Consider the following 53605-nt stretch of genomic DNA (forward strand, 5'->3'; position numbering starts at 1 on the left):
AAGAGGCCTAAATTCCCGAGTTGGAATTCTGCGTTGGATGACAGTTCAAAATTATTTTTCCCAGTTGGAGCTCATTTTGTCCCAGTTCTGCACTGAAGTCGATGATTTCCGAGTTTGCAGCTGTTTTGAACGCAGCATCAAACAGCAAATGAAGGCAGGCTTCATCAGCGCATCACACACCACTTTGCAATGAGCTGGAGCCAGTAATCACTTTGAAAACATACTTTATTGTTTTAAACATTAAAGTTTTAATACATATTATTAGGCATGTCTTTGTGTCAAAGTAGCCTATTAGATCTCCTCTTTCTAAATTTCTAACTGATATTGTCATCTGTCACATGAAACCACTCACATATGCAGTGCCCTTTCGACAATGGAGTTTTTCACTAACTGCATTATGGAACGAACATTTGCACATAGACTACTGCCTTGTGCGCTTATAATGTAAATAAATAATAGTTCAACATTTTAAGATAAACGTTGCATCAGACTCCTTGCTTTTAAACATATTTTTTTACGTAGCCTAGGCCTACTGGTTGTATGAATTTGGAATCGATCGTCCCACAACTGTCCCAGAGTCTGTTTGGAATAGGATATTTCTTTTGACAAGCTGACCAATAGAATAGGTAGCCTAAACTTTGACTATAGCAGATTGACATAGGCTAGTGATTTTGCTGTTTGTTACTCAACTTGCTGGCTGAGGAAAAGTAAAATGTGGACAGTTATTCGAACATGTTCAAAGTGCACATCAGAAATCGTTAAGGACCGCACATCATTGCATCCTCAACTTGCATGTTCTGTTAATATGAATGACCATATTCAAAATGTGATTTCTCATTCTGAGCACCATGGGTGGATGCCCTAATTAGGTTACGCACCCAATGCATACGGGTCCGGTAAATGTTGGTCAAATGTCCGGGTCCACATGTTCCTAACGGAAACCCTGCTTTAGACGTTAATATTAGTTATCCTACATTATATTTGTCAAACATGATGGAGTTCAGCATATATCTATATAATTGAAAGTATCATTAAAGTTCAGCTACATTCTATCAGCATCAGTCTGAGCATTTTTTTTTTTTGATTACCATTATTTCATTCCAAGTCACCATCTCATCTCTATAGAGCTCCTGCATATGCTGTCTAACAAAATCACTATTTTGTAGTTTTTCAAAGTAAATAAGGCATACCTTTAATGACTGCTCAATTCCAACTATCAATCACTTAGATCATGTATTTTCAGATAGAGATACATTGCAAAGCAAAAGCTGCTTTCTAGATACCCTCACAATCGTGCATTCTTCTGCCTCTTCCGTAGGAGGCATAAAAGAAACACAGACCGGATAAGTAGATGCGCAATGGATTATGGTCATTCTAGTTAATAACCACGTTTTAAGCACTAAACTATGTAGAATATTGGCCTTTTGGAAACTCCCTAGTACATCACACAGTTCAGGCTGGACCTGATTTATCTCTAGAGAAACTATCAATGAGCACATTGAGTGCACAGAAGAAGAAACAACGAACAAAATGGAATTCAAATAATTTAACTGACATATGTCAATTAGTTGTTTAAAAAACAAAAAAAATTACATTTTGGTTAATAAGATGCATGACGACTAACGAAACACACTGCAATTTAATTCCACCTAATTATGCAAAAAAAAATAAAAAATGTTAACCTTTATTTAACTATGGAAGTCAGTTAAGAAAAAAATTCTTATTTACAATGACGTTCTACCCCGGCCAAACACTAACTCGGACGACTCTGGGCCAATTGTGCGCAGCCCTATGGGACTCCCAATCACGGCCGGTTGTGATACAGCCTGGAATCGAACCAGGGTCTGTAGTGACGCCTCTAGCACTGAGATGCAGTGCCTTAGACCGCAGCGCCACTCTGGAGATAAATTAAATTAAGAATGACCGGTCAAATGTGTTTTCAGTGGCTAACCGACTAACGGTTAATGGGTAACGTCCCTAATACACACAAATCTTCTTCCTTCCTCATGACTAGGATGTTGACAGTACTCACTCACCTCAACAAACTGCTTCATCTCAGAGCTGTTGATCTGGTGACTGTCAAGGTTCATGACATTGTCAGTAAACTCCATCACCATCTGTAATAACAAGAGGACATACATTGAAAGTGTCATCAGCACAAGTATTCCACAACACAACTGGGAAATTCTACACTATGTAAAGTAGAGGAAGTAAAGCTGTTCCAGCATTAAGTAAAGCTCTTCCAACATTAACCTGTCCATACAGTGTCTGCATCGCCAACATAGGTCCAAGCCCAGTATCTAATATACTACCACTGCTCAAATTATAACCATTTAGGCTAGCCACCCAGCAACCACATCCAGTTTGCGGTCATGATTAGCTTGCCGGTTAGTTAACTGGTCAGTTAGGCCAGCCTAACAGCTCAGAAATGTAATGGAAAAATGCATTGGTTAACCTACATCAAGGTGTCATTGGAAATACGTGACAGCTAGAACATCCCTAGCTAGCTAGAAAGCCGGTTGGTGGATCCGGCTAGCTGCTGGCGCTAGTTGTTGGAGAGGCCTAGCTAGTCCTCTCGGTCTCTCGTTCGCAACCGTGTTTCGTGGTCGACATAGGTAGCAAGCTAGGTTCAGAAGAGTGCCTGATTGTAAAAGCCTTTAAACAACTTGAGCACCATATGGGAGATGGAAACACTGCACTTTCTTACTGTAAGAGTGTCATCGATGTACAGGGGAATCTGTCTTGCGAGGAAAGGGATGTCCTCTTCCCCGTCCCTGCAAACCGCAACCAAACGCGCCATGTCTTACAGCTCCTGTCGCGGTGGTATCACGTATTGCCTGTATACAGTGGGGACAGATTGAGCAAATCCAACAGTCACAGTTTCACCAATAGCTAGGGCTAACGTACACACCGCGCGTCATTTCAAGTTCTATGCCTTGTCATAACACGCAGTGAATTATAATTTGGGGAAAATACATTGTAATATTGTGATATGAAATGATCCCAACAATTGTAAACGCTTCTGTGGTTGATAAATGCCATTGTAGCAAGTCAATGATCTATTAGTCATGGATAACTGGCTGGCTCTCTGGCTGGCTGCTGCGCGTTGGACTTCGGGCTAGAAGGTCGAGGGTTCGAGACCTGCTCCCAGCTGTTTTATTACATTGGTGTCAGAAGTGATCGGACCTTGCATCCACAACAGTGCGTGTGCTTGCCCGGTGAGCGCGTTCCTATAAAACGTAGTCTCAAGCTAGCGCGAGTACGCGCTCTTTGAAAGGAGGGAGTAGTGTAACGACCCTGGGTTTAAAAGCGCGGATATCGACTCTGCCGCTCGAGCATGCTTTTGCGGCACAGTCGATAGTTAGCTAACTGAAGTATGTTTTAAACTGAGTAGCAATCGTTATTTGGTTAACTAGAAGCTACCTCCACTGGCACCAGGGTCTGAAGAAATTCGAATCAAATTGAAGCGTCAGAAAAAAACTGATTAATTTAGCTAGCTAACGTTAATTCTTCGCCGGAAAAGTAGCTATGTCGTCCAATCTGTAAGTTACTGATCTTGTTTCATGTTCTTGACAACTGAAACTTCTTTCCGAATTTACAAATGTATAATTACATTATTTTGTAAACGCAAGCAATCATCGTACATTACTTACCAGGCTTTTGAAAGTTGCCTTTTTATACAAAAACAAACAAGCGCGTAATAGGCGGAGGAATCTTCATGCGTAACCTTTGCCCACAAGACGTAGCAACAAAAATAAATTCCAGTTGTACGCTCGAGATGGTAAGAACAGCTAGAACAATGAGAAATATTTCACCGAATGTATAAATGTGCAACAACTTGGCGTTTCCACTCACTTCCAAATATGGTAGTGAGAGGAAGCCTAGTGGCCGGTGTCATGTTAAAATCTTCCCAACATAAATACATTTACATTTTAGTCATTTAGCAGACGCTCTTATCAGAGCGATTTACAGTAGTGAGTGCATACATTTCATTTATTATTATTAATTTTTTTCCCTGTACTGGTCCCCAAATAGTTCCCAATCGTATTAAAACTGTTGTAGTGAACACTTATGAGTATGGTGGGATGAATTTTCTGGACTTTACTACCTTAAATAATACTTTTAAGATCAATTGGATAAAACAATTCCCAAGAAGACCCACTTCTGTGGAATTGTATTCCTCATCACATCTTCTCTACTTTTGGTGGCCTTAATTTCATGTTGGTTTGCAATTATTAATATTGAAGTTCCAGTGAAACTCTGCTTTTCATCATCAGGTTTTCTTGTCATGGTCCTTAATTTCTAAGCATGATTTTTCTCCACACAGCTATTATATGTGGAATAATCGGGATATATATGGTATAAAAATACTTTTGTTTTTAGAATACTGGTTCCGAAATAATATCCTGTTGGTGAGCCAACTTGTAAATGCAGAGTTTAAAACTTAGTTATAAGGAATTCTTAACACTTTACAAGATCCCTGTAACACCTAAATATTTTGCAATTGTTTTAGATGCCATTCCCTCAGGTGTTGATTTATTATTCAGGAAAGTGTCAAGACCTGACCCTTAGAACCTACCTTCCCTGTTGACTCATCAATAGGAAAGATTTGTTTCTCTTTTCATCCATTCAACAACAGAGCGATACCTTTTGTCATGCCTTATTGGAACAGTTTTATTGATAATATCTGTTGGGGAAAAAGTTTGGATGTTGCCACACACATACCTACTTGTTAACAAAATTAAGGAAGTTTCCTTTAAAATTATTAGTAAATATTATCCTGCCAACCACTATATGAATTAGTTTAAGAAAAGCTAACTCAAATTGTAGCTTTTGTAATGACCACACAAAAACGGTGTTGCATCTTTTTTGGCATTGTATTCATGTAAGGAAACTGGCAAGACATCAGTATAATTGAACACATTTATGAAGATTTTACAATATTGTGGAGAGATGTACTGCTTGGATTCTTTACCTATGATAGAACAAGTTGCTACAATTATGTAATTAATTTCATTATCCTTTTGGCCAAATTTCATATTCAGAAATTTACATTTTCAAACAAAACCACATTTTCTTACCTTACAACAATAAATGGAACTATATTTTAAGACCATTAAATACTCTAACAAAAAGCTGTTTGATTTAAGTGTATGTATCCCCCTTAAGGTCCTTGTGTAATGTGATATTGTACCCCCTTGCCCAAATGTCCTTTGTATAATATTTATATATCCTTGTGTTCCCCCATTTACTTTCTGTATTGATTTGTTAATAAAAAAAAATTGATTTCCCAATCATTCTGATTGTGTTATTATTGTGACATAATTTCTCAGAGTTAAAATGTTCCCAGTTCAATAATTAAATTGCACACGTGGCTGATCTCGTGCGGCTGTCTCTCTCCCCTCCCTCGAAAAACTGTTCTGTGGGCTCATGCATTTGCTACATCTGCCAATCCGGCCTCGCGCGCCAAATAGCCCCGTGTTAAGTAGGGTTTAGAAATCCTGTGCTATATTGACATTGTGTGTGGAAAACATTTCATCACAGGTAGACATTTACTGTAATTTGTTTAGTATAGTCCATTTATAACTCAACTCACTACTTGTAGCTGTATAGTCCGCTTGTGTTGATGGTGTTGACTAGATAATGTTCATGTTTGTAACTAAACTCATGTCCCTTTTTCAGGACCCTGTCTTTCAAAGAATTTGTAAAACCCAAATAACTTCACAGATCTTTATTGTAAAGGTTTTAAACGCTGTTTCCCATGCATGTTTAACGGAACGGTCGTTAAGACACTAACAGCTTACAGACGGTAGGCAATTTAGGACACTAGAGGCCTTTCCAATGACTCTGGAAAAACGCCAAAAGTAAGATGCCCAGGGTCCCTGCTCATCTGCGTGAACATGCCTTAGGCATGCTGCTAGGAGGCATGAGGACTGCAGATGTGGCCAGGGCAATAAATTACAATGGTCGTACTGTGAGACGCCTAAGACAGCGCTACAGGGAGACAGGACGAACAGCTGTTCGTCCTCGCAGAGGCAGATTACGTGTAACAACACCTGCACAGGATTGGTACATCCGAACATCACACCTGCGGGACGGGTACAGGATGGCAACAACTGCCCGAGTTACACCAGGAACGCACAAATCCCTCCATCAGTGCTCAGACTGTCCACAATAGGCTGAGAGGGGCTGGACTGAGGGCTTGTAGGCCTGTTGTAAGGCTGGTCCTCACCAGACATCACCGGCAACGTCGCCTATGGGCACAAACCCACCGTCGCTGGACCAGACAGGACTGGCAAAAAGTGCACTGACTTCACTAACGAGTCGCGGTTTTGTCTCACCAGGGGTGATGGTCGGATTCGCATTTATCGTTGATGGAATGAGTGTTACACAGAGGCCTGTACTCTGCAGCAAGATCGATTTGGAGGTGGAGGGTCCGTCATGGTCTGGGGCAGTGTGTCAGAGCATCATCGGACTGAGCCTGTTGTCATTGCAGGCAATCTCAACGCTGTGCGTTACAGGGAAGACATCCTCTTCCCTCATGTGGTACCCTTCCTGATGGCTCATCCTGACATGACCCTCCAGCATGACAATGCAACCAGCCATACTGCTCTTTCTGTGCTTGATTTCCTGCAAGACAGGAATGTCAGTGTTCTGCCATGGACAGCAAAGAGCCTGGATCTCAGAACTTGCATGTGCCTTGGTGGAAGAGTGGGGTAACATTTCACAGCAAGAACTGGCAAATCTGGTGCAGTCCATGAGGAGGAGATGCACAGCAGTACTTAATGCAGCTGGTGGCCACACAAGATACTGACTTACTTTTGATTTTGACCCCCTCCCCTTTTTTCAGGGACACATTATTCAATTTGTTAGTCACATGTCTGTGGAACTTGTTCAGTTTATGTCTGTTGAATTTTGTTATGTTCATACATATTTACACATGTTAAGTTTGCTGAAGATAAACACAGTTGATAGTGAGAACTTCATTTATTTATTTTTTTGCTGAGTTTAGCTAGCTCACGTGGCTGCTAGCACTGTCATGAAAAGGGGCATGAGGGAAGCCCAACATTACGTTATTTTACATAGTGAGAACGCTCGAGAGTAATCTTTAGACAAGTACTTTTCTTAAATTAAGTTTTGTAATTGACTAAAACAAGCAGACAAGAAAATTGCGTTTGGAAAAAGTCAAACCTTTTGCTGTTAGAGTGCAGTATGTTACAAATACTGCGTCCAAAATATCACAGTTGACTGCAGTTACTGCACTTTATTGCAACTTTAAAACTACAAGTTTTTTTGTAAGGGAAGTTTTTGCTGTAAGCCAATGGGTTAACCTAGGTAACCAGACTGTTTTCCCCCACACGGCCGTGCGGGCCGCAACGTTTTAATAGTCCGCCACAGTGGAGGTGTCATAATACCCATAAAACCTAGCGGTAAAACATGGAAAAGGTTCCAATACTTTTTTCCACCCTTCATTTTTCACAGTGAATTTTACAAACACGTAGAATGAAGTGTGTTTGGTGTAGGCTTATCTTGGTGTGACATTTTGATAACCGTGTAGTTCTTTCTTTGGTCCCCTTTCTTTCATAGCTAGCTAGTTAGAATAGCAGTAGATCAAAAAAAGTATTTATTATTTAGCCTAGATAATTATTTATACAGTATGTCAACCTTGGTGTCTCTTTCAGACCTTATGACATTTTAAGGATGTGCATAAGAACATTAAAATGGGAGAAGTCTGGTCATGTTGAGAAGTGCAGCTACAGTTAAGGCAACTTTCAGGTTTGGTCACGGCCGGCATGAGGGATAAAGTTTATCCTGTGTCGGTGAGTGCAGCTGTTAAGTTTGAGCATCAGCAATACAATGTGTTCTACACGAAAATAGCCACTTAATGAATTATATAATCATTAACCAGATTACTCTGGATAACAGACTTGGATGAGTGATAACTCACTGCGATACTGAACAAAAATATAAACTTAACAATTTCAAAGATTTTACTAAGTTCATATATATGTACAATACCCTGGGTCGCTCCTCTTTTCAGTTCACTGCAGCTAGCGACTGGAGCGAGCTGCAACAAACAGTCAAACTGGACAGTTTTATCTCAATCACTTCATTCAAAGACTCAATCATGGACACTTACTGACAGTTAGGGCTGCTTTGTGTGATGTATTGTCTCTACTTTCTTGCCTTTGTGCTGTTGTCTGTGCCAAATAATGTTTGTGCAATGCTGCTGCCATGTTGTTGCTACCATGCTGTGGTCTTAGGTCTCGCTTGTTGTGATGTTTTGTCCTATATTTTGAATCCCAGCCCCCGTAGGAGGCCTTTTGTCTTTTGGTAGGCCGTCATTGTAAATACAAATTTGTTCTTAACTGACTTGCCTAGTTAAAGCTTAAATAAAATCAGTCAATTGAAATAAATTAGTTATGCCCTAATCTATGGATTTCACATGACTGGGCAAGGGTGCAGCCATAGGCCCACCTACTGGGGAGCCAGGTCCAGCCAATCAGAATTAGTTTTCCCCCATAAAATGACTTTATTACAGACAGAAATACTCATCAGCACCCCCTCAGACGATCCCGCTGGTGAAGAAGCCGGATGTGGAGGTCCTGGGCTGGTGGGGTTACACGTGGTGTGCGATTGTGAGACCGGATGGATGTACTGCCAAATTCTTTAAAACGACATTGGAGGTGGCTTATGTTAGAGAAATTAACAGTAAATTATCTGGCAACAGCTCTGGTGGACATTCCTGCAGTCAGCATGCTAATACCAGACATCTGGTATTGTGTTGTGACAAGACGGAGCATTTTAGCGTGGCCTTTTATTGTCCCCAGCACAAGATGCACCTGTGTAATGATCATACTCTAATCAGCTTCTTGATATGCCACACCTGTTAGGTGAATCAAATATCTTGGCAAAGGAGTTATGCTCACTAAGGATGTAACAAATGTGCCCAAAATGAGAAGTTTGCTTATGAAACATTTCTGGGCTCTTATTTCAGTTCATTAAATATGGGACCAAAACCTTATGTTGCATTTATTTTTGTTCAGTATAGAATGTTGTCATTGAGAATTAATCTTAATCTATTGACATTCAGAATTGACTTTGTTTAGACATTCTCTTGTATTTTAGTTTCATGACCAGAGAAACAAAGTATTTATTTATTCAGAGTGGTACATGTATTCAGTCTTGATTATAGGATACTTTGCACTCTGACTGATGTCAAGTGATAAAATCCCAAATTATGAATTAAAAGTTTATGGAATAACTGCACTTGTCCTTATGAAAATAGCAGTTTAAATATTCTACAGTTAATGTCAAACTTATATAGCACTTTCTTACAACAAATGCATTTCAGGGTGTTCAAAGTCAAACATTGAAAGGCATGTGGCACTTAACATCAGGTCAGGTCTCTCTAAGTGACCAGGTAATTCCCTCCTACATGCAAATGCCTCCGTGGAGCTCATAAGTGTAGGAATGCAGCCTATTTTGGGGGTTCACAGTATCGGTTGCACAGATGTGGAATGTGAGGAGGCCAGCCATGCCCAACCAGGTGTAGTCAGTGGAGGACCTGTACCTGGCCGAAGACTACAACCCTCTGTCCCGAGAGCCCACAGAGAAGGATCTTCAGTGGCTAAGGAACCGTCCCCGGGGAAGGTTCAGTGGAATGGCATTCTCCTTGAACCTGAGCTAGAACAACAGCAACCCTCCCTGTACCAGACATTGTTCAAAAACAAGGGCACCTGGGGCATGCAGGCAACCAGGCTAGCATGGTGCTGTCGGGGGATCAGACTCATTGGATGGGGTGTTATCTGTAAAGTGGGGCACATAAAGAGGAGGGCATCAGGCATTCAAAATGGCTACAGGGATGGATGTGTGGGAGTCAGGGCTTTAGGTCCTGGGAGACTCACTGGATGGTCTGGTGAGCACCACTGCAGTGGTTAGAGGTCAAGTGTCCTTATGGTGCAAGGGCCTTACCATTGAAGTCAAAGGATTTCTATATCAAGGAGGGAGGGTCTTTCAGCCTCCGTGAAGACCATCCTTACTGGAACCAGGTCCAAGGTCAGGGCCACATCACGAAGGAACACCTGATTCTGTGTTGTGGACCACCAAGCTTCCATCACTATCCAGCATGACGACCTCTGACAGACTCGTATTGCTCCTCCTGTCGGTACCCGTTTTCTGGGAAGCCAATGGTCCAAAAATATTCCACATGGTTCATACACACAAATCTCCTAGAATAGGTTATATTATATACAAGTTGGCTCAAAGCAGCTTTATCATGGGCACAGTGGGAATTTATCTGTGATGTTCCAATTATTTCTTACCCCTTGTGTCTTACTTGCTGAAAGCCCCAGTCATCTACCTGTACCTGACATTGTTGAAAAAGTGAAAAATATATAAAGACCATACAAATAATAGGCTCCTATAATAGGTTATTACATTAAAGTTTTGCTCAAAGCAGCCAACTAAAGTAATTTAGTTCAATCACAAAGTCTGGTCAGTGCAGCTCCTTAGTTTTGTTAATAAGTAGTACAACACAATTCACATTGCATATTATCATGGTCACAGTAGGAATTTATATCTGTGATGTTTAAATTATGTCTTACCCCCAGTGTGAGAGTACATCACTTCCAGCAGGTCTCCTTGCTGAGGATGACGTTGATCATGCACTGCTTCTCGTGGGGTGAGACTGATGTTTCGCATGTCACGCCTCATCTAAAACATGGGGAAAAGGGGACATAAAATGACAATTTCAATGCATCTACAAATTCAATGTTTTAAACTATTGTATCATATTTGATGAGTTACTGACCTGTCTGTCTCCAGTGGTGTAAAGTACTTTAGTTTTTTGGGGTATCTTTTACTTCACTACATTCCTAAAGAAAATAATGTACTTTTTACGCCATACATTTTCTCTGACACCCAAAAGTACTTGTTACATTTTGAATGCTTAGCAGGACAGGAAAATCGGCTAATTCACACACACTGTGGCTCAGTTGGTAGAGCATGGTGTTTGCAACACCAGCATGGTGTGTGCAACGCCAGGGTTGTGGATTCGATTCCCACGGGGGGGCCAGTACAAAAAATGCATGAAATGAAATATATGCATTAACTACTGTAAGTCGCTCTGGATAAGAGCGTCTACTAAATGACTAAAATGTAAATGTAACATTCCCTATCAACCCTACTGCCTCTGATCTGGCGGATTCACTAAACGCATGCTTTGTTTGTAAATTACATCGGAGTGTTGGAATGTGCCCCATAGCTGTCCGTAAATTAAAAGAATAAGAAAATGGTGCTGTCTTGTTTGCTTAATATATGGAATTTTAAATGATTTAGACTTTTGATATTTATATATTTGAGCAATTACATTTACTTTTGATACTTTAAGTATATTTAAAACCAAATACTTTGACTTTCACTCAAGTAGGTTTAAATGGAAGACTTTCACTTGAGTCATTTTCTATTAAGTTATCTTTACTTTTACTCAAGTATGACAATTGAGTACTTTTTCCACTACTGGTAGCCTCCAACTGGACGCTCATGCTTGGATCACACTGGCGCAGGATTTCCATGCACCGGATGGTCTGAAGGATGCACTCCTGTTGGACTGGAAAACAAAAGAGACATTTGGTCAGTGATAGGTCTTTTTCAATGCTGTATCACCATCTTTATCTGGACAGAAAACACAGTTTTTCATAACACAAACACACCTTGGACAATGTGACAAGTGGCCCCTCACCACCCAATCTTAACTCATGGGAACCATACTGTGCAGATATATCTACAAATTCATTGTATCACATTTGATGAGTTACTGACCTCTCTGTCCACAGGCTCGATCTGCTGTAGTCTACAACTGGACGGTTGTGCTCGGATCACACTGGCACAGGATGTCATACCACTGGCACAGGATGTCATACCACTGGCACAGGATGTCCATGCACCGCATGGTCTGAGGGATGCACTCCTGTTGGACTGGAAAACAAAGATACATTCAGTCAGTGGTAGTCCCCCCCCCCCCAATAGGTTGATTACTAAAATGGTAACATCTATATTTAAACACCATAACCCACAGACTTGACTATAGTAACGGTAAAATAGACTGGACTTTGGTCTATCTGCACATCTAAAATCCTACTATGTGGATGGGACATTTCTGCTGGAATTATCTGGAATGCTCAACTAGATGATCAAGACAGTCTAAGACACTATTTGCCCGAAGAGGTGAAGTATTGCGATGAGCTATACGGCTGTACTTATGATTCTAATTCTCAAGAGGAAAGTTAAAACCCTCAGCCGTGAGGTCACTGAGGAGGATCAACAGTGATAAGGGAATCGTCTGAAGGGGACTGACATGCAGGGGTAGAACATAAGGATTTCTACTAGCCTGGGTAACAATCAGGTTTAAATCTGTGGCATGCAATGTTTGTAAAGGCAACATTTCACTGCTGTGTCAGGCTAGTTTGGCACATTGTCTACAAGCCCAGTCTGAAAAGTACTAGCCTCGGGCAAGCTTAATTTCCATCCCTGTTGACATTTCCAACTGACTTCACAGGTCATTTGATTAGTCATGTACAACAGATGCACTTGTGCAACAAAACCGCTTCTGTATTTTGTATGGGGAAAACATTGAGGCCACAAGTCCCTTGTGAGCTAGCTAGCCAACTTTAGCAAATGTAGTTAACTAGCCAACCAAGGTGCCTAACTAGCTAGCCAACCAGGCAATATTTAGCTAGCTAACTAGTTAATATTAGTTCACCGTTCGTGTAGTCAGACTTTTCTAAGTGGTGACATACTAAGTAACCAACTATCCTTGCCGTGGTGTCGCCCTAATGTTAGTTAATGTAGTAAGTCTGACTACACAAATGGTGAACTAATGTTAACTAGTTAACTAGCTAAATATTGCCTGGTTGAATAGCTAGTTAGGCACCTTGGTTGGCTAGTTAACTACATTTGCTAAAGTTGGCTAGCTAGCTCACAAGGGACTTGCGGCCTCAATGTTTTCCCCCATACAAAACACAGAAACGGTTTTGTTCCACAAGTGCATATGTTGTACATGACTAATCAAATGATCTGTGAAGTCAGTTGGATCTTCCCTGGTGGGCTAACGCTAACTAGCATGTCACCACGTGAAAAAGTATGACTACACAAACCGTGAGCTAACGTTAACTAGCTGAATAGCTCACTCAACAGTCATTCTAGCACATGCTGGTTGTCTTTTTACTTCTAAGGTAGGTAACGTGCATTGTACACGCACGTTACCTACGGTCGGTGGTTATCTAGCCAATTTTCATAAGTATATAGCTAAACACAGAGCTTTGACCTAACCAAAATAGCTTGTTGGTAGCTAGCAAGCAGGGCTTACCTTAACACACTGCTCCAGCGACGTCTCTCGAGGTCAGAAAACAATAAAATAAATGTGTGCGCGCTTATTGGAGTAGTGATTACAATCCGGTACATAGCACAGAACCATCCGTGCTTCTGATCGACGGAGAGACCTAAGGTTAGCTAGTTCGCTACAAAAGGCCAGAGGTTAATAAAATAAAAAATATCTAGTAATTTAAAAACTGCTAAAAACGTAGCTAGTTAATAAAAAATAAAAAAGCTAAACAAGACTACGAGAAATACACACTTACAATAATTTACACGAGAAACTAAAAAGGCTATACTGTATCTACATGGTAGTTTACTTGTCGATGAGTTTGCATGGAGAAACGTGCCTTGGTAATGACGTCAAAGCTTGAGGCAGGATGTGTAGTTAGTTCTGTATGATAGCCACATTAGAGGTAATTAGCATATGGGTATTAGGACTTATACTTAAGCAATAATGCATGATGGGGTGTGGTGTAGGCTGTTCTTAACACGATGAAACGTGGAGTGCCTGGATACAGCCCTTAGCCGTGGTATATTGGCCATATACCACAAACCCCAGATGTGCCTTATTGCTATTATAAACTGGTTACCAACATAATTAGAGCAGTAAAAATACATGTTTTGTCATACCCGTGGTATACGTTCTGATATACCACGTCTGTCAGCCAATCAGCATTTACGTATTATTCGGAAGTAGAAACTCGGACATTTCCGACGTACTAACAGTAGTTATACAGGTGCCACATCGAATCAGCAAGTCGGACATTTTCGAGTTTCCTAGTTCCGACTAGTGTTTGAATGAGGCATCAACACCGATTGCCTCTGCCCTGGTCGTGTGGCACGTTTTGACGGTTTTCCACGTCGCAGTTCTCGTCATCGGTTGCGTGCACGACTCGAGCGAGGCCGGAAAGATGGCGGCGCCCGTCCTGAGAGTGTCCACCCCTCGATGGGAAAGAATAGCCAGGCTCCTTGTTTGCGTATTGGGCATATTGTTGTCTTTATACGCCTATCATGTGGAAACGGAAAAGGCTAGAGACTCGAATTATCGGGCCATGTGCGACGTGAGCAATTCTATCAGCTGTTCAAAAGTCTTCACCTCCAGGTAATTTTAATTCAACAGCGGCGCCGAGTACTAGCAGCGCTCCGGATGAGACTGGGCGGTTTTTTGCCATCATTGTGCCAAACTGTCGTATATTAAACTTTAGTATATTAAACATTTCAACTCTATTGATAATTAACGTAGTCTGTTTAGTGTGTCGAAGCTATCGTAGCCAAATTGCTAACACTACGGTAAGTTACTTAGCTATTCACCAGGCAACAACTAAGTTAGCTACTAGCTGGCTGTTAGATGCTATGAAATAGTGTATTTTAATTTGCATGGATGCACACTTGTTCTCCAACCTTAACACTGATATTTAGTTTTAATTAGATTGCTAAATTAGCTAGTTAGCGAATGGGGCGCCACCCTTATTAAGTTAACATTGGCTAGCTAGACGAGAGGCGTAGCCATTCAGCCAGTTTTGTGTAACATTTTCTTAACTATGTGAATCAGCTGTCTACTCTATACATTAAATACATTAGAGTACCTTAAACAAGTTTACCAAGATCTTAAACTGATATCATTTTAATAAGTCTCACTACAATTTTAGAAACTATGCTGCATTTGTATAATTCCATAGCAATCTCAAATATGGGCCTTGCATTTCTGCCCTCGATGCGATTAGTTGGAATGTGGGCTGTAATATGTCAATGACAAGAAACAACCTAATCCTTAGATTGGGAAATACAGATAATTGTATATTGACAAAGCTGAATTCACATAAGGGCATCTGTTGTCTGAAACTGTTGAATAGTCTGTTGAATTAAACTATAGTCATAAAGTGAAAGTGTCATTAGAGTTCAGTTCATGATTGTTGGTCATACATAGTTCATGTGTCCAAGTGATCTTAGGTAATTTATTTGTGAGTAGCTATATGGGTTGTAGGACATACACACTCCTGTTTGGTGTACAAATGCAGACATCCAGGCAATGTCAGGTCTCTGGGGGAAATGCAGGGAATCGTTTTTTCAGACATGATGCACAAGTCATGAGAACAACACTGCTGGGACATTCAGTTAACAAACCACAATCTGCCTGCCAAACACCATCATAAGCAGCCTTGAATAACACCGAAGCAAATAACCAACCTGCCCTGTGAAGTGTCATTGTGTAGGACTACAGTATTTTGTCTCAACAAGGGGAGTTTTTTTTTTTTTATGGTAGAGAGTATTGACTGGATGCTCTTTGTCTGTGTGGCATGTCTGTGAACTGTATACAGGAATCCTATAGGGAAGTAGCCCTAACTGCTAGGAAGTACACTTTAACTTGAAATGAAAACGACTTTCTGATAAAATTAGAAATGTGTAATATCTGAAAATGTAGCTAGCTAGACTCACTTACCCGTATACATGGATGGATGCTTCTCCCTTTCTGTCACGGATGCCATGGTTGCCCTTAGTTTGAACATGTAATCCGGAGCCTTCTGTGTGTTCTCTTTTCGACTCCGTCTTCATATTTGCAATCAAACGGCAGAATTTTCTCCTTAGCTATCATACTCTAATTCCACCGGGCATTCCACTGATTTCAAAACTCGGTCCTCCAGAAAGTGGAGAGCACCACTTAAGCAGTTCTTCTACGTGATATCTTTCAAAACAGCCATGTTAGAAAGGATTACCTACACATACTAACCAGCTCATATTATAGACGGAACCTTGCTACATGGCAGACCAATCAACTTATCTCTCGGCATGTCCAGCCCACTCATTATCTCAGCCAATCATGGCTAGCGGAAAGGTTGCGGGCTTTTTCCATGGCTAAACCAACTAGGCTCATTAATTAACAATTGTATTTGTATTTACAGATGGCATACAATTTTGTTAAGGCACATGAAATTTCACATGTTCCGGAATGCATTTCTGCCCCCCCCCCAAAAAAAACGTTTAAAAAAAAAAAAGAAAGAGAAAAGAAAGTTTACATTCAAATGGCGCTCCTGTGAAGTAGTGACACGCAACATACACCTAGTTTTCTTAAACGAGTCACATATAGCCTAAGCATACCTGATATGGACCAAGCCATTAGCAATAAACATTATCACCTTTAGCCCAACTGATGCAGCAAAGTACAAATAAATAGGCTGAAGCATGGGGTTCCCTATCTGCATTTACCCTATTAGGCTAATCATTAGCCAGATCTCAAATGTGATCTTTTAACTAGTTATTATCATAGATACATTTTATGTCCCAAAAAACTTGCATAAACACTGAATATAATGTTACCTGTTAGGGTAACTTGGTAACTCGCCACCCGGGGTAAAAAGCCCCCTGCCTGTACTTCTCACAGAAACCACTTCATGTAACAATTTCTCCCCCAACACTTTCCCTGGTTTCCACTACTCTTGCTCAACAAAAAATATTATCTGTCTCATCACAATTTGAGTAGTTCTAAATCAATTATTTTGGTAATGTGCTTAACCATGCTTCTGCTAAAAACCCTGGGTTTAAAATGGTGCAGTTCGCACATATTTAGGAGTTGAGAAATAAAGTAGGAATGGAAAGCTGTGACTCCCCTCTTTTTAACAAGACATTAACTAGAGGGTGACCGATTTAATCAGCATGGCTGATTTAATTAAGGTTGACTTTAAGTTTTCATAACAATCGGTAATCGGCATTTTTGGATTATGGCCGATCACGTTGCAATCCACGAGGAGACTGCGTGGTAGGCTGACCACCTGTTACACGAGTGCAGCAAGGAGCCAAGGTAAGTTGCTAGCTAGCATTAAACGTATAAAAAACAATCAATCTTAACATAATCAGTAGTTAACTACACATGGTAGATAATATTACTAGTATAACTAGCTTGTCCTGCGTTGCATGTAATCAATGCGGTGCCTGATAATTTATCATCGAATCACAGCCTACTTCGCCAAACGGGTGATGATTTCACAAAAGCGCATTAGGGTCAGGGTATATGCAGACCATTTCTTCCTATCAAAGACTAGTTAATCTGCCAGAATTTTACATAATTATGACATAACATTGAAGGTTGTGCAATGTAACAGCAATATTTAGACTTAAGGTTGCCACCCGTTTGATAAAATATGGGATGGTTCCGTATTTCACTGAAAGAATAAACGTTTTGTTTTCAAAATGATAGTTTCCGGATTTGACCATATTAATGACCAAAGGCTCGTATTTCTGTGTTTATTATATTACAATTAAGTCTATCATTTGATAGAGCTGTCTGACTGAGCAGTGGTAGACAGCACCAGGCTCGTAAGCATTCATTCAAACCGCACTTTCCTGCACACTTTTGCCAGCAGCTCTTCGTAATGCTTGAAGCACAGCGCTGTTTATGACTTCAAGCCTATCAACTCCCGAGATTAGGCTGGCAATACTATAGTGCCAATAAGAACATCCAATAGTCAAAGGTATATGAAATACAAACGGTATAGAGAGAAATAGTCCTATAATAACTACAACCTAAAACTTCTTACCTGGGAATATTGATCATGAAAAGAGTCAAAGGCTTCTTCTCAAAGTAATTTTTGGTTAGGCCTAGTCCAAAAAAGTATATATTGTACGCGTGGACTAGCCTATATGATCTGTTCAGTTTGAGATGGCGAATGTGAGGACTGAGGGTCAACTTTGATAGCTTGCTACTACTATAATTGATTTGAATAAAACAGTATGTTTCTTGCCTATGATGTAGTAATCAGAGTTATTGACCTCGCTATATCCAGATTCAAGTAACTTGGTGCTGAAACTTGAAGCAGCAGCTGCAGCACAGTCAATCTGAAATGGACAGCTCATAGTGCTGAATGTAGGCAAATTCGAGTAGGCATAGTTAATTTAAACAGTCAAATTTTCATTTTGACTAAACTAACAACCAGAGGGCTTTGTTGGAGCCTATTTCTTCCTATTTAAGAAATAAAAGGTATGTCTACCTTTTTTTAAATTTATTTATTTATTTTTTTTCGGCCAATTCCTCCACCCACCATACAGTCTTTAAATAGCCTACCTCTGTGTCAGTGAAGAGCTATTAAGTTAAAACCAGGACTTGAATTGAGAGGGTATGCCATCGGAATACCTTGAATTAAAAGAAAATGGCAAAAAGCCTATGCCTTTTAGCTTAAGATTTAGAAGAAAATAAATCGGATTCAATTATATGAAATGATCGTTAACAATGCTTTATGCTAGAAACAAGTTGTGAAATACACGGGTTAGAGGTGACTCCAATGCATATGGTGATATCTTTGTTTTGTTTCTTTGACTTTGAGGCTGAGCTACAACCTATAGCTTGGGAAGTAATCTAATTATGTCACTATCAATTGATTAAGCTATTCACTTTCTTTACAATAGAAAATGTTTCAACCAAGACAGCTTTTAGGGAAACACTTGTGACTTTCTCTCGTTGGGTTAAGCCACCGGAGAAGAGTAGTCAGAAGTTAAAGCTTACATTTTTCTGAGTTGGTAGGCCTACTCTGTCTGGGTTGAAAAGGTAGTCTTAACTTTTGAAAGTACCATGCTCAGATTCATAATGATGCCTTAGATTTAATTATTTGCAAACAGGGACATTTTTGTTGCAAACACATTGATTTGGAATTTGAGAAATACACTGCTCAAAAAAATAAAGGGAACACTTAAACAACACAATGTAACTCCAAGTCAATCACACTTCTGTGAAATCAAACTGTCCACTTAGGAAGCAACACTGATTGACAATACATTTCACATGCTGTTGTGCAAATGGAGTAGACAACAGGTGGAAATTATAGGCAATTAGCAAGACACCCCCAATAAAGGAGTGGTTCGGCAGGTGGGGACCACAGACCACTTCTCAGTTCCTATGCTTCCTGGCTGATGTTTTGGTCTTTTGAATGCTGGCGGTGCTTTCACTCTAGTGGTAGCATGAGACGGAGTCTACAACCCACACAAGTGGCTCAGGTAGTGCAGCTCATCCAGGATGGCACATCAATGCGAGCTGTGGCAAGAAGGTTTGCTGTGTCTGTCAGCGTAGTGTCCAGAGCATGGAGGCGCTACCAGGAGACAGGCCAGTACATCAGGAGACGTGGAGGAGGCCGTAGGAGGGCAACAACCCAGCAGCAGTACCGCTACCTCCGCCTTTGTGCAAGGACGAGCAGGAGGAGCACTGCCAGAGCCCTGCAAAATGACCTCCAGCAGGCCACAAATGTGCATGTGTCTGCTCAAACGGTCAGAAACAGACTCCATGAGGGTGGTATGAGGGCCTGATGTCCACAGGTGGGGGTTGTGCTTACAGCCCAACACCGTGCAGGACGTTTGGCATTTGCCAGAGAACACCAAGATTGGCAAATTCGCCACTGGCACCCTGTGCTCTTCACAGATGAAAGCAGGTTCACACTGAGCACGTGACAGAGTCTGGAGACGCCGTGGAGAACGTTCTGCTGCCTGCAACATCCTCCAGCATGACCAGTTTGGCGGTGGGTCAGTCATGGTGTGGGGTGGCATTTCTTTGGGGGGCCGCACAGCCCTCCATGTGCTCGCCAGAGGTAGCCTGACTGCCATTAGGTACCGAGATGAGATCCTTGTGAGACCATATGTTGGTGCGGTTGGCCCTGGGTTCCTCCTAATGCAAGACAATGCTAGACCTCATGTGGCTGGAGTGTGTCAGCAGTTCCTGCAAGAGGAAGGCATTGATGCTATGGACTGGCCCGCCCGTTCCCCAGACCTAAATCCAATTGAGCACATCTGGGACATCATGTCTCGCTCCATCCACCAACGCCACGTTGCACCACAGACTGTCCAGAAGTTGGCGGATGCTATAGTCCAGGTCTGGGAGGAGATCCTCAGGAGACCATCCGCCACCTCATCAGGAGCATGCCCAGGCGTTGTAGGGAGGTCATACAGGCACGTGGAGGCCACACACACTACTGAGCCTCATTTTGACTTGTTTTAAGGACATTACATCAAAGTTGGATCAGCCTGTAGTGTGGTTTTCCACTTTAATTTTGAGTGTGACTCCAAATCCAGACCTCCATGGGTTGATACATTGGATTTCCATTGATTATTTTTGTGTGATTTGTCAGCACATTCAACTATGTAAAGAAAAAAGTATTTAATAAGATTATTTCATTCATTCAGATCTAGGATGTGTTATTTTAGTGTATGATACAATTAACATAGGCCCATCTCTGTACATGCTTAGCCTTTAATTTCTGTGGTATTACAAAAAATCATACTAAGGTCTCCAGTCATGTAAAATACCGTAGAACTGCTTGACATAAAAAGGCTATTTTTTTTCTTGGACCTGCAAATACTATACATGATTCATGCAATGCTTTTACTATAAAGATATTTCCACCCCTACTCTTGTCCACGGTGGTCTGCTGACCCACAACCTTCTTGCTCGCAGCTATGTGCGCTATCAATTTCTGCATTGCCATGTAATCCAATAAAATGTATTGGTCACATTACACATTTAGCAGATGTTATTGCGGGTGTAGCACGACTTTACTTTCATTAATTTGAAGACTTATTTATCTAACCAATTAACTATGTTTTGTTACTCGGTTAAATTAATCATGTAACAATTACCTAATTTGGATCTGGGGCACCACGAGAGCGGTTCTTTTAAAGAGTTACCATCTCCGAAATTAAACTCTTAAGGTCTTTACCTATCACATCCATAAACAGTCAGCTTATTAATCATAACCTCTTATCATATCATTCTGAACAGTCATAACCTTGCTTCTGCAAAAACCCAAGCCTTACTTATGATTCAGTACTACACAAATTGGTTGAATTATTTATTTACTAGTTAACTAAATGTTAGCACAGGATAAACATACACACTTAATGCATTGGAAACAGGTCCCTAGCGGACTGACTAGAATATGGCTGCTTGTTCCAAAAGACATGGAGATGGTGAGAGAGAGGGACAGACACTTAACATTTTGAAACTACTCTCACTTATACTTTGCACACGAACCGCCGCCCGCTTGGAGTAAGAAGTCATTAATGTATTCACGTGGAAATTCCTTGGTTCGCCATGTATCTCTCTGAAACGGGCTGCTTTGGAAAGGGGGTTGGTTGGGCCTTTTTTGCGGGCACGCTTGTAAGGCTCTGATTGTCCAAAAGGGATCCCAACCTGTCTTCTACTGTTCTTCTCTGCAGTTGTCCGGTATCCGGTGAGTTGTCGTGTAGTCCTGAACATAACTAAAAGTTTATTCTCCTTCCATCCGCTCTGGAAGATGCTGCTTTGAAAATAGGCTAGTCAGCCGTGTTGATGGATCCCAGTGGGGTGATGAGAGTAGTATACTACGGTGGATTGAGCCAAGTACTAGAATTGTCCCACTTCAATTTGCTTTTTTACTAAGGACAGCTAATCAGCCTTACCAGTGATTGTCCGGGAGGTGACTTTATTGTCTCTACCTTGTGTTTAGATTCAGAGTTCAAACCACTTTAAACGTGAGCTGTAGCTCAACGTCTCTGGTCTGATATGTTCATTCTTAACCATCATTTTATACAGTTCATTCAAAAGGGGCGGTTCAGTCAGGCTGACACGCTCTCTGACCTCACTCAAGGGCGTGCCTTGTCAAAAACAATGGCTCCTAAAATCATGTCCCTCTCTTAACAAAAACACTCAGAATTTTTCATGCACAATGCATCGGCTGGACACCACACATATAGTTGATAAACTTTCCAAGTTACAGTATTTCCTTTATGGAATTTTTATTGACATAAAATAACACCCAAACGTCACCAGTGTTCTCCAGATCGCCCCTGACCATTCCCCACGTCCTATGTTAGCAATATTGTTCCAGTATTCGCTTTAGAACGTGTTAGTTTCGGCGGGAGAAGGTCTGTTGAAACAAAAGCACATTCCTTAGGTGAATTTAGAGAGGGATTTGCTGAATGTTCTCTCCTTGATTTACAACTGGGTGTGAGCTGTCAACCCCCACCAGTTTTCTTCACCCTCCTCTGTGGGTGAGAAGGGGTCTGGTTGAAGTTATTTATTACAAAGCTGATCTGACCTATTTGGATCCTCACAGGAAAGTCATGACAAGCGAAATGCTTGTGTTCCTAGCTCCAACAGTGCAGTAATATCGAACAATACACACATCTAAAAGTAAAATAATGGAATTAAGTAATGTATAAATATTTGGACGAGCAAAGTCGGAGTGGCATTGACTAAAATACAGTAGAATAGAACACAGTATATACGTATGAAATGAGTAAAGCAGTATGTAAACATTATAGTAACTAGTGTTCCATTGTTAAAGTGACCAGTGATTCCATGTCTATGTACAGTTGAAGTTGGAAGTTTACATACACCTTAGCCAAATACATTTAAACTCAGTTTTTCACAATTCCTGACATTTAATCCTAGTAAAAATTCCCTGTCTTAGGTTAGTTAGGATCACCACTTTATTTTAAGAATGTGAAATGTCAGAATAATAGTAGAGAGAATTATTTATTTCAGCTTATATTTCTTTTATCACATTCCCAGTGGGTCAGAAGTTTACATACACTCAATTGGTATTTGGTAGCATTGCCTTTAAATTGTTTGACTTGGGTCAAACGTTTTGGCTAAGCTTCCACAAGCTTCCCACAATAAGTTGGGTGAATTTTGGCCCATTCCTCCTGACAGAGCTGGTGTAACGGAGTCAGGTTTGTAGGCCTCCTTGCTCGCACACGCTTTTTCAGTTCTGCCCACAAATGTTCTATAGGATTGAGGCCAGGGCTTTGTGATGGCCACTCCAATACCTTGACTTTGTTGTCTTTAAGCAATTTTGCCACAACTTTGGAAGTATGCTTGGGGTCGTTGTCCATTTGGAAGACCCATTTGCGACCAAGCTCTATCTTCCTAACTGATGTCTTGAGATGTTGCTTCAATATATACATATAATTTTACTCCTCATGATGCCATGATGCCTGCAGCAAAGCACCCCCACAACATGATGCTGCCACCCCCGTGCTTCACGGTTGGGATGGTGTTCTTCGGCTTGCAAGCCTCCCCCCTTTTCCTACAAACATAACGATGGTCATTATGGCCAAACTGTTCTATTTTTGTTTCATCAGACCACAGGACATATCTCCAAAAAGTAGGATCTTTGTCCCCATGTGCAGTTGCAAACCATAGTCTGGCTTTTTTATGGCGGTTTTGGAGCAGTGGCTTCTTCCTTGCTGAGTGGCCTTTCAGGTTATGTCGATATAGGACTCGTTTTACTGTGGATGTAAATGCTTTTGTACTTGTTTCCTCCAGCATCTTCATAAGGTCCTTCGCTGCTGTTCTGGGATTGGTTTGCACTTTTCGCACCAAAGTACGTTCATCTCTAGGAGACAGAACGTGTCTCCTTCCTGAGCGGTATGACGGCTGCGTGGTCCCAAGGTGTTTATACTTTATACTGTACTATTGTTTGTACAGTTGAACGTGGTACCTTCAGGCGTGTGGAAATTGCTCCCAAGGATGAACCAGACTTGTCGAGGTCTACTTTTTTTTTCTGAGGTCTTGGCTGATTTCTTTTGATTTTTCCATGATGTCAAGCAAAGAGGCACTGAGTTTGAAGGTAGGTCTTGAGACACATCCACAGGTACACCTCCAATTGACTCAAATTATGTCAATTAGCCTATCAGAAGCTTCAAAAGCCATGACATCATTTTCTGGAATTTTCCAAGCTTTTTCAAGGCACAGTCAACTTAGTGTATGTAAACTTCTGACCCACTGGAATTGTGATACAGTGAATTATAAGTGAAATAATCTGCCTGTAAACAATTGTTGGAAAAATGACTTGTCATGCACAAAGTAGATGTCCTAACCGACTTGCCAAATCGATAGTTTGTTATTAACAAGAAATTTGACTCCAACCTGTAATTTTTTTTCTACCCCTTGTTCTGCCCAATTTCGTGATATCCAAGGTGTTTATACCTTGGATATCACGAGTAGTTAGTCTAGTCTTGTTTCATCGCTGCAACTCCCGTACGGACTCGGGAGAGGCGAAGGTCGAGAGCTGTGCTTCCTCCGAAACACGACCCGGCCAAGCCGCACTGCTTCTTGACACAATGTCCGCTTAACCCGGAAGCCAGCCGCACCAATGTGTCAGAGGAAACACCGTACTCCTGGCGACCGTGTCAGCATGCATGCGCCTGGCACGCCACAGGAGTCGCTAGAGCGCGATGGGACAAGGACATCCCGGCCGGCCAAACACTCCCCTAACCCGGACGATGCTGGGCCAATTGTGCGCCGCCCCATGGGTCTACCGGTCACACCTGTTCTGCGACAGAGCCTGGACTGGAACCAGGATCTCTAGTGGCACAGCTAGCACTGCGATGCAGTGTGTTAGACCACTGCACCGCTGGGGATGCCGTGGGTGAATCATTTCAGATCGTCAGTGACTTGTACGTCGGGAAACTTGACGCTTTCCACCTTCTCTACTGCAGTCCTGTCAATGTAGATAGGGGCGTGCTCCCTCTGCTTTTTCCTGAAGTCCTCGATCAGCTCCTTCATTTTGTTGACGTTGAGGTTATTTTCCTGTCACCACTCCGCCAGGGCCCTCACCACCTCCCTGTAGGCTGTCTCGTCATTGTTGGTAATCAGGTCTACTATGGATGTATGTTTTGCAAATGCTTACAGTACGAAGAACAGTTTATAAAACTGCAAATCGAAATCTCTGGTAAACGGTAGGCATGTTATCTCCATTGTGTCCTCCTCCCAGAGTGCTAAGAGCCTTGGCGTGACCCTGGACAACACCCTGTCGTTCTCCGCTAACATCAAGGCGGTGACCCGATCCTGTAGGTTCATGCTCTACAACATTCGCAGAGTACGACCCTGCCTCACACAGGAAGCGGCGCAGGTCCTAATCCAGGCACTTGTCATCTCCCGTCTGGATTACTGCAACTCGCTGTTGGCGGGGCTCCCTGCCTGCGCCATTAAACCCCTACAACTCATCCAGAACGCCGCAGCCCGTCTGGTGTTCAACCATCCCAAGTTCTCTCACGTCACCCCGCTCCTCCGCACACTCCACTGGCTTCCAGTTGAAGCTCGCATCTGCTACAAGACCATGGTGCTTGCCTACGGAGCTGTGAGGGGAACGGCACCTCCGTACCTTAAGGCTCTGATCAGTCCCTACACCCAAAGAAGGGCAATGCGTTCATCCACCTCTGGCCTGCTCGCCTCCCTACCTCTGCGGAAGCACAGTTCCCGCTCAGCCCAGTCAAAACTGTTCGCTGCTCTGGCACCCCAATGGTGGAACAAGCTCCCTCACGACGCCAGGACAGCGGAGTCAATCACCACCTTCCGGAGACACCTGAAACCCCACCTCTTTAAGGAATACCTGGGATAGGATTAAATCATTCTTCTAACCCTCCCCCCCAAAAAAGATATAGATGTACTATTGTAAAGTGGTTGTTCCACTGGATATCATAAGGTGAATGCACCAATTTGTAAGTCGCTCTGGATAAGAGCGTCTGCTAAATGACATGAATGTAAATGTAAAATCTGCTATCCACTTTGTTTACATTTTTATTTTGCTAAAGGGGAAGGTCAATTTTTGCTGATGGGAGGGCCATCCATTTTCATTTGAGGTCAGATTTTCTCCAGGTGACTCTTATTATAAATAACGTATACTCCCTAATGGCCTGTCCCTTAACCTGTTGGGGCTAGGGGGCAGCATTTGCACGTCTGGATAAAAAAAATGTACCCGATTTAATCTGGTTACTAATCCTACCCAGTAACTAGAATATGCATATACTTATATGGATAGAAAACACTCTAAAGTTTCTAAAACTGTTTGAATGGTGTCTGTGAGTATAACAGAACTCATTTGGCAGGCAAAACCCTGAGACATTTTCTGACAGGAAGTGGATACCTGATGTGTTGTATTGACTTTAAACCTATCCCATTGAAAAACACAGGGGCTTAGGAATATTTTGGCACCTCCTATTGCTTCCACTAGATGTCACCAGCCTTTACAAAGTGTTTTGAGTCTTCTGGAGGGAGATCTGACAGAACAAGAGCCATGGAACGATGATGTCCCATTAGACACCTGGCGCGCGAGTTCATGTTGGGTACCCTCGTTCCAATACGTTATAAAAGAGTATGCATTCGTCCACCTTGAATATTATTCATGTTCTGGTTAAAAAAGGCCCTAATGATTTATGCTATACAACGTTTGACATGTTTGAACGAACGGAAATATATTTTTTCCCCTCGTTCATGACGAGAAGTCCGGCTGGCTTACATCATGTGCTAACGAGACGGAGATTTTTGGACATAAATGATGAGCTTTTTTGAACAAAACTACATTCGTTATGGACCTGTGATACCTGGAAGTGACATCTGATGAAGAGAATCAAAGGTAATGGATTATTTACATAGTATTTTCGATTTTAGATCTCCCCAACATGACGTCTAGTCTGTATCGCAACGCGTATTTTTCTGGGCGCAGTGCTCAGATTATTGCAAAGTGTGATTTCCCAGTAAGGTTATTTTTAAATCTGGCAAGTTGATTGCGTTCAAGAGATGTAAATCTATAATTCTTTAAATGACAATATAATATTTTACCAATGTTTTCTAATTTTAATTATTTAATTTGTGACGCTGACTTGACTGCCGGTTATTGGAGGGAAACGATTTCCTCAACATCAATGCCATAGTAAAACGCTGTTTTTGGATATAAATATGAACTTGATAGAACTAAAAATGCATGCATTGTCTAACATAATGTCCTAGGAGTGTCATCTGATGGAGATTGTAAAAGGTTAGTGCATCATTTTAGCTGGTTTTATGGTTTTGGTGACCCTGTCTTTGACTTGACAAAACATTACACACAACTCTTGTAAATGTACTGTCCTAACATACTCTAAATTTATGCTTTCGCCGTAAAACCTTTTTGAAATCGTAAAACGTGGTTAGATTAAGGAGATGGTTATCTTTCAAATGGTGTAAAATAGTTGTATTTTTGAAAAATTTGAATTTTGACATTTATTTGGATTCAAATTTGCCGCTCTTGAAATGCACCTGCTGTTGATGGAGTGCACCACGGGTGGCACGCTAGCGTCCCACCTAGCCCCAAGAGGTTAACCTCTTAGGGCTAGGGGGCAGTATTTACACCGCCGGATAAAAAACGTACCCGATTTAATCTGGTTACTACTCCTACCCAGTAACTAGAATATGCATATACTTATTAGATATGGATAGAAAACACCCTAAAGTTTCTAAAGCTGTTTGAATGGTGTCTGTGAGTATAACAGAACTCATATGGCAGGCAAAAACCTGAGATTCCTTTACAGGAAGTGGCCTGTCTGACCATTTATTGGCTTTCTTTGACATCTCTTTCCAAAACAAAGGATCTCTGCGGTAACGTGACACTTCCCACGGCTCCCATAGGCTCTCAGAGCCCGGGAAAAAGCTGAATGTCGTCATTCCAGCCCCATGCTGAAACACATTATCGCCTTTGTCAAGTGGCCGATCAGGGGACAGTGGGCTTAGGCGCATGCACTGGTCTCCCCGTCTTTCTTTTTTTTCCTCTATTTACCGAAACGCAGATTCCCGGTCGGAATATTATCGCTTTTTTACGAGATAAATTGCATAAAAATTGATTTTAAACAGCGGTTGACATGCTTCGAAGTACGGTAATGGAATATTTAGAATTTTTTTGTCACGAAATGCGCCATGCTCGTAACCCTGATTTACCATTTCGGATAGTGTCTAGAACGCACGAACAAAACGCCGCTGTTTGGATATAACGATGGATTATTTGGGACCAAACCAACATTTGTTATTGAAGTAGAAGTCCTGGGAGTGCATTCTGACGAAGAACAGCAAAGGTAATACAATTTTTGTTATAGTAAATCTGATTTTGGTGAAGGCTAAACTTGCTGGGTGTCTAAATAGCTAGCCCGTGATGGCTGGGCTATGTACTTAGCTTTTTGGTGAAAGCACATTTTGCAATATTCTGTTTTTATTCTGCATATCGAGTGCATAGAGGAGTTCTGTATCTATAATTCTTAAAATAATTGTTATGCTTTTTGTTAACGTTTATCGTGAGTAATTTAGTAAATTGTTAGTAAATTCCCCGGAAGTTTGCGGGGGGTATGCTAGTTCTGAACGTCACATGCTAATGTAAAAAGCTGTTTTTTTATATAAATATGAACTTGATTGAACAAAACATGCATGTATTGTATAACATAATGTCCTAGGGTTGTCATCTGATGAAGATCATCAAAGGTTAGTGCTGCATTTAGCTCTGGTTTGGGTTTATGTGACATTATATGCTAGCTTGAAAAATGGGTGTCTGATTATTTCTGGCTGGGTACTCTGCTGACATAATCTAATGTTTTGCTTTCGTTGTAAAGCCTTTTTGAAATCGGACAGTGTGGTTAGATTAACGAGAGTCTTGTCTTTAAATAGCTGTAAAATAGTCATATGTTTGAGAAATTGAAGTAATAGCATTTCTAAGGTATTTGAAAATCGCGCCACAGGATTCAACTGGAAGTTACGTAGGTGGGACGATTTGGTGCCACCTAGCTCAGAGAGGTTAAAGGGGCAGCTGAACATTTTTGTCTCACCTAATGATTGTGGTTGATTGAGCATGGATCACTCCTAAGGACTTTTATTCATAAACCTTTTGTAATTTCTTATCAAAACTTTAATCTTTAGTCCTTCTAGATTTGTGTGCTACTACATTTCTAATTAGGAGCACATGTACTCCTTGTAAAATGTTAGATTTTTTTTAATATCAACGTTGCGCCCTGAAGTATAATAAATAAGCCACATCACTTAGCCTTTTATGGTAGGGTTGATGAAATTCTGCTTTTACTTTTGTGGTTATACAGTGGGGCAAAAAAGTATTTAGTCAGCCACCAATTGTGCAAGTTCTCCCACTTAAAAAGATGAGGCCTGTAATTTTAGATACACGTCAACCATGACAGACAAAATGAGGGGGAAAAAATCCAGAAAATCAAATTGTAGGATTTTTAATTTATTTATTTGCAAATTATGGTGGAAAATAAGTATTTGGTCACCTACAAACAAGCAAGATTTCTGGCTCTCACAGACCTGTAACTTCTTCTTTAACCTCTTACATCTAGACGTTCCGCTAGCGGAACACCTGCTCCAATATCCAATGATAGGCGTGGCGCGAATTACAAATCTCAAAAATACAAAAACTTCAATTTCTCAAACATATGACTATTTCACAGCATTTTAAAGACAAGACTCTCCTTTATCTAACCACACTGTCCGATTTCAAAAAGGCTTTACAGCAAAAGCAAAACATTAGATTATGTCAGCAGAGTACCCAGCCAGAAATAATCAGACACCCATTTTTCAAGCTAGCATATAATGTCACAAAAAACAAAACCACAGCTAAATGCAGCACTAACCTTTGATGATCTTCATCAGATGACACACCTAGGACATTATGTTATACAATACATGCATGTTTTGTTCAATCAAGTTCATATTTATATCAAAAACCAGCTTTTTACATTAGCATGTGACGTTCAGAACTAGCATACCCCCCGCAAACCTCGGGTGAATTTACTAAATTACTCACGATAAACGTTCACAAAAAACATAATTATTTTAAGAATTATAGATACAGAACTCCTTTGTGCAATCGAGGTGTCCGATTTTAAAATAGCTTTTTGGTGAAAGCACATTTTGCAATATTCTGAGTAGATAGCCCAGCCATCACGGCTAGCTATTTAGACACCCACCAAGTTTAGCCCTGACCAAAGTCAGATTTACTATTAGAAAAGTTTGATTACCTTTGGTGTTCTTCGTCAGAATGCACTCCCAGGACTGCTACTTCAATAACAAATGTTGGTTTGGTTCAAAATAATCCATAGTTATATCCAAATAGCGGCGTTTTGTTCGTGCGTTCAAGACACTATCCGAAGTGTAAATAAGGGTCACGAGCATGGCGCATTTTCGTGACAAAAGATTTCTAAATATTCCATTACCGTACTTCGAAGCATGTCAACCGCTGTTTAAAATCAATTTTTATGCCATTTTTCTCGTAAAAAAGCGATAATATTCCGACCGGGAATCTGCGTTTAGGTAAACAGACGAAAGAAAACAAGGCATGGGGTCGACTCGGGCACGCGCCTGAGTCTCACAGTACTGTGACCAGCCACTATCCAAACGCGCTACTTTTTTTCAGCCAGAGCCTGCAAAGCCACGATTCAGCTTTTTGCCGCCTTCTGAGAGCCCATGGGAGCCGTAGGAAGTGTCACGTAACAGCAGAGATCCCCTGTAATGGATAGAGATAATCAAGAAGGCCAAGAAATTGTCAGACAGGGCACTTCCTGCATGGAATCTTCTCAGGTTTTGGCCTGCCAAATGAGTTCTGTTATACTCAGACACCATTCAAACAGTTTTAGAAACTTTGGAGTGTTTTCTATCCAAAGCTAATAATTATATGCATATTCTAGTTTCTGGGCAGGAGTAATAATCAGATTTAAATCGGGTACGTTTTTTTATCCGGCCGTGAAAATACTGCCCCCTAGCCATAACAGGTTAACCTGTTGGGTCTAGGGGGCAGCATTTGCACGTCTGGATAAAAAAAATGTACCCGATTTAATCTGGTTACTAATCCTACCCAGTAACTAGAATATGCATATACTTATTATATATGGATAGAAAACACTCTAAAGTTTCCAAAACTGTTTGAATGGTGTCTGTGAGTATAACAGAACTCATTTGGCAGGCAAAACCCTGAGACATTTTCTGACAGGAAGTGGATACCTGATGTGTTGTATTGACTTTAAACCTATCCCATTGAAAAACACAGGGGTTTAGGAATATTTTGGCACTTCCTATTGCTTCCACTAGATGTCACCAGCCTTTACAAAGTGTTTTGAGTCTTCTGGAGGGAGATCTGACCGAACAAGAGCCATGGAACGGTGATGTCCCATTAGACACCTGGCGCGCTACTTCATGTTGGGTACCCTCGTTCCAATACGTTATAAAAGGCTATGCATTCGTCCACCTTGAATATTATTCATGTTCTGGTTAAAAAAGGCCCTAATGATTTATGCTATACAACGTTTGACATGTTTGAACGAACGGAAATATATTTTTTCCCCTCGTTCATGACGAGAAGTCCGGCTGGCTTACATCATGTGCTAACGAGACGGAGATTTTTGGACATAAATGATGAGCTTTTTTGAACAAAACTACATTCGTTATGGACCTGTGATACCTGGAAGTGACATCTGATGAAGAGAATCAAAGGTAATGGATTATTTACATAGTATTTTCGATTTTAGATCTCCCCAACATGACGTCTAGTCTGTATCGCAACGCGTATTTTTCTGGGCACAGTGCTCAGATTATTGCAAAGTGTGATTTCCCAGTAAGGTTATTTTTAAATCTGGCAAGTTGATTGCGTTCAAAAGATGTAAATCTATAATTCTTTAAATGACAATATAATATTTTACCAATGTTTTCTAATTTTAATTATTTAATTTGTGACGCTGACTTGACTGCCGGTTATTGGAGGGAAACGATTTCCTCAACATCAATGCCATAGTAAAACGCTGTTTTTGTATATAAATATGAACTTGATAGAACTAAAAATGCATGCATTGTCTAACATAATGTCCTAGGAGTGTCATCTGATGGAGATTGTAAAAGGTTAGTGTATCATTTTAGCTGGTTTTATGGTTTTGGTGACCCTGTCTTTGACTTGACAAAACATTACACACAACTCTTGTAAATGTACTGTCCTAACATACTCTAAATTTATGCTTTCGCCGTAAAACCTTTTTGAAATCGTAAAACGTGGTTAGATTAAGGAGATGTTTATCTTTCAAATGGTGTAACATAGTTGTATTTTTGAAAAATTTGAATTTTGACATTTATTTGGATTCAAATTTGCCGCTCTTGAAATGCACCTGCTGTTGATGGAGTGCACCACGGGTGGCACGCTAGCGTCCCACCTAGCCCCAAGAGGTTAAGAGGCTCCTCTGTCCTCCACTCATTACCTGTATTAGTGGCACCTGTTTGAACTTGTTATCAGTATAAACAACACCTGTCCACAACCTCAAACAGTCACACTCCAAACTCCACTATGGCCAAGACCAAAGAGCTGTCAAAGAACACCAGAAACAAAATTGTAGACCTGCACCAGCCTGGGAAGACTGAATCTGCAATAGGTAAGCAGCTTGGTTTGAAGAAATCAACTGTGGGAGCAATTATTAGGAAATGGAAGACATACAAGACCACTGATAATCTCCCTCGATCTGGGGCTCCACGCAAGATCTCACCCCGTGGGGTCAAAATGATCACAAGAACGGTGAGCAAAAATCCCAGAACCACACGGGGGGACCTAGTGAATGACCTGCAGAGAGCTGGGACCAAAGTAACAAAGCCTACCATCAGTAACACACTACACCGCCAGGGTCTCAAATCCTGCAGTGCCAGACGTGTCCAGGCCCGTCTGAAGTTTGCTAGAGAGCATTTGGATGATCCAGAAGAGGATTGGGAGAATGTCATATGGTCAGATGAAACCAAAATAAAACTTTTTGGTAAAAACTCAACTCGTCGTGTTTGGAGAACAAAGAATGCTGAGTTGCATCCAAAGAACACCATACCTACTGTGAAGCATGGGGGTGGAAACATCATGCTTTGGGGCTGTTTTTCTGCAAAGGGACCAGGACGACTGATCCGTGTAAAGGAAAGAATGAATGGGGCCATGTATCGTGAGATTTTGAGTGAAAACCTCCATCAGCAAGGGCATTGAAGATGAAACGTGGCTGGGTCTTTCAGCATGACAATGATCCCAAACACACCGCCCGGGCAACGAAGGAGTGGCTTCGTAAGAAGCATTTCAAGGTCCTGGAGTGGCCTAGCCAGTCTCCAGATCTCAACCCCATAGAAAATCTTTGGAGGGAGTTGAAAGTCCGTGTTGCCCAGCGACAGCCCCAAAACATCACTGCTCTAGAGGAGATCTGCATGGAGGAATGGGCCAAAATACCAGCAACAGTGTGTGAAAACCTTGTGAAGACTTACAGAAAATGTTTGACCTGTGTCATTGCCAACAAAGGGCATATAACAAAGTATTGAGAAACTTTTGTTATTGACCAAATACTTATTTTCCACCATAATTTGCAAATAAATTCATTAAAAATCCTACAATGTGATTTTCTGGATTTTTTTAAAATCATTTTGTCTGTCATAGTTGAAGTGTACCTATGATTAAAATTACAGGCCACTCATCTTTTTAAGTGGGAGAACTTGCACAATTGGTGGCTGACTAAATACTTTTTTGCCCCAATGTAACTTGTAAATGACACTGTTAAGCCTTTCTATTGAGATACTGTATCAACATGGTTATATAACTTATGATTGTAGACGTCACCCGTCATATCTTTATGATTATAACTTTGCCTAAATGGTGTAATTTGGTGTATCACCTTATCAAAATCTCACCCAATAATAACCTTCTCAGACATTTTCCTTGGCATACATTGCTATTTGTTTTTCAGGTTGAATACATGTGAATTTGGCCCTGCAATTCATCATCAAAATTACTAACAAATTTCCATTCGTTTTTTTTCTAATTTCTTTCCCTGTGTAGGTGGGGTCGAGGATTTGGACTGTTGGGCTCAATCTTCGGAATCGACAGTGCAATGAACCAGCCAAACAGTGTCTATGGAATTTTCTTTTATGTCTTTCAACTGTTACTAGGTAAGACTAGATTCCACAGCCACCTGATGGGATTCCCAAACATGCTATTCAAAGTATGGAGAGAATTTAGTTGACAAGCCTCCTTGAATAGTCACTTTGGGCAATTTGTGCTGACACACCATCCTGTCAGGCCCTCACTCCCTCTTTACCATATTTGACTGCACCCTGGCTCAGATAAGTCCTGAGTTAGGCCTTACCTCTCAGATTAAAAAATAAAAGACTTACAAAATGTAAGCATATACAACATTAACCTAATAAACGTTCTGTAGGAATTGGGTTTGTGCAGTAGGCCTAATACATTGCCACATTCACATATTGGCATGGTCTGCCAATATTGGTGTTCTCAGACCAGGTATTCCCAAACCAGAGGTACGCGCAATGCCGTCGTGGGTACACCAAAAAGTGATTCATAATTTAAAAAAAGTTAAGTAACATTTTTCTTCACATTTTCAAACAATCCATTTATATTTTCCAACGGGGCAATACATTTGGGTGAGGTATTTTTCTTGCCTGAGTAGCCTCGTTTCACTGCCAAAAATAAAATGTAAACTATCTAGTGTTGAGCAAAATAACAACACAATGTCAAATGCAGGTAGCCTAGTCAAATAATTAACATCCAATCACATTAACCGTTCCTCTCTTGTGGGAATTCCACTAACGTTCCGTATGTAGCCAAACTTAGCTGCTGCTCATTCCGTTTGCTCGAAAATGGATAAACATTTTATTTTTATTTTTTTAAACTAAGGCCCATAGAGACACATACCAGCAGCACTGCACCTGTCGATGACACAAGTTGTTCTGCTTCCACGAGCAGATCCAATGCTGGCGTCAGTAATTCTACATTTGTTGTTAGCTCAGCTAGCATGGACCCTGACAGTTGTGAGTCTGATGCGGCCGAAGAGCTACTGCCTCCTTACCCGGGAAAGCACCGAACAACAGACAGGGACGTTGGACCATCGAAGAGGCGCAAATATGATGAGAACTACATTGATTTGGGCTTCACTTATATTGGGAGTAGTGCCTTTCCTCAGCCACAGTGTGATAAATGTGCGTAAGTACTATCTCACAACTCGATGAAACCTTCACTATTGCGCAGACATTTAGAAACAAAACATTCCAATTTGAAAAATAAGCCACAGGAGTTTGAGCGAGAATTAAGACTACTTTCGAGTAGTAAGACGTGTATAAAAGCAACAGATACCATTAATAAGAAGGGGCTAGAAGCGTCTTATATGGTGAGCTACCGAGTGTCTAGGACGGGCAAGCCCAATACTATTGTGGAGGACTTAATTCTTCCTGCTGCCATGGATATGGCTGGGACAATCCTGGGGGAAAAGGCCAAAAAAACTATACAGACAAAGCCTTCATCAAACAACACTGTTTCACGACACATCAGTGACATGGCAGGAGATGTTTTGAAACAATTACTGCTTCACATACAAGCCAGCGAATTATATGCATTACAGCTGGATGAGTCAACGGATGTGGCGGGCCTGGCACATCTCCTGGTTTATGTCCGTTACATTTATGGGGGGGTCAATTAAGGAAGACATCCTCTTCTGCAAACCACTGGAAACCAGGACAACAGGAGAGGATATTTTTAAAGAACTGGACAGCTTTGTGACATCAAATGGACTTTGGTGGTCAAGATGTGTTGGTATCTGTACTGATCGTGCAAAAGCCATGACAGGGAGACATAATGGAGTGGTAACATGCATGCAAGCAGTTGCTCCTGACACCACTTGGGTACACTGCAGCATCCAAGAGGCTCTTACTGCCAAGGGAATGCCTGACCGCTTGAAAGACATTTTGGACACTACAGTGAAAATTGTTAACTTTGTTAAAGCAAGGCCCCTGAACTCTCGTGTTTTTTCTGCACTTTGCAATGACATGGACAGCGACCATGTAATGCTTTTACAACATACGCTGGTTATCAAGAGGCAAAGAATTGACACGTTTTTTTTTTTTTTAATTGAGACGAGCTTAAAGTTATTTTTACTGACCATAATTTTCACTTGTCTGACCGCTTGCATGATGAGTTTCTCACACAACTGGCCTATCTGGGTGATGTTTTTTCTCGCCTGAATGATCTGAATCTAGGATTACAGGGACTCTCCAACTATATTCAATGTGCGGGACAAAATTGAGGCTATGATTAAGAAGTTGGAGCTCTTCTCTGACTGCATTAACAAGGACAACACACAGGTCTTTCCATCGTTGTATGATTTTATGTGCAAATGTACTCAAGTTTACGGGACAATGTCAAATGTGATATAGCGAAGCACCGGAGTGAGTTGGTTGCGCAATTACACAGGTACTTTACCAAAACGGATGACACACTAGATTCGTTATCCATTTCATGCCCTGCCTCCAGTCAACTTACTGATATCTGAACAAGAGAGCCTCATCAAAATTGCAACAAGCGGTTCTGTGAAAATTTGATTATAATATCCTGTTAGGGACAGACGTGCCGCTAGCGGAACGCCTCACCAATATCCAATGGTATAGAGTGGGGCGAATTACAAATACCTCAAATGCAAAAACGTAAATTTTTCAAACATATGACTATTTTACACCATTTTAAAGACAAGACTCTCCTTTATCTAACCACATTGTCCGATTTCAAAAAGGCTTTACAACGAAAGCAAAACATTAGATTATGTCAGAGTACCCAGCCAGAAATAATCACACACCCATTTTCAAAGCAAGCATATATGTCACAAAAAACAAAACCATAGCTAAATGCAGCACTAACCTTTGATCTTCATCAGATGACACTCCTAGGACATTATGTTATACAATACATGCATGTTTTGTTCAATCAAGTTCATATTTATATCAAAAACCAGCTTTTTACATTAGCATGTTTTGTTCAGAACTAGCATACTAGCAAACTTCTGGTGAATTTACTAAATTACTCACGATAAACATAACAATTATTTTAAGAATTACAGATACAGAACTCCTTTATGCAATCGCGGTGTCAGATTTTAAAATAGCTTTTCGGTGAAAGCACATTTTGCAATATTCTGAGGAGATAGCCCGGCCATCATGGCTAGCTATTTTGACACCCACCAAGTTTGGCACTCAACAAACTCAGATTTACTATAAGAAAAATTGGATTACCTTTGCTGTTCTTCGTCAGAATGCACTCCCAGGACTTCTACTTCAACATCCAATGTTGTTTTGGTTCCAAATAATCCATAGTTATATCCAAATAGCTCCGTTTTGTTCGTGCGTTCAAATCACTATCCGAAGGGTGACGCACCGGCGCGTTTCGTGACAATTTTTTTTTAAATATTCCATTACCGTACTTCAGAGCATGTCAAACGCTGTTTAAAATCAATTTTTGTGATTTTTCTCGTAAAATGGCGATAATATTCCAACCGGGAGACGTTGTATCCGTTCAAACACTGAAAGAAGAAAATGGAATCGTCACATGCACGCGCGCACCAGTGTCATTGTTCTCAGAAGTACCACTCTCCAAAACCCCTGCTGTTTTTCGCCCAGAGACTGCAGAGTTATCATTCCACGTTCTGGCGCCTTCTGAGAGCCAATTAAAGCCTTAGAAAATGTCACGTTACATCATAGATCCTGTTTTTTTCGATAAAGAGGCAGCAGAAGGCCAAGAAATGGTCAGACAGGGCACTTCCCATATAGAATCTTCTCAGGTTTTGGCCTGCCATATGAGTTCTGTTATACTCACAGACACCATTCAAACAGTTTTAGAAACTTTAGGGTGTTTTCTATCCAAATCTACTAATTATATGCATATTCTAGTTTCTGGGCAGGAGTAATAACCAGATTAAATCGGGTACGTTTTTTTTATCCGGACGTGAAAATACTGCCCTCTATCCCAAACAGGATAATCAGAAGCCACTGCCAGATTTCTGAATTGGGCTGCGCTCAGAGTATCCTTTCTTGAAAAGTCGCGCTGTTAAGACACTGATGCCCTTTGCAATCATGTATCTATGTGAGAGTGGATTCTCGGCCCTCACGAGCATGAAAATTAAATACAGGCACAGACTGTTTGTGGAAAATGATTTAAGACTGGAACTCTCCAATAAAACCCAACATTGCAGAGTTATGTGCATTCTTTCAAGCACACCCTTCTCATTAACCTGTGGTGAGTTATTCACAATTTTCGATGAACAAATAAGGTTTTATATGTAAGAATGTTAAATAAAGTGCAAAATTATTGGTTATTATAATATTATTATTATTATTATTATTATTATTTGTGCTTTGGTCCTATAAGAGCTCTTTGTCACTTCCCACGAGCAGGGTGTGACAACACACTCTTATGTTTAATAAATGTATCCTGTGTGTGTGGCAGGCTTACAATGATGGCAAAAAAACATTTGAGAGTTCGCTGACCCTGGTGCTAGAGGGGGTACACAGCTGGAGGTTGAATGTTTTTGAAGGGGTACGTGACTAAACAGTTTGGGAACCACTGTGTCAGACCATATTATATTTCAAAACTCGAGCTATGATAACAAAATAGATCAGTTGTATTACTTGCGAGGCACAGCTGAGTATACTTGTAAATAATTCACTTTTATTTTACTGGACTGATGGCGCCTCCATTTAATGGTCAGTCTCGGGACGGAGACGGAGAGAGCAGCAAAGGGTCCGTCTCTTACGGGTCCATCTCCCTGCTCTCTCCTTTTCCCCAGCGCATCTGACCAGATAGATGAGACACTGTGCTCCACCTAATGTGTGAAAAATAAAATATTTCTCGGTATTAAGGAAGAATGCGGGCACACTTGTTTGCCTAATCAAACTGACGCATGTGGAAGGCTTTAGACAAAAGGGGAAAGTATATATTTGGACGTGAGGGAGAGATTAAGTGAATTCATGTTTTTGGGGACAAGCTTTGATGAGGGGACCTGGTCCTCTCAACCAGTATACTATGTGAGAGACATTTTGACAGCAGCACCGAAAGCAACAAAAATTAAAATAGTATCGAATAAGTACCGATGTTTAGGTATACCGTACAACACTAATTAGAGGAGTGAAACCTAAAGCGTCCTTTCAGTGTCCTCCATAGAATTAGGAACACTTGACTATGTCCTTCACCACTGTGTATATTTTTAGAGGTCAAAGCCACTTAAATTTGGATGCATAAATATTATATGCTTGTTAACAAACTTATTATAGGGATCAACAAATAGATTCAGCCGTGGGACGATTTTTTTTATTTTTATTTTTATATATTTTTTATTACGGGGATGGTCGGGGCTGGAACATAATTCTAAATAATTTGGGGACTGCAAATTGACCGCAAGAAGCTCAAACCGATAACATTTATATTTTCACATCTTGCTTACGTTTGTATACGATCACATCTCTATTTTATGCGTGGGAATACTTTGGAACAGATTTCCAAAATGTAAAATCACTTGGAGCTTATTTGCCTGTGCTTTTACAGTCTTATGTCCAACAATTTTTTTTTTTTTTTTTAAATAAATAGTAATAAACTTGGGGGGGAAAATAAAATCACCCACGGGCCAAAGTCGGCCCACGGGAAGCCAGTTGTGGGAACCCTGCTCTATTATATACCTGAAATGTTGGTGTCCTTAAGGTAGTAGGCCTAGATCAGTGTAATAATGCTTCTTGCTGCACCCCTCTAAGGGCCCCTTCCCTGTGTGAAGTCATACTATACACTCCCGCCTGACTGTCTGATGTCCTTGTGGCAGGTTGGAGGTTTTTCTGACTCAGTCCTGCTGGTTTAGATCTGTTCCCCTGCTGACTGGCCTAAGGGCCCTGCTTAGCCAACTGGTGCTGCCTCAGAACTAGAGCCAGATTACCCATATCTATTTACTACACAGCTGGATTTGACTAACACAACAGTGGTACAGTGGGTGAAACTTGTCCAGGCCTTGTTGGGTTAGTGAAGATAAGTTATTAAAAAAAAAAAAATCATTTAGACACGTAGGTTGAAGGGACCATAGATTAGCTGGTGTCTCAGAATGGGAATTCTCCTAAAAAGAGCTTGAGCGAGAGGGCCTTTTCATCTGTGGCCACTGGACATTGTGGACATTTTTTATTCTCATGATCAAGTCAGCTAAGAAGACTTAGGCCAAAAGATATGGCCTAAGGCTTACTGTACATTTGGTTTCTGTTGCCCCATTCTTGCTGCTTCTTTCACACTGTATTTACACAGTTCCCCCTGTTAACTAAAAACCGGTAGCTTTTAACCTTATCCTGTAGCACTCCCGCCCTTGTACAGAATATGTGAGCACTGTTTGTCCCTTTCCCCTCTAATATAATTTCATCACTATGAATAGAAGCCTGTGCCAGAACCAGAACATGTCTGTTTAGAATGTCCTCTACTCTAGAACACCTGCTCTTCTTCCTCCTTTAACCAGAGGGTCCTGTGTCCTGTCATGTATCTGGCTCAGTGGTTTACTTTCTTAAGCAGACCTTTGTTCAAACACTTATTTGAAGTCATCAGAAAGAAAGGAGGACCAAGATAAAATGCCTTTATTTGTATGGCATGTTCAATGGAAACAAAGTTTAAAAACGCCAACGCTTTTCGGGTACATGGCCTTCGTCAGTGAGTGCAAAGATATGATAATCTTTGATTTGATCAACCCTGATTTTGAAGAGTGGTTGGTTACAGAAATAATTTAACACCTAGTAAGCAATACTATACACATTAAAAAGTGAAATACTGTAGATATGTTAGCAGAAATGCATCTCAAGGCTAGAAGCATCAGAACCCCGAGAAAGGCAGTTCCAACCCTGAATATAACTGGTCACAGTGTTAAGAATAGGATAACCATTTATTTTATAGTACACTATTACACAGCTAACAAGGACCACAACAGTCTAAATATAGCTGAGGGAAATAGAGCAAAATGTCCACTAGATGACAGCAAAGGGACCTCTCACGACCCTACAGGAAAGGGGAGAAATCCATATCTTAATTTAAACCAGCGTACTTAGTGGCCTGTAGTTTGCAAATAAAAAAACTTTCCCTTTGGTTTAGCTGTTTAAGATGGTCCCCTTTTCTAATTGAGGCTGGAACATGATCAATGCCCATAGCTTGTAGGGAGGCAGGGTTGCAATGCTGTAAGGACTTGTAGTGCCTTGCCATGGGGTAGTCTTCATTGCCTACCCATATGGCATACTTGTGTTCAACTAAGTGGTCTTGAAGGCGTCTCTTTGTCCGTCCAATGTATAACACCTTGCACTGTGGACATTCCAATCAAATCAAATTTTAATTGGTCACATACACATGGTTAGCAGATGTTATTGCCAGTGTAGTGAAATGCTTATACACTTAAGGTTTTCTGGGCTAACAATGTAAGAAATAATGCATAAAAAAAAACTAAATACTGCACAGTTTCCTAAGGACTAGAAGCGAAGCTGCCATCTCTATCGGCGCCATCTTGCCTTCAAGATGATGCCGATAAATCTGTAACCACATTAGTGGTTTTACAGTTAATGAAATGCTTGACTTGATACTCCATTTTAGAAGCTGTCAACAAAATACTTGCATTTAAATGAGCCCCTGGTTTTGTGGTATAGCAAAGTTTTTGAGAGTCACCAGGAAGATAGCTGTAGACTAATTTGTCATTTAGGGTAGGACATCACTTAAAGCTTTTAACTGGTGGCTCTGGGAAGACTTGGCGTAGTGGCGTATCAGTTTGGAAGATTCCCCAATTCTTTTTAATTATTATTTTAATGTGCTCTGCTTCAGTCCTGTATTTTGTGAGAAAGTACACTCTGGTGCATCACGAGGCGCTCCCCTTCGCAACATGTTCTCTCTGTCAAGTCGTCCAGCCCTATTACCTACATCTTTCCGGACCTGAGTGCCGTAGCCCCGATTTCAAGAAGCGATTCTCCAATTCAGCAGATTTGACACTAGTCTGTTTCCTGATCGCAAATTCTGCGGATTCTTTGGAATTGGCCATATGGAATGTTCTTTTAGCCTTTTGGGTTGGAAGCTGTCTGCCCTCAGAATCAAGGTCCAAAAAATGTTAGCCTTGCTGTACTCCATAGTGTGATGTTAGTTTATGCTGTTAAGGTATTGGTGGAAGAAAATAAGTTAATCTTCTGAGCCAGATCAGAACAGGCAAACATCAATATAGTATCCCCACCATATAATCCGGTCAAATAACTGGTTTTTAGAAGGATCTAAACTGAAGTATTTTTCCCATAAGTACAAACCAGCGTAGTAAGGGCTGTAGCAAGCTCACATGGTACATCCTTTGACTTGTTCTGAAAGACAGATGTTATTATTAGAGTCCATTCAGTCAGTGAGACGATGAATTCTGTGGGAGGCATCTGTCTCAGGCCGGGTACTCGAGAAATGGTGCATAGCTGCCAATCCTTTTTCATGTTCAATGATGGTGTATAGAGACTCCACATCCATGTTGACTAAGTCATTTCAAAAACTTTCTGGGTTTGATTGAGCTTGCCTGGCTTATTGGACCAAGACAAGTCCTAAAACTGCAAACCCTTTTCCCTATATAGTGCACTACTTTTGACCAGATTCCTATGGGCCCTGTTCAAAAGTAGTGCACTATATGGGAAATAGGATGCCATTAACAGCCAGGTGTCTGATCTCTGTATTTATGTACATCAACGTCAAGCATGAGTAAGCAAATAAGTGTTAAGACTTCAAGCTGACTGGCTCTCATACAAAGTCACCAAATGTATTCCCCCCTGATTCAAGGTCCAGGCATTTCGTGACCACTGTTTTTATCCAACACTCTTGCTTTTGTCTTTTCCATGTAGTAGTGTTTGTCAAAGTGATTATATTTCTTCACTGCCACCTTTGCACAGTATGTCTTACTGTACTTGTTTGTGCAGTGCACGTCATGGCAGTAGCCTAAGCCCCTGCTCTCTTATGTGGTTGGTTACAGGAATCACCGTGAGTGCGATGGCTGCCCTGATCCTCATGACGACGTCTATCCTATCGGTGATGGGCTCGCTCTATCTGGGCTACATCCTCTACTTTGTCCTCAAGGACTTCTGCATCATCTGCATCACCACATATGCACTGAACTTCATTCTCTTTATGCTCAACTACAAGCGACTGGTTTACTTGAATGAGGCCTGGAAGCAGCAGGTGCCAGCCAAACAGGACTAAGATGGGTTGTATAGTACAGTAGGCAAGTGAAAAATATAACAAACAAAAAATGAAATGTGACCTCTTGAACAGAACATTTTGACTTGCCACCAGGAGACCTTGCTTCCAAAACAATGTTTATTCTGCTGTGTGTTATAAAAGAAACAAGGTTACCTTAAAAAAAAAAAATTGGGCCAGACATCTCTCAAGTTCATTGTTGCATACGTGATGGAAGGATATAAAAAAAGAGGGGGAATAATTTGTTTCTTTAAAAAAAAAAAAAATTATCCAACCCCTGTGACACAGGTGATAAATAGGGTTATGGGGGTAAAAACACATTCAATCCAAGCAAGCAGGAAAGCAAAGGCAGAATGCCGGTCTTCACTGTGGAAGATGGGAGGACAGGACACCCTTCTGAACCAGAAGGACCAGAACATGGAAGAAAACTGGGACTTATAAAAAGGTGTATACTTGAAATAAATAGGAAGGTCCTGTTCCTGCACACCTGCCCGGATCCGGAAGCTAGCTGTAACATTACTACAACCTGAGCGGAACTGAAAAATGGGTCAGAATACAAAATGCATGGTCATGGGGTGAACAATCATACAGTTCGCAGCAGCAGCTATGATTCCATGAGGAGAGAGAAACAACAAAGACCATACAATAGTTTTTATGTTTACACTTTACAGCAATTTTATTTTGTCTTTTGAAAAGGACCACTAATATGAAACATTTGAGATTGTGTGTAATTCAGTCACATTATTGTGTTTTTGTTTTCTTTTAGAAATTCTGTAAATAGCTGCTGAGCAGTATTCCAGGCTAGATTGTGATTTAGTGTTAACATAGACTTTAAGTAAAATCAAATAATTGAATCACAAAATGAGGAACAAAAAAGTAACTGAAATCAAGTCGTCATCTGAGTATATATGAAGATCTGTTTTGCAGTCAGTCAGTGTGTGACATCTTAAGTTCCTACAATCCCAAGCGAGGCATGCTGCTCTAAGTTGTGTGGATCTAATGTAAGTCAAGTCAAGTGCTCACTGATCAGTTCTTTCTCAGTCGCACTCACTGAGGTCCCAAGGCATCTGATAAGCCCTTCCTCAGTGTTCAACTATTTACACTGGAAAACAAAGTCCAGGTAGTCCCAGGTGTTTTATTTAGATTTCTTACGTTTGGTGCCTAATGAACATGGCCCTAGTTCATTTCTCCTCTGCCGAGACTACTTACTCTCCATAATGGCACCTTCACTGTCTTGTCTTTTATTACGTGTGAAAAGCATTCCTGACACCACACGCTACTGTAGGAGTGGGATCCATTAAGACTTATGTGCCTAAAAGAGATGAAGAGAATTACCTTTATTTTGTTGGGAGGAGGGATATATGTAATGTATCACTACTTTTTGCTCATTCTCACCATTGTTAGATTTTTTTATTTTTATTACCTGAATTGGGTACTTAAATGCTATGTTAGTGTCTCACCCCTCTCCTGTATATTCTAATGGTAATGTAGCACATGCGGCTAAACAAGCAATGATTGTCTGTCCGCTCGGTGGTGGTGGTGGTGGTAGTAGTAGTAGGCTGTTTTGTTAAAAAAAAGCTCTTAAGGCATTTTTGTAGGTTACTGTTGTTGGTTGAGAAGTAAGGTGCATTGTCTCTCTCTTAATGGTACAACAGCACTGTTTGTGGGGAAGGAAACCACACAGTACTCGGTGTCCTTGCCACTACCTCTCAGTATTGCCTAAGGTGTGTGGAACAAACCAAGCCAGTTGGAACGTCCAGAACCAGCGCCAAGGGAAGCAGACTAGCTGATAGATCAGCTTAAAGCCATTCAACTCCAAATAATATTGCACTTGTTTGTGAGGTTGCTTTCCAATGCAACATCCCCTGGCTCACATTGAACAATCTCATTGATATGGTTTTAAATGGGCACTTATCATAGCTACATGTTATATTTCAGATTGTTACACAAGTTGGTTTATGAGGTACATATTGTTTGCATTGTAACTCACTCACTAGCTCTGCACTTGGTATTCAAAACATGGTTGTTGCATCAGAATTTTAGCAGTGACAAACTCACTGAGGTCATTGGGCATGATGACACTGATCAAGAAATAAGCCTGTGTGCTCACTTCTAAAGCTCCACTCCTGGAGGTTGATTTAAAGTAATCTGGTTGCACAGTACAGACTTTCCTATGGGTTACTCACTGTGTCTATGTTGGCACTGTCAGCCATCAACAAACTACAATAGCAATCGTTGCTACAGTAGTTCAGTAATGTTGGGACATAAACCATGTTACTATGGAATTATTTGGGAGACTTAATAATAGTCCCACAATTCCAGAGAGGTGGGTGGGGAATATGTTTGGCTTATTAAATCACACAAGTCAAAGTCCCTAAAAGAAGCTTACATGCGGTGTTCCTTACCTGTTAGATAAAGAGTCACCACATTTGACGTATGTTTTTACGTCAAATTAAAATAATTTATTAATAAAGTCAATAGAAATACAGCTAAATGCATAATACGCCCTCGGCTAATCTTGATCAGTGTCCTGTTCATGAAGTGTTGAGTGAATTCTAAAAGGTCCCAAGATTTCGAACTAAGACAGTCATGTTCGCTGCATCAACAAATGCCATCAAAAGTGCCTTCTGTTGGCTAGTTGGCAAGAGCACAAGCAGATCTGAGACCAGGCTACTCCATAGACCTTGTGGGTAGAAATGACCCACCAAAAAGCCCCGTCTTGTATTTAAACGGTCATTGTTCTTTTTTCCCCTTTTTTTCCCCCAATTCTCTTAACTATATTTTCAGTACATTCGTCTTAAAATGTTATCTTTAATTTCTCTGTTATTAGAGATGGACACTTGTTTCTGAAAAAAAAAAAAAAATACATTGTCCAAATTACAATATTTCTTTCTCTGACTGTGAATTAGTGAAATAGTTATTTCTCCCCTAATGTTGTATAAATGGACTCCATTAGTAACTACACCCAGCTGTATAGAGTTAAAATTATGGGTTATTTTAGTAGAAAAAGGATTGGAGGTCTAGGAATCCATGTCATCACATTTCTTTGTGGGAGGAAGACTAGGTTTGCTTTTGTATTTGCCAAATATTAAGTTGAAAAAATGCTGTATTTTCTTACATGGAACAAGTGTTACATGAATGGTTGATGAGATGGGTGCAGAGAAACAATCGGATGAAATTCTGTATTTGTGAGAAACTGTTGCGGAAGTTGACACGAGTGAACATTTTTAATTGTGTCGTTGTGTGGAAATGGTCTACCATTAAAACACCTTCTGAAGTGAGTTTTCTGTGCCTCTTCCTATGACATCTCACTCTTGAATTAATAATATTTCACTGAAAATATGTAACTGAAAATCTTATCAACTAGCAAAATGTTTAATTGGCAACAGCTATTCAATGTTTGCTGTCTCAACACGTAACGTTGGGTGTTGAAAATAACTTAAATCCATTGGGTTGATAATGTCAAGGTTTCACAGTATAAAGCTGTGGAGGTTCTCTTCCAGGGAACGGACTTACTGGTAAGGAAGGAACAATATTTAAGAATCTCTACAGTTCATTACTACGGGCTAGATTCAATCTGGACATTGAAGATCCATGTTATTTAGCTTGATTTAAATTTAAACCTAATTTTCGATTGTGCCGACATACAGTACCCAATGAAAGTCTACACACCTCATTAGTTTTTTTTGGGGGGGGGGGGGGGGGTTGATTTAAAATGGTTATACCATGGATCATTTAGCTATTTCATTTTGAATTTTAGGACCCCTGTAGGTATCACTTTTTATTATTACTAAACATTGAATTTGGCCTTATTCAATGAGTTTCTATGTTGACAATAACACATTCATACATGGCAAAACAGTCCCAAAATAAGTCCCAAGGAAGTATGAAGTGTCTGTCTCCTATATCTGAGAGACATAAGTAGCTCAGAAAAATTAAGAATTTACTGTGGAATGACCTGTATACATTTGAAATGGAAATGCCTTATTCACATCCATTAATTTTTTGACCCACCGTGCTTGACCGATGGTATGATGTTCTTACTGTGGAATTTAGTGTTTGGTTTCACCAGGCATAGTGGATTTGGGTAATGTCATCTAAAAGTTATACTTTTGAATCATCTGTCCATAAAACATTCTTCCAAGAGTCTTGATGATCATCCAGGTGCTTTTTGGCAAACTTGAATCAACTTTTTGGACAACATGTGTTCCATTATGCCTGGCGAAAACCAAAAACTGGATTCCACAGTAAGAACATAACAGCGGTCAAGCATGGGGATGGTAGTGTGATCGTTTGGGGATGCTTTGCTACCTCAGGACCTGAACAACTTGCCTTAATAGAAGGAACCATGAATGCTGCTCTGTATCAGAGAATTATACAGGAGAATGTCAGGCCATCTGTCTATAAGCTGAAGCACAGCTGGGTCATGCAGCAAGATAATGATACAAAACACACAATCAATTCTACATGAAAATGGCTAAAAAGCAAGACTTTTGGGAATGGCCTAGTCAAAGTCCAAACCTAATCCCAATTGAGATGTTATGCCAGTACTTGAAACGGGCAATGCTAGCTTAAACCTACAAATGTCGCTGAGTTACAGCAGTTCTGCATGGAAGAGTGGACCAAATTTCCTCCACAGTGATATGAGAGACTGATCAACAGCTACAGGAAGCATTTGGTTGGAGTCAGTATAGCTAAAGGTGGCACAACCAGTTATTGAGTGTAAAGGAGAAATATATTTTTCACACGGGATTTGGGTGTTGCATAACTTTGTTAATAAATTAAATAAATAAAATAAGTATACATTTTTTTTTGTAATTTGTTAACTCAGGTTCCCTTTATCTAATATTTGGTTTTGGTTGAAGATCTGATAATTCAGTATCAAAAATATGCAAATATAGAGAAAATCAGAAAGCGGCAAATACTTTTCACGGCACTGTAGACAGTATATGGCATACTTGGACCATTTTATTGTGTTCTTCAGACCCCCTCAAACATTTTAAGCCATCATTGGGCTGTATATACCAATTATTTATGGAGATATGGGCATGTGAATACTGTCCAATATGGAGTTAGTTGGGGGTCATTTTGGTAAACTGAGTATAATCAGGAGTGCACCGGAGCGACGAATCAATGTTTTGCAAGATCAAATCAAATTTATTTGTCACATACACATGGTTAGCAGATGTTAATGCGAGTGTAGCGAAATGCTTGTGCTTCTAGTTCCGACCATGCAGTAATATCTAACAAGTAATATAACCTAACAATTTCACAACACCTTATACAGACAAGTGTAAAGGAATTAATACGAATATGTACATAAAAATATAAGAATGACTCACTTAGTCATTCGTATTCTGCATAACAACCTGAATATTATAGCATACTATAACATTACTGTAATACCAAAAACACCACATTTCTTATGAGATATAAGGATGATAGTCCTGAAAGGTCACATTTTTGTCTCATGATGCTGCCAAAATTGAACAGCGCACGCCATAAGATAAATGTGTTCTGATGGAAACAATAAAGGTAGGCTAGTCTGTAGCTTGTTAATATCATCCGCTCAAAGAGTATTTACTCACATCACTCAAGATGATCTAAATGCATATTCTCATGAAACTGAGTGAGATCAAATGGTTGTGGTTGTCATTCAGATGCAGCTTGGACATTTTACCTGTAAAACGAGAAGAATTATAATTCACGATTGACAGTGATGATGGCCTATTTTGAAATTAGTGAAGCCTAATTTGGTGTTTGTGTCATGTCTACTCCCGCTCCAGCGCTCAACGTCACCGGTTTACAAACCACCGGTCTTGGCAACCCATCAATATGTACACCTGGCAACCATCATCATGCACACCACCTTTGATTACTTTCCCTTTATTTCACACTCTGTAGCTTCACTCATCAGGAAGCATTGGTTCTGTTTTCATGTCCAGACGCTGCTCTTGTTTCTTTATCACTCCTTGTTTATTATTAAACTCACCAACTGCACCTGCTTCCTGACTCCCTGCATCTCCATTACAGTTTGAGGGGATTAAAAATACAAACATTTGTTAAAGTCAATGTGTGTAGGCATGCGTTGCATTTGGATGATGCGTTTTATGCATATAAAATTATATTATTTAACAGGCTACGATGCAAGTGTTATAAAAATTATGACATTTTCTTTTTGCGCTCTGGCACCTACAAAAATAGCACTACACCACTGAGTATAATAGGTTATATCGGCAATGGCACTATAGCTAGACATCTTTGTTTAGACTTTTACCTACTTTGTATAAAGGCTGAAAGGTCTTATCATAAAAGTATTTTGTTAAAATGGGTTATCTTCCTCTCTGCTGGATATAATACATTTCAGGGAAAAAAACACCACATACATTTAACTGTTCATTAGAAAAGATAACAATGCATGTCTTGGTGTTAGGGCACAGCGAGCATAGCGAGTAACAGCTAGCAGCAGCAAGAGAACCCAGCACATGCGAGCGCGTGACATCTGGCATTGAGAAAACGTGTGGAACTGGTCAACTTAAATAGACCACATGTAATTTGTGTGAATCCAACTGGCACAATATCCGCTGATGCCGCCACACTCAGGTTTCCCATCTGAACTGGTTAGCTTTATTTGAGAAAGAAAACACCACGTGTACATTTAACCATTTATTAATGCATGTCTTTGTTAGGGTTCTGCTTCTTCAGGGTAGCTTACTGCCAGAGCGAAGCATCACGAAGATAATAGAACTTCAGTTAGTGAGCACGATATGCTACAGTTGAAGTCGGAAGTTTACATACACTTAGGTTGGAGTCACTAAAACTCGTTTTTCAACCACTCCACAAATTTCTTGTTAACAAACTATAGTTTTGGCAAGTTTATTAGGACATCTACTTTGTGCATGACACAAGTAATTTTTCCAACAATTGTTTACAGACAGATTATTTCACTTATAATTCACTGTATCACAATTCCAGTGGGTCAGAAGTTTACATACACTTAGTTGACTGTGCCTTTAAACAGCATGGAAAATTCCAGAAAATAATGTAATGGCTTTAGAAGCTTCTGATAGGCTAATTGATCATCATTTGAGTCAATTGGAAGTGTACCTGTGGATGTATTTCAAGGCCTACCTTCAAACTCAGTGCCTCTTTGCTTGACATCATGGGGAAATCAAAAGAAATCAGCCAAGATCTCAGAGAAAATATTGTAGACCTCCACAAGTCTGATTCATCCTTGGGAGCAATTTGCAAACGCCTGAAGGTACCATGTTCATCTGTACAAACAATAGTACGCAAGTATAAACACCATGGGACCACGCAGCCATCATACCGCTCAGGAAGGAGACACGTTCTGTCTCCTAGAAATGAACGTACTTTGGTGCAAAAAGTGCAAATCAATCCCAGAACAACTACAAAGGACCTTGTGAAGATGCTGGAGAAAACAGGTACAAAAGTATATATATATCCACAGTAAAACGAGTCCTATATCGACATAACCTGAAAGGTCGCTCACGCAGGAAGAAGTCACTGCTCCAAAACCGCCATAAAAAAGCCAGACTATGGTTTGCAACTGCACATGGGGGAACACCATCTCAACCGTGAAGCACGGGGGGGGGGGGGGGGGTGCTTTGCTGCAGGAGGAACTGGTGCACTTCACAAAATAGATGGCATCATGAGGTAGGAAAATTATGTGGCTATATTGAAGCAACATCTCAAGACATCAGTCAGGAAGTTAAAGCTTGGTCGCAAATGGGTCTTCCAAATGGACAATGACCCCAAGCATACTTCCAAAGTTGTGGAAAATGGCTTAACTTCTCTAGGCTTGGGGGCGCTATTTTCACGTCCGGATGAAAAGTGTGCCCAAAGTAAACTGCCTGCTACTCAGGCCCAGAAGCTAGGATATGCATATATTTGGTAGATTTGGATAGAACATGCAAAAGTTTCTAAAACTGTTTGAATAATGTCTGAGTATAACAGAACTTGTTGAGGTCAATCTGTTTTCCATTGGTTTTCTATGGTAAGCCCGTTTTAATAGAAATATGCTTGCAGTTCCTATAGCTTCCACTAGATGTCAAGTCTTTAGAAATTGGTTGATGTTTTTCTTTACAGAAATTAAGAAGTACGGCTGTCCAGAACGAGGGTCCAGCCTAGGGCTCTCTGATGTTTTGATGCGTGCGACCTGGAACGCGCTTTCTTTGTTTTCCTCCGGCATTGAACACAGTTTATCCCGTCTTAAATTGTATCGATTATTTACGTTAAAAAATACCTAAAGTTCTATTAGGAAAGTTGTTTGAAATGTTTGGACAAAGATTACAGGTAACTTATGAGATATTTTGTAGTCATGTTGCGCGAGTTGGAACCGGTGTTTTTCTGGATCAAACTTGCCAAATAAATGGACATTTTGGATATATAACGACAGAATTAATCGAACAAAAGGATCATTTGTGATGTTTATGAGACATATTGGAGTGCCAACAGAAGAAGCTCGTCAAAGGTAAGGCATGAATTATATCTTTATTTCTGAGTTTCGTGTCGCGCCTAGGCGGGTTGAATTATGATTGTCTATGTTTGTTTGGTGAGGTGCTATCCTCAGATAATCGCATGGTTTGCTTTTGCCGTAAAGCCTTTTTGAAATCTGACATGGTGGCTAGATTAACGAGAAGTTAAGCTTTAATTTGGTGTGTTGCACTTGTGAATGTATGAAAGTTCAATATTTTTAGCAATTTCTTTTTTAATTTGGCGCTCTGCCATTTCACCGAATGTTGTCAAATCGATCCCGTTAACAGGATTTGAGTCCAAAGAAGTTAAGGACAACAAAGTCAAGGTATTGGAGTGGCCATTACAAAGCCCTAACCTCCATCCTATAGAAAATGTGTGGGCAGAACTGAAAAAGCGTGTGCAAGCAAGGAGGCCTACAAACCTGACTCAGTTATACCAGCTCTGTCAGGAGGAATGGGCCAAAATTCACCCAACTTATTGTGGGAAGCTTGTGAAAGGCTACCCGAAACGTTTGACCCAAGTTCAACAATTTAATTTACAAACATAGCATGTGTTTAGTGAGTCCGCCAGATAAGAGGCAGTAGGAATGACCAGGGATGTTCTCTTGATAAGTGTGTAAATTGGACCATTTTCCTGTCAAAATGACACCCAAAAAGTACTTTTGGGTGTTGGGGAAACTGTATAGAGTAAAAAGTACATTATTTTCTTTAGGAATGTAGTGAAGTAAAAGTTGTCAAAAATATAAATAGTTAAGTAAAGTACAGACAGATACCCCAAAAACTACAACTAGTACTTTAAATTATTTTTACTGAAGTACTTTACACCACTGCTACTGTGTAGGATGCAATTTTCTAGATATGATTATGATCCCAGTATTTTTTGTAATTATCTGTAATCTGAAAGAAGAAGAAAAATTCAGGTGCCCGCAAGCATGAGAAACCTGCCAGGTGTCCTTCACAGTTTGCCCAAATGTACCAGTGACCGAATTGGTCAATTGATACATTTTCAAGTACATAACTATAGAGAACATACAAAAATGTGAACCATACTGTACTGTCTTTGAGTTAGTCACTTGCATGGTCAAAATAACTCAACTGTCTAATTTTCCTGTCTGTAAAGAGAAGGCCGGGCTGTATGTTGATTCTGCTGCTCTGATTGGATAGAGTGAAGCTGTATTTCTCCCTCCACTAGCTTCATAATTTCACCCTTTTCCTTGCATGTTTTCGGTCTGATCATTTCGATTGCTGCTGCCTACTACTATGATAAATCACATTATTGAGGTTGTTTGCTAACAAGCAATCAATGTGCATAATATCTGACAAGTGGGGCAAGGGTAGGGAAAATGTGCATTCTGACTGACTGACAGCAAACTTGGCTGCCCACTGTAAATTGAGGACACACACACAGACACACCCACTCCTCTGTGCGCTTCTCCTAATCTGCAGCTTTTTTTGCAGTGAAAACATGCAGGGATGTATTTTTCCAACATCTATTTAGGCATATTAAAACACTTCAGTTTTTTCCGATTATGTGTATCATCCGATCTGACTATCAACTGTCAATTTACGGATACGATTATGAATACCAGTATGGCCATGTCGGCATACCCCTAGCAGACACACTTGTCTAAATTGATGGGTCATGTGAAATAAATGCTATAACCACCCCCCAGACACATCTAGCTAAATGGATAGGTCACTATTGTATAGACATGTACTGTACACATGTTCATGAAATTCAATATTAGGATGTAATCACCCCCAGACACACCTGCCAGGTGTCCTTGACGATTTTGCCCAAATGTACCAAAGTGACCGAATTGGTCAATTGATACATTTTCAAGTACATAACTATAGAGAACATACAAAAATGCTATGGTAATAAAAATGTTAAGTTTGCACACTCCCAGGAATGTC

General features: G+C 40.6%; 2 protein-coding genes and 1 long non-coding RNA gene across 6 annotated transcripts; 1 reads left to right on the forward strand and 2 right to left on the reverse strand.

Moving 5' to 3' along the window:
- Positions 1-1082: 1082 nt before the first annotated feature.
- Positions 1083-2814, reverse strand: ggnb2 (Gametogenetin-binding protein 2). Its single transcript, NM_001146450.1, is given in 2 exon segments — positions 1083-2117; positions 2708-2814. Coding segments are annotated over 2 exon segments (249 nt in total). The 5' UTR covers positions 2801-2814; the 3' UTR covers positions 1083-1961.
- A 6205-nt stretch (positions 2815-9019) lies between these two features.
- Positions 9020-13710, reverse strand: LOC123726229 (uncharacterized). Of its 4 annotated transcripts, none has more exons than XR_006758592.2 (8): positions 13370-13710; positions 11824-11979; positions 11510-11611; positions 10814-10877; positions 10608-10716; positions 10326-10369; positions 9976-10179; positions 9020-9809 (listed from the first exon to the last, which is right to left on the reverse strand). It is a non-coding gene; the product is annotated as an uncharacterized LOC123726229 (long non-coding RNA). The 4 variants fall into 4 exon arrangements; XR_006758594.2 differs by having other exon boundaries at positions 11483-11611; XR_006758593.2 differs by lacking the exon at positions 10814-10877 and having other exon boundaries at positions 11483-11611.
- A 410-nt stretch (positions 13711-14120) lies between these two features.
- LOC106567394 (vitamin K epoxide reductase complex subunit 1-like protein 1) lies at positions 14121-46471 on the forward strand. Its single transcript, XM_014136576.3, has 3 exons — positions 14121-14479; positions 33981-34090; positions 42967-46471. Exons 1-3 carry the CDS (start codon positions 14289-14291, stop codon positions 43191-43193), a joined length of 528 nt encoding a protein of 175 aa, XP_013992051.1. The 5' UTR covers positions 14121-14288; the 3' UTR covers positions 43194-46471.
- The last annotated feature ends 7134 nt before the right edge of the window (positions 46472-53605 follow it).

This window comes from Salmo salar, chromosome 13 (genome assembly GCF_965601325.2).
Source record: "Salmo salar chromosome 13, fSalSal1, whole genome shotgun sequence".
NCBI lineage: Eukaryota > Metazoa > Chordata > Actinopteri > Salmoniformes > Salmonidae > Salmo > Salmo salar.

Excerpts from the sequence above, each read along its gene's own strand:
- LOC106567394 (XM_014136576.3), top strand. The coding sequence starts at position 14,289 with ATGGCGGCGCCCGTCCTGAGAGTGTCCACCCCTCGATGGGAAAGAATA. Across the intron at positions 14,480-33,980 it reads TCAAAAGTCTTCACCTCCAG|GTGGGGTCGAGGATTTGGAC; the intron begins GTAATTTTAATT and ends TTCCCTGTGTAG. Across the intron at positions 34,091-42,966 it reads TGTCTTTCAACTGTTACTAG|GAATCACCGTGAGTGCGATG; the intron begins GTAAGACTAGAT and ends GGTTGGTTACAG.